We start from the raw sequence: 66,558 nt of genomic DNA, 5'->3' as shown, positions 1-66,558 counted from the left end.
AAATGTAAAGTAGGATTTAGCAAAAAAAAAAAATGTAAAGTAGCTCAATCTTAATGACAGCTACATTTCTTGGAAAGGAATAAAGAAGAAAATAAGATAATGGAAGATTTCTGAAAGAGATAAACTCAAATCTTGACAAATAAGGAAAGATTGGAGAAAATCAAAGATATGAATCTTCGGGAAAATGGCAACAGAACGACCTTTGAGTATATAAAAAAGGCTGAGACAGAGAAGAAAAGAGGAAAAAATTTAGCTACTGAAACTCTCTCTAATTAGAAACTTTAGGCTTTATATTTATCTTATGCTAAAGAGCTGCGACTCATCTAGATTTTTTGACATATGTGGTTACTTTAGAAACTTAGATAGGTTTTACTGCATATATTATTCAATTTTAGTTATAATCTCACTTCCATATGAATGTCTTGTACGATTTTTGATTATGCGTTTAAGCACATACCAATTAACCTATTGTGCCAACAATACCACAATCGAATGATATGTCATTTTAGCACTCTATGATCGAATCCACATAGAATTAAGACCTATTCTTATTATGAATACACAAATTTCCCTAATCTAAGAAAATGGGAAGAGGATTATGATTAAACTATGTAAAATAAAAAAGTGAACAAAAAGTCAAACCGACAAACTTAAAAAAAAAAGACAAGCTCTTGGGTCAAGTATATTGATTAGAATGATCAAATACTATCTCACGATGCTCAAACAATCAACAATTCCTAATTTTTAGGCCTAAAATCACTAATATGAGCTAATCTACTCTCGTGACAATAACTACTATGCTAATCAAGTTCTTAACATCAATTCCCATTTGTTAATTAGCATCACGCATGCATAAAACTCAAGTCCTAATAGCCACTAAAAAACCCTAGCATCAACTCATGTTGGCTAAGCAAGTAAAACACATTAATGATTTCATTCAAGCATGTCATCGAACATTTTCCAGGCATGAAACAAATTATGATCTAGATTATGATTTTCCGACCTTAATCTAGCATTAAGCACACCAATCAAGATCATATAGATTATGCACATATCTTCATAAATCAAGCACTAATCACTCTAATCTACTAAACCCAAGAACTCTAAAAGTTTTACTCACTAATCTCCATGAAACCACACAAACCCATGATAGATTATTGGATAAACAAGAGATTAGAAGATAGATAAACAAGATTAACAAAATAAATCTTTAAACCAAGCAAGATTCACAAGAGATTAAGTCTAAAAACAAGAGAAATAACAAAACTAAGGCTTAGGTAGCTTAGGATTTTCATCCCTTAAATACCTATTTATAGGTTTAAAAACGAACTGGGTCGGCCCAACAACCTTAGATCGACCCAAAATAAATTGGGAAAAAGCTGTCATATGCAAAAATTTACAGATTGTTTCTAAGTGTTGCAGCTGCTTGCCCTGGTTGCTAGGACACTTGCCAAATTTCAACTCTCTGGTGTTTTGTAGCGACCTGTTGTGGTCGCTACGGTGGTCGCTACAAACTCATAGCCTTCTTCGTAGCGACATGTTGTCGTTAGGATACTTAGCACATAAAAAATTGTCTACACCTACTTTTCACCACATTGACTTCAAAGTACTCTAACCACCTCCAAATCCACCAAATAGCTTCTCCAACGCCTATTATATGCAAATGAACACACAAATGCAATATATACACCTAAATGCAACCTAAATGAACTAAATGAACCAATATATGATACGGAGAAACATGAAAATAGCAAGAAATCAATTAAGTCTCTTGAACGCTCTTACGCAAATTCATGATAAAAAAATTTGTTTGTAAGTTCCATTTTTGTATTCTTTTATTTCATTTCCGCATCTTTCGGATTACTTGCTGCTCCCAATTAAGTTTTGCATTTTTCATTACAATTTTTTAACATTGCAAATTTATGTTCCCACATGAATCATAAACTATGTGATCAGTCAAATTCAGTCACTAAATTCTATCAAACCACAATCAACAATCTATGTATTCCTAGAAACCATGCGCCTAACTATAGATTTACTCAAACATAAATAAAGAAACACATATCAAATGTGAAGAATGCATAATTGTATTAAAATCAAAACATAAGTTCAGAAAACTTCCTCAAAGATAGAGTACAAATTCGTCTCTTCATAACTTTATCACTCCTAAATCTGAAGAAAAATAAAAGTTAGCCTAAAAATTGTTTAATAATAGTATATTTTAGTCAAATAACGCCGTAGTCGAGTTTTAGGCAAAACCGAATAAAAAAAAGGAAAATCAAAAGAAAAATATCTCGTATTAAATCAGCGTATATATAAGTTTTGAATAGAACACACATAAATTTTTAATCCAAATGTTGGATCTACCTCAAACTACTTTTCTTGAAAGGTTAACTTAATTTTATATTGTATCAAAAATGAGTTCAATATATCTTTAAAATCCTTCAGTCTATTACTAAATGTCTGACACATCTGCAAATTCCGCATTTTATTTTCTCATTTGCTGTTAGTTTGACTTATTTTTGTTCCAAAACTATCTAAATGCAATACTATCTAAGAACATTTCCAACCTATTGTTATTTTCACATCTATAATAGCATTTAGAGGTGAAATTGCTCCAACTCACTTCTATTTTTTCTTCTATAATAGAGATCTTTGTATTTTCCTCTATTTATAGAAGAAAAAATAGCATTCCTCTATTTTTTACTCTATATTTAGAGATTGCTATTATAAAGGAATAAATTGAAGCATATCTCATTTCTATTATAGAATTCCTCTATTTTTAGTGGTGAAAATAGCAAAAATATATTAGAGATGGTCTAAATGTATATAAGAAAAACTCACTATAAGCTAAAAATCTAAAAGGCATAAAAACTCAAAACATTAATTAGAAATCGGTAAAACACAATTTATCACCAAAACAAATCATATAGTCTAATTTCAGGGGAAATGCACCAAAGTTCGGAATCTATTGGTTAGCAAATATTGTACTGTTTTATTTTTTTTTTTTTTTTTTTTTTTGGTAAAATTATTGTACTGTTTTATTGCTTTGAAAAACAATTGCTTAGTCTTTTTTTAAAACATTGAAAATTGCTTGGTCGATATACATCCACAAAAATTTCAGTATACTGTGAGTCTATGACAAACAAATGTTATATCTTGAATATTAATATATATGCAAATATCATCAACATCTTGAATGTTACCTTGCAGTCCACCTGGCGTCTCTTCAGAAGGAAAGTTCCGACGTATTTCATTTGGTGGCTGCTGTTTTCTTCTGCCGTCGTTGATTAGGATTTTTTTTTTCTTTTTTGTCTTAGGAACTGGTGGTTATTACGTTTGATTCGGTTCTATGTTTCCTTATTAGTTTTTTTCTTTAATTTCCTTATTCTGTTCATTGTAAAAAAATAATAATAGGAAAGTTTTTTAAAAAATATGTATCTTTAACATTAATAAACACAATCTTTTTCTGCATGTATCTTGAATAAATAAGAGTAATAACTAGATTTTTTAATCTCGCATAATTATGACCACTTCATTTATATTTTTTTTAGTTAATTCGACTTTAATTATTACAAAAGTACAAAAAAAGAACTTACCTATTTTTAGTTGTTTTATTATATTTTTACATTTTTCTTCACTTTTCTAAATTACTTCGTTAATTGAATTTATCATAATAATTTGATATCATTTATTTTACGTGTTAATATTAATAATTTCACAGGTTTACATAAAATTATTTTATTCGAGACGAGAATTTAAACTAGTTATCAAAAAAAATATTTGTTTAGGTACACGTTCGATACATATCGGTTTTCTGGGTATTAGTTTTTTTTATTTTAAAATTAAACTATGTTCAAATAATATTAATTTTTGGATATGGGATTTTTCTTCGTCCGGCGAGGCTCTTAAACCTTAGAATTATACAAATAATTTATATGTTTAGAAATGTTACTACACCATTTATAGAAAAGTAAAAACCAAATCCTCGCGTCCGAAAACCAAAAAAAAAAATCTGCACGGACGTGCAGATCAAGTTCTAGTATGCTTCTGAAGTAAAATTTGTTTATATCAAAACATCATATTCATTAGTTTACGGAAAGAAAATTCAGAAGTATATTTTTCTTGTTTTTATTTCCGTTTGCAGTTACTATCTCCTCGAAATAAGTTTACTTTCTTCTTCAAAGCTTTTTGTATCGCTTTTGCTGTGTCTCAAAAACAGGGGTTTTGAATCTGTAGCAAAGGTAGTCATTGTCATGTGCATAGTGGGAACATCATAAGAAAACTCAACAAAATAGCAAAGGTAGTCATTTGATCCAAAAGGAAAAAGAAAACTCAACAAAATAAAATACTTTTTTTTGTATATGATTTAATATATTGCCATAAAATAGGTACATGGGGTCTATTGGAGTGAAGCCTACACATTTCAAAGATATCGACATCATGTAGGTTCCATTTACATAAATGATTGATTAAATGGTCAAAAGCTTCTATCATAACATAATACATTACCTTTTTCTTTCTCTCTTTCTTTCTCTTAGAATAACTATTACAAACGAAATTCATTGCTTTAATAATTTTAGAATCAAAACACTACTGTCGTTATAAATATAAGACTGAACAATATTACCGAAATTCTAAAATAGATTTGATTTTAGGAACTTTTACTAACAATTCATTAGATACGATTAGAATGATAAGTGAAGAGTTAAGGTCTTTATTGTTAAATCTACTTATTTCTATGCTTGCAAAGAGTTACCAATGCTAGATTAGTCTTGATCACTCTCATCTAGATCATAAGTTTTTTTATACACTTAAAGTGTTTGTTAAAATTCTTGAATAAATTTAATATTGTTCTAACTTTTTTAACCTAAGAGATTTGATGTTAGGACTGTTTGATAGTTAGTAGACGCGCTCTTAAATCATAATTTAGTAGAATTTTTTGGTAAAATTTATATTTAGTACATTAATTTTGTTGTAGTCTACTAACACTACAAAAAAAGAGGTGAATTAAATCACTTAAATTGTATCAGAAAATTAAATGATTCTGTTTTAAATTACTTATCTACAAATGAGACAAATATATATTATTTAGCATCAATTATAATAAGTAATGTCACTTTTAATTTATTTTGCATCAATTCAATATAAGTGATATGCTTTTTATTCATTTGTATCAATTTAACACAAATGATATTATTATATGTAACTGTATCAGTTAAATAATTGATACGTTTACTTATTTTGTTTAACATCACTTATATATTTGATACAAAACTGACATCACTATAAAAATGATATTAATAAAAATTATGTAATTATATATTATTCTAACATCTATTTAATAAAAATGATGTTATTTATTTTATTTATCATTTAAATATTTGCTGTAATAATTTTTTTAAATAGCTAAAATTTCAACAAAAAAAAAAGAATACGATGTAGTTAAGATTTTGTAGCTTTAATATTTGTTTGTGGCTCTAATTTAGTTGTACTTTATTCTTAACAGTTTTTTCTTATCCAAAAGCATATTCTTTTTTCTATACCCATTTCGTCTCTCTCGTGCTTAAACTTCTTTTACAGTTATATTGTTATTAGATACAAATATTCTACAAACAATCAAACTTTTTTTTCTCAATGAGTAAGGATGAGTGGATGACGTCCCATTAGCAAGCCATTGGTGGCATGAAGAATTTTCCCTTATATGAGAGGATGATTATGTTTCTTCGTTTGCATGATTTGAAAGAAAACTAAGGTTTGCTAATTCAACGAACTTGATGGAAAAATTCTAAAAAGGTATTATTATTTCTTCTTCTTCTTCTTTGTTTAATCCAACTAACTAAGGTTTGCTAATCCAACGAATCTTCTGTTTCTTATTCTTTTCTAAAATTACAGTTTCTTGTCTTTTGTGTATGACTTAAAGATCTTATTTGTTAAAGTTCATTATCTTCTGGTTTTCTAACTATTACAGATTATACTGGAAACATATGTCGAGAGAAAGGGTTCTGATGGTTTGATTATGTAATCTGACATTGATTTCAGCAGAAGCGTGAGGTGTTGGAGGAGGAAATTAATTTTGGTCAGGTGTAAATGTATTCTTCGGGAAAATGACTGATCAATGATCATAAATGCCCAGAAGTATATGAGAAGATGGAAGTCTACAAGAAGAAGAATAAAAGATAATTTTGGTTGAAGAACTATCGTTGAAATTTTTTTAATTGTTGTTCAATCTTTTTTTTTCCTTTCACTTCATTTTTAGAGCTTCTATGAATATATTTATTTATTTTTCTTTCTTTGTATTCACTTTTCAATAGAAAAAATATTAATATAAAATATTTATTTTGGAAATAAATTTGATGTCAATTATTTAAAATTGACAATAGTAGTTTAAATTAAATTATTAAAATTAATTTTTAAATATGATATTACGTTTTATTTTAGTTATTATTAAATCATTTGAATCATTTATTCAACTGATTTTAATACTAACATCGTTTTTCTAAAACTGATGTATGTGTTAATATCACTTTTTGCAATTGACACATATTAAAATCAATTACACTAATTGATGTAAATAATAAAAATATTTGTATCAGTTATTAATAAAATGATGCAAATTATTTGCATCACCACTTTCAGAGTCATTTAATTAAGTGATGTAAATTTATTTTACATCATTTATAACTAATGCAAATATATAATATAAATGATGTTAAACAACCTTTATTTTGTAGTGTAAACCCTAACTTATAAGTATACTTTTGATTTTTTTTTTTGAAACTGGCATAATTTTGATTAAATTTCAGATATGAAAATCTGTTAATCTAAAAACTTAAATAGCTTCCAATCTGAAAAAGTTCAAATATAATTTTGAACTAAAGTAGTAGTAAAACAACAAAAACATTGAGTTTGAATTTATAAGTTATTTGAATATAAACATAAAGACATATGTTTATAACTTTTATAAATAACTTTTATCATATTATGTTAAAATTTTGATAAATGAGATTAATTACTAACTTTTATAAATAAAAATTAGTAAAACATAAATAATATGTTTAAATATTATTTTAGAGGAGAGAATTATATTGGAGAAGAGATTTATTATAATCTAGTGTTTTTTTTTTCCTTTTCAGTGAAAAAAATAAAGTGGAAAGAATAAATAGACTTATCTTTTCTTTAGATAGTCATCACACAGTCATTGTATTTGCATGAGAGAACACGAAGTGGATCGAAGACATTGTCCACAGAGAGAAACATGTCGAAAGCCTATTTTGCCATCTACTTTATGTACGCCAATGGCCTTAGAGCATCTGCATCGCAGTATGCTGAGCGTCTCTTATATTGGGAGGCCCACGATTTTTGACAAAACCGTCTTCAATTGTTGCAGAAGAAAAAACGTATATTGGGTGTATGATGTACTGTTTTGTGGACCCCATGATGCGTGGTGGTCCACAATTGGTTTTGTTTTTAATTTTTTTTTTTTTATAAATCAGAAAAATTAGAAACCCAACCACGTTTCTGGGATAAAGTTGCTCTTATGCAAATCTGCTGGATAGTGTAAATATGGAAACCTTCTTATTTTTAAAACAAATATGGAAACCTAATACGTAGAAATGGACCGACCATGTGCCTTTTATCCTCATCAATCTCTGAAAGCACCTATTTTATTCTACTATTTTTTTATTTATTATTATTATTCTTTTCTGTAAGTTTGTATGGCACAATCTTTTATATTAATTGAAAAACATAATGACATGTGAACTATATATGCTATATGTTATCATTAGAATAACTTTTAAATTGTTTATTAAATTGAGTCAGTTTATCTAACGTATACTATAGTTTTTACTAAAGTAACCATAAACTTAACTAGTAATTTACAAAAATGATTCTTCATTTTAAAACCAATAAGAACTATGCAAGTTCGATTTGAAGCTCCACTGAATTATGTTTCTAAATTATAATCTATATGACCGTACTAATGTTGAATCATAAAGTTCCAATAATTATTTATGTATATTCTATCTTTTGGTTTAATTTTATATTATTAAATAAATTTAACAATCATATTAACTATATAATAAAATTTTATATTTTTCGTATAAGTTATATCTTGAATTTTCCATACAGATGCATGTTAGTGCTACCATAACATTAATTTCATATATATAATAGATACTCGTGAGGATACATGGATCAAATTCTAGTCACATTTTAATTAAAATAATAACAAAAACATAAAAATATCACCAACTAGCTTTTTAAAGATCACCACCAACTAGCTTAGAAACCAAATTTGAAATTACAGTAAATCAGGGTTGAATCGTATTGCTTCGACTGCCATAAAATTAACTGCGATGCCCGATCAATACCATAATATTAGTTCGCGGTTACACTCTTGTTAATCGGAAGTTACAATGTATGGTAGCGTTTCTTTGGTAGATTCTGCATCTACAACCTAATGGAAACAACAAAGCTGCCAAAGGCTAACCAGTAAATCAATGGTCGATACAGAAAATCCCAAATGCCGTAATATGCGCACGTATTGCTTTAGATATTTTTATAGAAACACATGTGATGTTAAGAAAACAAACACTTGCGCAGATGATACTTGTTACTTGCTGGCTTCGACGTGTGCCAAATTTTAATAGCGAAGCAAATGCTATTTTATTAAAATTTTGTATAAAAATATTAAATAATTGTATGCAAAGCTTTACATTATTATAAATGATATGACAAGTTATGTAACTTATGTTTTTATTCATTTTCATCATAAATGAAATTTTTAGTTATCGTGTTTTAGCTTAATTTTGTATGTTTTGAAATGGAAAGAATATTTAGTAAATTATAAATATTATTTTGTATAAATTAAAATAAATTATAAATATTGATTTGTATTGTTATCGTTGTGTCACGATCCACACACCACACTGAAATTTGCATATTGTTTATGTATGATAATTTTAGACAAATGTCACAGAAAATTTAATTAAATAATTTAAAATTAAAATAATATATATATATATATATATATACATATATACATGTATATATAAATAGAATGCAGACAAATAAAAGAATCAAATGGCATCATTAAGGGGGAATTTGTTCACAAAAGTTTTACCATTAAAAAAAAATAGAAAAACAAGATAAAAGGAAAAAAAAATCACCTGAAAGATTTAAACTATTTCTGAACTGCCCATTTGAATTTTTTCCAGATTCTCATTGGTTCAATTTTTATTAAATTTAATCCTAATAACAAAATAAAGTAATAAACTAATGAAAAACTCTTGAAAAGAGCTTTATGGACGAGGATGCTCTAACATATACAGTACTTAACATTTCGGCCTCGGCGAAAAGAAACTACAAATCACGATTCATAGTTATTTAGTTTCTTGTTAGCAAACATATAAATTTAATGGTTGCTTATGATATCTCCGATGGTTCTCTATATTTTTTTCTATATTTCGTTTTAAAATAAGATAACTTTATCGTAGAATTGGATTTGCTCTAATAGTTAATTCTATAATAGAATTACTCTACAATAGAATAGAATATAGAGGAATGATGTTTTTTTACTCCAATATAGAGTAAAAAAAAAACAATTTGGAGAGTGGACTATGTGGAGAGTGGGACGAAACAAGAGATCATCTCTTCTTTGCTTGTTCCTACTTTTTCATAGTTTGGGAAAGTATGGTGACAGGCTTTTTGGCCATAGGACGAATCTTGACTGGTCTCTTACTCTTAATGCGATTCAGCAGAACAAGTTTAATCGACTTGATTCTATCCTAATCAAAATGATCTTCCAGACAGTCATTTATCACATTTGAAGGGGAAAAAATGCGACGCGACATCAGGGCAAATGGATGTCCACGGACCAGATGCGAAAAGTTATTGATAGGTCGACGAGAAACATAATCGTGTCACTAAAGTATGGTATGCAGCATCGAAACGCTGGATTTTTGCAAAGATGGTTTCAGCTTACTAGCTAGTTAAAAGATGGATTTTTCCATAGAATTTTCTCCCTTTATTTTCTATTGTATATTCTATATAGCCTGATTCTTTTGTAAATATATTTTTTCATATGATTGATCAATAAATTTGAAATTTCATAAAAAAAAATATTCTTCTATATTCTATTTTATTATAGAGTAACTCTATTATAGAGCTAATCATTGGAGCAAATATCGATCTATAATAGAATTACTTTATTTTAGAATAAAACATATAATAAAATTTAGAAGCCCATTAAAGATGGTCTTAGAAAATAAAATTCAGGCTCCGAATGAGAAAAGCAGATCAAGCGTTGCGGATCTAGCGGATCGAGCAGAACCAGAGCGAATCTAGCGGTCCAAAATGTATGTTTGAATGGAAAAAGTGGATATAAGCAGTCTAAAATAATGTACAAAATACATTAAAAATATTGTACAAATCTGAAATTATTTATATTACATTTTTTTAAGTAACAGTATTTTAAAATAATAATTTATAAATGCAGTAATTAAAAAAATAAATTCAAAAAGTAATAGAGAATTAAGTTAAACATATATATATATATATTATTTTGCGCTTTAATATTAAATATACTTAATTTTGAATGGTTAATATAATTATTTTTTTTGATAAAGTAATATAATAGTTTTGTGATTTCATATTAATCAACATATGAATTTTAAAATATTTATAAGTTTTTTTATAAAAAATATATTGTTAAGAGAATAAAATATAATGTAAAATAATAGGTATTTGGATATCTGTTTGGATTTGATTCAGATCTATTAAGGTTTCAGGTATTGGAGGCTAGAAATCTAAATTCCATTTTGGTATTTATAAATTTTAATTTATTTTTTGTTCAGATTTTTGCATAATGTATTTAAGTTTGGACATCCATTTAAATTATGTAAAAAATTAGCAATCCAAATATATCTTCTAAGTTCAAAGTAAAAATAATAATTCATAAATGCACTAGATAAAATGTAAGTGATATTCCTAGTGTACTATTATATACTATTAGAATTGTTTCATGTATTGTGATTAATATATTTAAGAAAATAAAACTAATTAAAAATAAATAAAAGATTGATCCGCTAGTTACACTCCAAATATTCACACCAAGTGGAGGGTCCAAACCATAATCTTCCATTCAACAAAATTGTTTATCTAGTTGTGATTAACGGAAGAGAGACCATAAACAGTAAGGTAATTATTTATTGTGAAGAAAAATGAAGAACCACAGGTGGATCGAAGTACACTTGCTATATGGAGTGTTCCAAGTGGTTCTTGCATTATATTTTAGTTATTTTAAACTCAATTATAAATTTAACTAAAAACTAAATTTCAACTATAATGTCCTTTATTTTATGTGCACTAGCTATAATAGTTACTAGATTTTGATCCGCGCTTTAAAAGCGCAGATTTATTATTTTTTTTTCAATTGAAAAATATTTAGTAAATGTCATATTTTCATATATTTGTGTTTTATTTTATAAAAGACTTAAACTTTTTATCTTTATTTATCGTATTTCATTTTAAATGACTATTTATGTTTAAAAAATTAAATTTTATTTCTTTAATGAATTAAGTTGGTATAACTCTGATAAATTAATTTTATTATGTGGTTAATATTTTAATAAAAAATTATATACTTTTAATAAAGATTTATGCTTTTCAATGAAAAAATTCAATTTTTTTATGAATGCTTAAACTATATTAAGAAAAGAAAAAAATAATGATTAAGAATAATTGAAAAAAAATTATTTGAACTTGGATTCAACAGCCCAAAAGAAAAAAAAATGTGAGAATTGGATCTGATTTCTTGATCGGCCCAAATGGCCCAAGAGAGATCTAATGTGGGCTGGATCCAAAAAAAATGACCCAATATAAATGTGTTATTAATATTACTTGATTGTCCTTAATGAATCATACAATGTTAGTAAAAAAAAGGCAGGCTAAGGTAAAAATGACAATATGATCCTGCTTTAATAGTATAGATTATGTAATTTATATCTTCTATTTTCTATTTTTTAAATGTATATACCAATCAGGCAAAAATAGTTATATATATATATATATATATAATTTTAAAGCTCAAAATAGATTTACATATGTGTTTAAATTATTATTTTTTATATTTTGAAAAATATTTATACTTACTCAAATTATTTTTCATTTATAAAGTATTTTAAACTAACTTTTTTTAATTATGAAAATAATTATTTCGTATTTGTAAAGTGATTTGAACCACTTTTTATCCACTTTCATCATTCAAACAAAATTTTGATCCTCTAGATCGGTTTGATATATACTTGAACCGCTAGATTCGCTTGATCTACTCTTATTTCGTTCAATCCACTCGATCTGCTAGATTCGTAAGGCGTGATCCATTTTTTTTATTTGAAGCCTCGGTAGATGGTAAAAAGGTAGATTGACCAAAAAAGAAGAATAAATGGTAAGGTATAAGTGTTACAAAAAAATGGTAAGGTATAAGTGTTACAAAAAAAAAAATGGTAAGGTATAAAAAAAGGTGCTGCTGTATGATATCAAATTAAACATCACGAGTAAATACGTATGCATGAATATAATAATCATACGCCGTATTATTGCGTGTGTATATAATGGAATGGCATTCATGAATCATGACACATCAGCTACTTTTCAGCTGTCAGTGAAAACTTGTTTTCGTTTCTTCCATCTCCCAATAAAAATTACCCAAACTACGAGTCCGCTTTCAATATTCCATTTTAAAATTACTTTTGTTTCTTCTATATTTAAAAATGATATTCAAATTAATTTAGAATTTAAAAGTGATGTTTTGTACTTTAATTAGTACTCTTTCCGTTTCTTAATGATAGACTTTCTAAAAAAAACATTTGTTTCAAAAATAGGTATATTTTGTGTTTTCTATGAAAAAATTATAAAATTCAAAAAAATTAATTGACTTTATTGAATTATTATTGGTTAAAAGTTATTGAAAAATTAAAAATAACAGAAAACAATACATTTATTATGGTATTTTAATGTATTTTCTTAATACGTGTGAAAATATTAAAAAGTATATCTTTTAGGAACGGAAAAAATATATTTTACTTAGAGCATCTTCAATCTCTCTATATATTTGTTTCTATAATAACATTTAGAGATAAAATCACTCAAATACTACTTTATTTCTTCCTTTAAAATAGAGATTGCTATTTTCACCTTTATATTTAAAGGAAAAAATAACATTCCTCTATAATAGAGGCATATTTTTTTATTCATAAAATGATCCAATAGCTTTTTACTTTAACAATTATAACTAAAGTAAATATATTTTAGTGAAAATTTACTGTTTATATAAACATATATTCATACTTTTTATTTACATAATAGTTTCTATAAAAATATTCAGTATAAATAATATCATAATTTTATGAATGTTAAACTAAATTAAGTTGGTTTTCAATTTTCACAAATAAAATGTACTATTTATAAAATTAGAAAATAATATATCAAGAATTGTTTTTTAGAAAAAAAAATAGATAAATACATTGGAAACAAATCCATCTCTATTATAGAATTCTTCTATTTTAGAAGAAAAAATAGAGAAATACATTGTAAATGATCTTAAAGCTAGAAAATTAATATATACAAATATAAATGATATAACTACTTTATCTAAAAACTTACTATAAAACTTAAAACTAAATAAAAATTAAACCAAAAAATAATAAATAAAATAAATTTTAATTTTTAATATGTATAAATAATCTTGAGTATTATATATACTCTTATAAAGTACCAAATGATATACAGCCTTTATTCATGAAAAGCTAATAATTTATCAACAAATAAACGTGAGAACTGATTTCACATCAACACAAAAACTGAAAACAAATAAACAACCCCATAAAAGACAACACATTTTGGTGATCAGCTCATGAAATAGGATTATACCTAATCAAAGAAACATGATACACAGAGACACGTATATGAATGCTTATAATTTTCTGTTATGGCTTCCTTGTTTTAAATTATGAGAAAGGAGCCCTATGAGGAGCACCTTTTCTTCTGCTGCCAAGTGAAAGAACCATTCCGGGAAAGTAATTGCTCTCTTTCTTCTTCTTTTTCTTTTTCTCTTTCTTATTACTATTGTTACCTTGCTCCGATTGATCTGAGATTACCATAATATCGTCGGCATCGTCCACCATTGTTGATATCTCTCCAAACTGATCGTGTCCGTCCATTCTCAAACTTGCAAACGTGAAATCCGATTCATCGATTCTATAGAGAATGCTTGATAGATCATCTCCTTGATAAATTAAGTAATCCACCTACATATAAATTTTAAAAAGTTATAATCTTTGCTAGGTAACATAATTGTGTCTTATAGTAAGATATGTGTTATTGAACATGATAGTTCATAACCTAGGAAAGTGCCCACTTTGTACTTTTCACATATGTGTTTATGAGAATTAAACAAATGTAACACATAATCCAAGGGAAAAATATAACATGATTACTATAAAGATGGAAAAACAGCTGTTTTCCAAAGTTTTGTCTACTATCTTTAGAGTAATGATCTGTTTTACAAAAAAAAAACTTTATGCCATAGTCAAAAAGTTGAAGCAAGTATTTTATTATATTATATTGTTAATTCTATTAGGATAAAAACAATAAACAAGTGAATCTCATGAGTTAATGGGTCTCACTTTGCCATTCATGGGTCAACTATGCCAGCAACTCATAACTAAATTTCCATGTTTTTTTTTCATTAAGGAAGATATTATTATTATTAGAAATCAATAAATATGACTTTTAATTTTCTTAGGGTTTAAACATTCAAAGTACACCAAATTCCAAAAAGAATATGTAACTGAAATTACCTTGCAAGAGAGAGAACAAAAGTGGAATGGTTCTTGAAGGATTCTATCACAAGTGAAGCAAACATTTGATGAGACCTTGGCTCTTGATTGTGGTCTTTGGTTTATGAATATCACTTTAGCTCCATTAATTGTATATGGCTGAATATTAAACTTCTCAATTAGTAACAAAAATTTCAACAATATATAAATAAAATTGAAAGCTCTGTATGAGAAGTTATTACCTGAACATATGAGCAATCTATGAGCTTCTCAAGATCACTCAGCCGAACGACATCGTGGTATACGTATCGTCTCACCTACCAATTCATAAACCAAAATGCTTTAACTGATACATATGAGCAATCTATGAGATTCTCAACAATTAGACCATCTCCAATGGTTTCTCTAATTTTTTCCCTCAAAATGAGTTTATGATTTGCTCCAATAGTTCTCCTCATTTTCTTCCCCGATTCTTAATATATTTATTTTGCAACTTTTTATTTATTGCAACTAACACCTTTTATTTTATAAGATTTTTAGATTATACTCACTTATTTTTAAATTCTACAATTTAACCAAACTTTAACTTATAAAAAGCAAATATTTATTACATTAATAAAAATACATAACAACATACAAAGTAATAGTAGAATTTTACTTAAATAGTACTATCACTATATTTTTTTCAACAAATGATCAATCAACACATTTCGAAGAGAGAAGTGTTTTCTATCTTATTTTCTTTTAATTACATATTATAATTTATAAAATTATTGGTAACTATATTTTAAGAAGTTTAATCAGTTTATACATATTGGATATAAAGTTATAAATGTTATGTTTAGTGTTAATGTTTTGTTTATACATAAAATAAAGATTGTTAAAAAGCAAAAGATCATTATGTAAATAAAAAAAGTTGGACATCAAAATGAGGTTGTGAATAGTGTTCTCTCAAATTTGAGGGAATACTATTCATATCCTCATTTTTTTTTCTCAAAATGAAGTATCATTGGAAATGAATTTTCTTTATTTTTTGATGTTTTCCCTCATTTTAATGCACCATTGGAGATGCTCTTAATGTTGCTAAAAAAAAAGATAGAATATTAAGTCCCCATTGGTTAACATTCGTAACTGCTTCAAAAAACTTCATCCTTCACTCCCCTGAAGCATTCCTACTACAGAGAATAGATTAAATCTTGCCTACATCTTATAGTGAGAGGCATGATTTCTGATTAGCACCAATAACCATTTTGGGGAATAGTAGAAAAAAGATTACTAATATTTTTAATAATAAAAACAAAAACTGTTGGAAAGAAGTAAATGGAAGTGAAGGAAGAGAAATTTGGTCAAAGCTTTGATGTTTTTTGAAAGCAACAGCTCAAGAGAAGTTGAGCAGAGAGAAGACAATAAATTTGGAGGAACCAAGCAAATTTTGAAAAGAGAAAGAATAACTAAAATATGAGAAAAGATACATACTATATATAGAAACAAACCAAATCTAAACAATAGACAATTCAAGTACTTGTATACATACATATACATACATCAATGATATATGTATACATACATGACATAGTGTTTACAATCTGGAATTTTGCTTTCAAGCTCTACAATTTTTAACTTAACTAGAGAAATGATCTTGTGACAAAAAAAAAAAAAACTAGAGAAATGATCTAAAGGGTTACATGTATGAAATTCAGTCTGAGTAAAATTCAAAAATGTAGAGAAAGTTTAGGAAGGTGATTTAAAGTGTCTTTTAAGAAGAACATTACAAAAGGAAAAAAAAATATTTGGGGCGAAGGAAAAGTTTATGATAATGAAAGGTCCATTTGAATAAAAAAGTTCTCCATAGTACAGTTTCCAAAAGCTCTCTAATTTGCATTAAAAAAATCTGAAAAGATGTTGGAGAGAAAAATTAAAACAGAAATATGTGCATGAATTCAAGAAAATATTAGTTGCACACAGCAACAAAATTAAGTAATATGTTTTCCATGAAATTGAGAATTTTCAGGGAAAGTTACCACGATTTTTTTAATTTTTTTGAGAAAAAAATACCAAGAAAATTACCAAGATCTTTTGACAATAAGAAACTGCAAAAAAAAAAAAAAAAATCCAAAATTACAATTCTTGAAATTTCGTGATATTTCTCAGTTAACTTGATGAAATGATTTTTCGTACATTACAGATTAGTTACCTGAAGAAGAGGATGGGATCGATGCGAAGGGAGGCAGTGAGGACAAACACTGAGACAACAGAGCAAGCAAAATACGTTCTTCTCGCTTTTACGGCGACTCTCATGGATCCCACAGCTCGAGAAGAAAGTTTCCGCAATTAATCCTTCAAGCCATGCAGGTTTAGTCGTCGCCGCCACCGTCATTATCATCTCCTCCTCCTCCTCCTCCTCTTGACCTTCTCTCACCATTTTTGTTAGACAAGATCCAGATGAGAAATTACTTAATTTCTAAAAACCTATTCTTTGCAAGAAGAAGAGAAAAACCCTAAGAGATTGAGATTTTGTTTGTGAGCTTTTGGACCAGGTGGGTTTTTTTTGTTTTTATTTTCGGTGTGAGAAGAATAGTGAATGTAAATGTTTATATATAATGAATGTGTGGATTGTTTTGTATACTTGTGTGTATGTAGAGGAGGTTCCAGAATTATTGTCTCTACTTATAGAGAGAGAAAGTATCGTTGTTGGGAGGAGAAAGAGAGAGAATGTCTTTTATTGAGAAAACGAAGTGTTCCCAGAAAGATCAAATATTTTTTCCATTGGCGAAAGATCAATTCTAACAGAGAGAGATGTGAAGTTGTCATTTACAAATGTAAGAAAATGTTTGACAAAGTGTTTAATCACGTGTGACAAAGTGTCATTTACAAATGTAATAAAATTATAAAAGCTTTTAATCAGTTTTGTTTTCATTACACAATAACTTATATTCGAAATTCGAAGTTGTTTATTTACCTTTACTGCATGGAACCAAAAGATTGGAGTGAGATCTTCACGAGGGGATTTGGTTACTTTCTTCTTTATAAACTTTTATTTTTCGCTGAACATCGACTCTCATTAACTAATAAAAGAATACAAAATTATAACTTCCACAAAAAAATTAACCACAAAATCAAAGATGTAATAGAGTATTGGCCAGAAACACTCGAGGGCTACCTACACTACATGATCAATCCTTAAAGAACTCATAAACCACAAAGAGAATAGATCCACTCTATAGAAAATTGAACCGTTGCTTAAACCTCATATACCACAAATTGCAAGATTAAAAAGCTGATCCTACATCATCGGGCTATCTTTTTCTTTTTTTTTTTGGTCGAATCATCGGGCTATCTTAAACTGAAAATTTCAGTATTAGCCCATAGTAGTTGATACCCGCAAGATTGGAATGCTACTCAGGATCAACCGCCACAACACCCTGTCGGTACATTTTTCAATCCAATCCGAAAACTCTAAAAGATGTGAACCAACACCTTGCAATCCCCATGAAAGACTGGGTAGAGGATTTTTCTCCACTTAAATTCCAACTTGCGAGCCTGCATAATCGAAAAATAAGAAAGTCTTCCAGATTCAACATTCATGGTGGTACTGCGAATGACTTGCACCAATACGTGTGTGCCACCAAAGTTTTACCTTTCGTTGACCAAGCAGAAGAGAGAGAGAGAGAGAGAGAGAGAGAGAGAGAGAGAGAGAGAGAGAGAGAGAGAGAGAGAGAGAGAGAGAGAGAGAGAGAGAGAGAGAGAGAGAGAGAGAGAGAGAGAGAGAGAGAGAGAGAGAGAGAGAGAGAGAGAGAGTCTTCACGTACTGTCTTCAGAGCATCTCCATTAGTAAACTCCCACTTGGGGTTCATAGAATTTTTTTAATATATTTTTGGTGGGGCCATGAATAGTGATGAACCTGTATCTATTTTGCTCTTCCATTGGTGAACCTGAAGACGGGGTTCTTAGGAAAAAAAAAATTTGTAATTTTTTTTAAAAAAGTTTTTATTCAATACAATGAGAATTCATGAACATACAAATATTATTCATTAGGATTACCAAACTTTAGCCAAATATTTTCGACTAAATCAGCTTTCAAACGATCATGTATCTGTTGATCTCGAATTTGATTGCGAATGGGAAGCATATTACTGATAATGGATGGGGTGTCCGTAGAGTACGAGAAATCAACCTGGGAACTTCTGCTTGACTCTCCTGCTTCGAAGTCAGATGTATCAAACAGAGTGTATCCGTGTCGTTCGTCCTCAACTATCATATTGTGCAGTATGACACAAGTTCTCATAATCCTACCTATCTTTTCCTTGTCCCAAATTCGAGCTGGGTTTTTAACTATTGCAAACCTCGCTTGCAATACTCCAAAAGCACGTTCGACATCTTTTCTGACGGATTCTTGACGTTCAGCAAATAGCTCTGCTTTAGGACCTTGAGGAAGTGGGATGGATTGGATAAATGTTGACCATTTCGGATAGATTCCGTCGGTAAGGTAATACGGGATACGATAGTTGTGGCCGTTGACCTTGAATTTTACTTTAGGAGCTCGACCTTGTAAAATGTCATCAAAAACTGGTGACCGATCAAGAACATTAATATCGTTGAGTGTACCTGGTAATCCGAAAAATGCGTGCCATATCCAAAGATCATGTGATGCCACAGCCTCTAAGACAATTGTCGGCTTTGCTGAACCACGTGTGTACTGTCCTCTCCAAGCCGTTGGGCAGTTTTTCCACTCCCAATGCATACAGTCAATGCTGCCTATCATCCCTGGAAACCCGCGTACCTCTCCAACATCGAGTAATTGTTGAAGATCTTCCGGTGTAGGGCTCCTTAGATACTCATCTCCAAAGATTTGTATTATCCCGTTATTGAAATTTTCTAAACATAAAAGTGCAGTACTCTCACCAAGTCGGAGATATTCGTCATACGTATCTCCAGGTTGTCCATATGCCAGCATACGTATAGCCGCTGTACACTTTTGAAGTGCGGAGAGCCCGTACCTTCCGTGAGCATTTCTTCGTTGCTTAAAGTATGGAACATCATTATTTAGCCGATCAACAATGCGAAGAAACAACGGCTTATTCATTCGAAAACGTCGCCTAAACATTTGCGGTGGGTATGTAGGATTTTCACTGAAATAGTCGTTCCAAAGTATATTGTGACCTTGTTCCCGATCTCTTTCGATATAAGCTCGTCTCTTCGGTTTTTTAGCTTGAACATCAAATACTGACTCGAATGCATGATCAAATTGTTGGTCAAACATTTCTTCAAAAGCTTCGTCTAATCTTTGATCAACACCATCAGACGACGAGGAAGACATTGTATTTTTGGGATTAGAGAAATGAATAACTTTTTGAGTTAAGTAATTGGGAATCTGGCTAAGTTTTTGGGAAAAAAAAAGGTTCAGCGCGTTGTGGCTGATCACTATTTTCTATACGGAGGTTTGAGGAGTGTTCAGTGATGGATTGTTGGTTAAGTGTTTTTGGGGAAAAAAAGTGATAAAAGTTGTATACAACTCCAAAGACAATACCACAAGAGCGAAAGGAAGGAGAATATTGTAGATTAAGAGATAATCGATAGAAGAAAAGAGAGATATAGTTTATATAGAGTGCAGAGAAGCAAGTTACATAACCCGTGAATGAAAAAACAAAGTGTAGAAAGCAACAAAATTCTACACTTTCCCGTGAAGCAAACATACATAGTACATTCCCGTGAAGCAAACAGACAACCCGTGAAACAAACAGACGCTCGAGTTGAGTCAAACTCCTGCGCCAGACAAGCACCTGTGACCTGCACAACAAGACAGAACAAGCAAGTTAAACCAACAGTTATGTAGTAAAAGCAAAAGAATGTACTAACAAGATCAAAGCGGATACAAGCAACTAACTTCAATGTCCAGAACTAGCAACCTACTAAGTGTTACAACAATACGTAAGTTCTAAACAAATTTACGGCACTAACAAGATCAAAGCAATTCGGTTATGAGTTTGTTCATCAGAGACACTTCTATTTCAGATAGCGTCTCTTTATGGGCAAGGAGACGTTCAAGGAGTCGGTGTTTGGATATGTTCTCTTTCACAACTAGCATGCTCTCTAATTGATCATACGCAGCTTCATTCCCATGCTTCTTGCGTTTGGCTGCTTTGGAAGCCTTAACACCAGGAGGCCTAACCTCTTCCAAGTCAGGCACCACCTCCGCAGGTTCCTTCCTTTTGTCCTTTGCACCATCTTTGTTTCCACAGTTTGATCTCCATTTTTGATCAAACCGTAGCTCCCTCCACGCATGTTCAAGGCAGAACTTTGCGTGGTAGTCATTTTCGAAGATGTCATGGGCAGCCTTCATGACATCGTTATCATTTTGGCCACTAGCTTGTTCCTTCACTGCCGCCTCATAGCAACCCACAAACTTGCACACCTGCTCATTCAACCTTCCCCACCGCTGCTTACATTGACTTGCCTCTCTAGTGGGTAAGCCAGTTAGCTGAGGGCTCGAATTGTAATACTCTTCTATCCTCTTCCAAAACGCTCCTGCCTTCTGCTCATTACTCACTATGGGATCCTTGCTGGTATTCAACCAAGCACTGATGAGGATAGTGTCTTGTTTCGTTGTCCACTTCCTCCTTTCCACGGGTTTAGGATCTTCAGAGGTCTGGCTACTAAACCTAGGAATCTAAGGGGACTCTAAGTCTATTGTTTGAGTGTTCTGAGAAGCTAATAGGGTAACAAACTCGGGAGAGTTCTGGTAAAAGGGATCCATTTTGGTTTCTATGTTGGTGTTTTTAAGTTGTTGTGCGTTTTGAGAACATTGTTTTGCTATCTTTTTAAACTACTTTTTGCTCACACAATTAAACAAAATCTAACTACCAAACATTCATTATAGTTAATAACACAACAACATTCACACAGAGCATTCATTACACATCAACTCAGTTTTTTGAAAGGAAATTATAGGAAATCAAATCAACCATTCATCACAGCGGCCAACCAACACAGAATTAATGCAAGTTTTTGAAAGACAATTATAGGGTTTGCTTTAGCTTAGTTCTAGTTCAGTTTCTTTTAGCCTTAAAACAAGAACTACAACGAGTTCTAGTTGAACAAACACTAACATTCAGTTACGCTTAAGCTTAATACCAAGAACTAGTTGTAGTTGAACAAACTCTAACATAGAACTTCATTTTCTTTTAGGTTTAAAACAATAACTATTAGTTCAGGTTGAGTGTTACCTTTGGGTTTCATTCGAAGCAGAGCTTCTCCAAGGTTTCGACATGAGCAGTGAGGTTATCAACCTGGCCAGTGAGAAATTCAACCTGTGCCTAGACATGGAAACGGGAATCGAACAGTGTTAGTGACTTAATATTAACTACAAATATTAACTACGTTATTGAGATTCACTAACCTCCAGTGTCTCTATCTTTTTATTGAGATCCGGCACCCCCTTGATCACCTCCTCAGCCTCCTCCAACCGCTTACTCAGGCATTCCATCTTCTCCATGTCAGTGACCTGAACATGGAGGTTATCAACCTGCACAGTGAGGATTTTAACCTGTGCCTGCACATGTAAACACAAGTAAAAGCGTGAGTGACTTAATAAAAGAGGACAAATATGAGAGACTCAAAAGTATACTTAACTAACCTCGAGTGTCTCCAGCTGATTATTGAGCTTTGGGACCCCGTTGATCACCTGCTCAGCCTCCTCCACCCGCTTAGTCATGCGTTCGATCTCCTCTTGGACACCAATCACCCATGGCTGGCGATAATGGAACCCATCACCCTTGTTTACAATATAAACACAAGTCAGAATCATTTCGATAATTATTTTTAACTTAAACAAACAGCCTTGTTTACCTGGTAATTTTTGCAAGTGAAGAAGCGCTTGCCAGGAAGAGTGTCGTAGTCCTCCTTCCCCCGGACCTCGTCAATGATTCTCCCACCACACGGACACCTTGTCGGAATCCCGTATTCCGAGTCAGCAACATATCCTAGCATGTTGACGTAGTCCTTTTCCCTCTTTGTGTCTCTTCTATCTTCCCTGAGATCCATCTGAACCACAAAACCATATTGATTAGAACAGAATGACAAAACAAACTGTTGAAACCATGCCTAAATCAAACCCGCATGACGCCTTACACCCATAAAACGAAACCCCCTAACCGGTTTACAACTCTATCTCGAAACCCCCAAATCGATTTAAGAACCCTAAACCCCCAAATCGATTTCGAATCCCCGATAAAGAAACTCTAAATTGAACCGGTAGGAAGATTTACAACCATAAATCAAAAGCCCCTAAACGATTTACAACTCTTATCTCGAAACCCCCAAATCGATTAAGAACCCTAACTCCCCGAATCGATTTCGAGATCGCTTTGGAGCCCAAAATCGATTCTACTATACCGTGAAAGTACTCGATACGCACCTGAGCTAGTGGAGGAGACACGCCGTCGTCGATTAGATGGAAAAAAGCTTAGTCGTCGCCGTCGCTCGACAAATCGCCGCAGAGAGAAAGAAACTTAGAAATGAGGAAAAATGAAAGAGATATCGAGAGACCCGTGTTTCGTCTTCGTCAACACAAAAAAGTCCTCCCAATGAGGTGTTGCCACGTGGTATGAACCCGTATCATACGGGTTCACTCTGGCGAACCGGTTCACTGAAAATAACCCATTTTTTTAATTTAAAAAGTATTTCGGCCCTATGAATCTGAGCCCATGAACATCTTCTGATACTCTAATGGAGATGCTCTCAAGAATTGGATATGCTTTTCTATTGTTGATATCTACAATCTACTTCTCTCCTCGCTTCTGGTTAGGTTGGATTCAGGTCTCACTTATTTTTGTGATGGCCGGGGCAGGATGCCTTACCGCCACTGCATGTTGCTACGCAAGTTTCCTCCGATAATACATCTGTTTTTTTTTTGAACTGAGGCTTTCTACCGATAATACATCTGTTTCTCGGTTTGTTCGATGATTAGTTAGTTTTTTCACAAATGAACTAGCTTAAATCTGTCTACAGGTGGCCAAAAGCTGAAAACTTAACTTCTCAGATTAGATTTAGTTTTAGTCTTGTTGGTTATAGCATTAAACCTAAGTTATGTATTTAAGAGTTTATTATATTTTTGGCGTTCTTTCTTTAGATAAGATTTTGCCTTTTTTGTAGCCGCAGATTTAAGGTCTCTTGCTTTTTTTTTGTAATTGAACTCACATACTTGACAAAATGAGCTTTACTAAACTAATCCCCTACTCCTTGTTATTTGCAGATATAAATATTGCAAAACTGAATGTAGGGTAACAATTTAAATCCAAAATAAATAAATTATAAATTTTAGCTGCATTGGATCTTATAATTACTAGTTTTCACGATAGTTTAAAAATAATTCACAAATGTTTTTGTACTTCTTCTTATAAAACTATTTATTTATGTTTTGTGTGTATATATAATCATAATGCCATCAATATAAAGAGAATTGACAAGAATACAGGATCAATAGATTTTGTTTCTTCAAATTGAGAATTTTGTTTTCGTGCATGTTATGAGCAATATAAACCTTTTTTTTATTTATCAAAGAACAATATAAACGTATACTCTGTAAACCTGAATGCCAGGATTTTGACATGAAAAAGATTTCGTGGACTTGTAATAAAAATGTTAGACTAAACTAACACATGAAAATAGTATAAAAGCCAAATAATTTTTTTTTCAAAAAAAAAAAAAATAAAAGCCAAATAATAAATAAGAATGAGAAAGGAAGAGAATACAAGAGAGCATGGATGGCAGAGACGTTGGCCTTGGCAAGAGTGATGTTCCTTTTCTAAAAGCTTTTTAAGTACTTCTTACCTCGATTCCTTCTTAATTCATTTTCGTTTTTTTTTTCAATATTTAAATATAACTAACCTTTTCATCTTCAGTATAGTTAACCTCTTTTATCAACAAAATAAATTCAAAAATGTAGACTGATTTAGTTGATTAAATTGGTGATAAAGATTTTACAAAACAAAATATAACGGTCTTGCTTGTATGTGAGATCAATGACAATTATCCAAATTTTCGAGAATCATAATGTCAAGTATATGTGTATCTAAGAAGACAGCTATAATTATTGCCTTATTGGAGTTAAAATTCACAATTAATGTATTACAAAATAAGTCTTAAATTTAGAAAGTGGTGAGATATAATATTTGTGAATAGATCTTTAATAAGATAATTTTCTTGAATTAGATTTAATATTGATGATTAATATGACAAATACAAAAAAAAACAAAGAAAATAGAGTGTATTATAAATATCCAAGTAAATAGGTAAAATTTATCTGTAAAATGATGATTTTGGTTAACTTTTTATATTCTTTAACTCGATCTAACTACTTTGTATATTTAAGGTGTATGTACCGTATTTTAATTTGAGGATCTCGAGTTGTTGATTTATCTCATTCAAATTATCCTAAGGAGTGAATTACTCTCTCAAATAAGATGTTCAATTGTAGTATCTAGAGATCGAATTCTCATGGAGCTAGGGAACCTAATAAATTTATTTAAGTTGATTAACCTAGGTTTATTATTATTAAATGTAAAAGACAGGTTTGTGAACAAGTTAATTGCTCGATTGATTGATTGGAGTTTTGGTACTTAGATGAAAGTAGTTAGACTTAGGGCTTTTATTCAGGTAATCATGATTATAATTCTACAGATGCCTAATAAGTTGTATGCATGATATTATAGAGCTCAACACTTAATAACAAACCATTAGGCTTTCGCTTTCTAGGTTTGTCTATTGACCAGTATCGGTCGATGATTCTATAGTAATATCGATCGATACACTTGTTGAAACGTCGACCGATTATTCAATAGGAATATCGATCGACGCTTTTGGTCAAGCAATAATGCACGGGTTGAATATGCTCACTAAGCTTCCTAGATCAGCTATCGCCTTACTCTAGCAATTTTAGCTCAGTTAGGATGGATTCATGGTGAGATGCAAGCTAACGCTTATCTACAACTCCTAGGAAAAGTTCTAGGTAGCTAATCTAGAAACATGCATTAATGATAATCCTAGAGCTGAATATCACAACTTAGCATTGTATAGTTAGGGCTAATCATAACCAATTTAAACCATAAATCTAACAAAGATAACTACTCAGACATGGCTAAGTAATTCATAACAGCAATAAGGAATAAAAACTACATAGATAAATAGATAGATATCAATGGAGTTCCAATCACAAATCTCTTTGGATCTTCTCTCCAATCTACTAAAATCCTAGAAAACCTTTGCTGTGAAAATAATAAAACAAGAAAGCACACTTTTCCTCCAACATGTTGGCAAAGCTTATATAATTAGGTTAAAACTCGTCAGGAGTAATCTTGTAAATTGGTGAAGACTTGGGCTCTAAGTCGACTAAGACCAAACGGGCTTTTTGCGCACTTCGCTGTCGATCGATGTCACGATGTGAACATCGATCGATTATTCGTCTTTATTATCGATCGATGGTCGTGCTCGATGGTCATCTCGGGTGCTCACTCCAAATATCTCTAAAATGCTCTAAAATGCTCCAAAATCATCACTTTCTTCCAAATCACTCCTGATCCTATAAATATACTAAATAAACTCTATAATATAATAAATAGTAGTTAAAACACTTATAAACCATGGGTAAAAGTGGTTCAAATCCATGGTCTATCATTGATAAGTGCTTGATTGCAAAGTGATTTGGTCTTGAGTTCCACTCCCTCTGTTCCTAAATATAAGATGTTTACGTAAAAACACGCATATTAAGAAAATCGTTTTTTTGTCTAGAAAATATCATTAAAACTATAAATTAATGTTATTCAACCAATTAAAAAATAGATTATCAAATAGATTAGTTACACAGTTTTAAATAAAGTAAAAAATTGCTTAGAAATTTGAAAACATCTTATATATTCCAACATCAAAATTCTTTAAAACATCCTACATTTAGGAATGGATGGAGTATTTTTGAAGATGGCTACCTCGAATTAATAGGTAATCCTTTAGACAAAATAATTGGGTTTTACTGATAACCATATATATATATATTATCGAATGTTCATCTTGAATGAACTTTTAGTATGCTAAATTTATGAGATAAATCATGTTCCAACAATAATTTTTTCTAAAACTGGAGAAAATGTTTCAGTCTTATATTTTTATACATTTGGTTTTGGGAATGAAAAACTCTTCTAATTGATGGCGTGTTCCCTAAATTGACTCAATACATCCCGAAAATACAACAGATTATTCTCAACGCACAAGATGCCTTTGTCTGGCTACCTAGCAGCTTTGGAATCTACCCTGCAAAATCAGGATAATTCTCCACCCAAAACCAATCCAACCAATCGACAATCCCAGTCTCGGTTCTGAGTACTTCATATGCATCCACAACAATTAGAGTAAGCAACTTAAATGGTAGCACCACACAAGTTTTACTATCGCCTATTGAATCTTTTGATTGGAAGAAAGCCATTTGGAACCCTCCCCTTAATCCAAAGATTAAGATGTTTTATGGAAAGCAACTCAAGAGGCTTTACCAACGGGAGTTAATCTCCAAAGACGAGGCGTACTATCCAACACAAACTGCTGTCGCTGTGGTCTTCAGGAATCCACCCTCCACATTTTCATACAATGCGGCTTTGCCCAAGAAGTTTGGAGCTACGGACCCTGAATGAGCCGATCCTCACAACCCAGTATCACACTTTTAAGGACTTAATATGGGAATCAAGGAAATGGATCACACTACCCCCCTTCGGAATCACTATAAGTGCTTTTGCATGGATCTGTCGGGCGATTTTGGGCGCTTGAAATCAAACCCTTTTTCAGAATCGATCCTTTTCTCCTCAGGAAACTTTCAACAAAGCAATTGCCGCTGCTAGAGAATGGGAATTGGCTCAACCTGCACCAGTAGCCCCATCAATCCGCCCACCCCCACGATCAAACTTCCAACAATTATCACCGATCTGATTCGTTGTAACACAGACGCAGCTTGGAAAGTAGAATCGGGAGCAGCGGGACAGGGCTGGATCTTCTCAGATGCCACGACGCCAGAAATTGATTGCGGATCACTCTACAAAAAACATGTATCATTTCCTCTACTCGTTGAAGCTTTGGCGATAAGAGAAGCTCTCATGCATGTGATCTCCCTTAACATCAATCACATCTGGGTACGCTCAGACTCGAAGTGCTCATCGGACCAATCCACCGGAATCAAGGATCGACGGAGCTCTATCGGACATCGCCGGTTTATCTTCTTCCTTCACCTCTTATTCTTTCTCCTTTATTTCTAGATCTTGTAGTGAGCCAACAGATAGCGTGCTCAAAAACTGCTTGAACCCTTGTTTGTCTCTGGATGGACATGTTTAAGTCCAACCTCTTATTTTTATAGTAAGCGTTTAAAAAAAAGTACATTTGGTTTTGGCTCACATCTGAACTTGAGGGAAAATATCTGATGTACTTTTTCCAGTTGCAACATTACTGTATAATTCTTTTCACAAATTGATTTTTTTTTGGACGTCGAACGGTCATTCTGTTACTCAAGCTGATTTATTATTCAATAATATATTAATAATATTAATATCCATTATTGGTAATTTCCTTGTATGTATAGATATAACCCAAATTGTTCTGGTTTAATATTTGATAAAAAAATAGATATACTAAAAAGAAGTTGGAATTGACATGTTGTACTGGGAGACTGGGAGTGATACCCGAGTCCTGTTTTGGTTCAGTGATAGAAATATTCTTTGTAAAATATTAAAAATTACTTATACAAAAATGTTGCAAAAAAAAAAAATTATAAACCAGTTGCAGAATTATTATTTTTTGGCAGAAACTTTACACAATTTATTTTCTCTTTCAAAGTAACCTAACTTTATTTTATTATAATGCAAGATTGGTCTGATTAAGCATACACAAAGTTAGATATATTATTATTTATAACAAATGGAATCTAAATTGAAACCCTTGTTAATCTATGAGGATGTAGAAAACTATTATACAAAATTGTACAGTAACTATAAACAAGATGATTCTCATGTGCTCTGAATGTAAATATTTATAAAATAATCAAAACATAATAACTATAATAATCAATTAGTGATTTAATTTTTTATTTAAAAATTATAATTTCTATAATTTATTGGTATGCAAAGTAAATACAAAATTTTATTAAATATAATTATGTTGTTTTTATTTAAATCCGTGATTTTAAATATATTAATCTGTATTAGTTTAATTATTAATTAAATATCTACGTAACACTTAAAATCACTTAAATTTTGATGAATACACCCATACAATAGGGAATACGTTTGTTAGAGTACTAATCTTTATTTCTTAGAGCATCTTCAACTTACATTCAATTTTCATTCTAAAATGGAATACGGAGTGAAAAAAATTTCAATCCTAATTGTCAAATAGAAAAACAACCGCAATGTATCCGGTTATTTTTGTTTTTGACAATTGATATTATAGAGTGAGAAATAAAGTAAGATTGAAATTTTTTTCATTCGGTATTCTAATTTAAAATGAAAAATGGAATGTAAGTTGAAGATGCTCTAAGAAATAAGGATTAGTACTCTACCAAACGTAGTCCCCGTATATATATATCAAAACTTCGATCATTTGAACATTATCTATATGTTTATTCAATTTATTATTGCAGATAATATTAGTACAATCTTTTATCGAACGAAGCGCAGTGCATATTCTGCAGTTGTCGCTGTGACCTGCCTGGGAGGCTCATCCCCTTTTTGGCTTTAACAATTATTTTAGTAGCACCGTTAATTACTCGAAGTGCCCATTAAGAGTCTGAAATTTGAAAACTACACCTTCTATTTTATTTTTTGAAAATTACACTTTCTTAAATGTAAATTAACATTTTTACCCAAAATTAAATATTTCAATAATTGATATATAAATTCGAAATTAATTATAATAGTATTATTATAAGTATTTATATTTAAGATAAATATGTGTGTTGAGATAAATATGTTATTTTACCATTTAAAATTTACAATAACAAAGATAAAATAAAGTAAACAAATTACGATTTGTTTTGACTTTACCATGAAGTTTACATAAAGTTTATTTAATTTTCTTAATCTTATATAAACAAATCAAGATTGTTTGCATCCAGAATTATTCCCTCTAAAAGTAATCTTCGGTATTGACACATTTAAGTAGATCGTATTGTGCCCGTTGTTGCGATTGCGAGGAATCAACTTTTCATATTTTATTCACATGTCTATATGCAAAAACAATGTGGAGAGCTGCTGGCAGTGTTTTGAAACCCGATCCGGATCCGCGGTTGAACCGATAAACCCGGTGACCCAGAAAAAATCCGGTTTAGGTTTTATGAAAAACCCAATATTTAAAAACCCGCAAAAAACCGTAAAAACCTGCAAAAACCCATTAAACCCCGGAATCCGATACCGGTTTAACCGCCGGTTGAACCAATAAATAAGTTTTACTCTTTTTTTTAGTTTTTAGATTATGTTTTATATTCTAAGTTTTCAATTAAAAAGTTAGATGCTGACAAAAAAAATAGTTTTTCCCTTTTCAGTTTTATATTTGTAATTTTTAGATTTTGATGATGATTTTTCACTATGCCACCTAAAAAAATGAAGTGGACGATGATAAAAAAAACAAAATTAGTTGATGTGATTTGGTGTTAGTTTATTTCTCTTATTGGCAATTTATTACAATGATCTTTTACTTTTAGTTTATTTTGAATTTGAAGTTAATTTATTATTCAAATTAGATATTTAAATATTTGTGAATTTTATATCTTGATTTTTTTAGATGTCATAACTCTTACTTTGTTACAGAAAATTTTAAATAGTCTAAACTACTTTTTTTTATATTTTGCATGTCAAATGAAAATAAAAATATAAAAACTAAAGTTAAGTATTTCTTAAATACTTTTTTAACATAAAGTGTATATATATCCAAACTATTATTTTATGTTTTAAAAAACATTTAGAAAATATTAAACTTTAGTTTTTATATATTTATTTTCGTAGCTAATATATTATTATATAATAAAATTAATTCATTTATTAACCCGCGGTTCACCCGCGGTCGATCCAGTGACCCAGCGATCCGGTAAGTCGTCCGGTTCAGTGTCCGGGTCGGGTTTAAAAACATTGGCTGCTGGTTATCCAACTACGCTCACAGATGATACATGATCACTAGAAGATAAGCTAAAGCTGTTTTTCAAAATTACAAATAATGATATGTTAATGGAGGAAAGTAGACAACTGCCTTTTGGTTTATGTGGAAATTTTGGAAAAGCAGGAACGAGTTACTATTTCGGAAGATAAATATTCCGGAAGCTATAATCAGAGCCGTGCTCACCTTATCAATTTTGGGGCATTGACCCCAGACTCCCTATCACATTAGTACATTTTGAGGCCTCTATATTCATAACTCATATAATCAATATATGATAATATGATAAAAACTATAATTATCTTTTAATATTTTTTAATAATATGACTATTTCTGCTTAGTTGTTGTGAATATTAATTTTATTATATATTTTTTATTTTGAATGTGGAAAACATTTTCCTACGTATAATTTGAGTTTGTATATACAATTTTCAGTTGTAACCAAAAATATAACTTTTACCTTAATTTTCATAAGATTAATTTTTCTTAAAAATAATTTTAAAATATAAGATAAGAAAACAATTTATTTTCTGGTTTGTATTAAAAAAAATTAATATGCATATTTGATATAAAATAAATTATTTTTGTTCTAAGCTCCTAATAACCTTCGCACGGCACTGGCTATAATTTAAATAGAGCAAAGGCATATGTTATGGAATGGTTTGCATCTTTTCCAGATTTGTCTTGAAGTCCAACTAGACAATGATCTCATAATAGAGAAATTTCAGCTTGGTCTCCTCCACCGATAGGATGGGTCAAATATAACTATGATGCCTCTCATTTTCAGGTCATCATAACTCTGGTATGGGTTGGTTGATATGAAGTAGTAACGGCATCGTTCTCGGATCAGGAATGGGTGTTTTTAAAGGCCGTCCAACAGTCGAAGAATCAAAATTTACAGTTTTGATCTGGGCAATGCAAGCTTCATGGTCATTGGAATACACTAATCTGATTTTTGAAGGAGATAATGCTATTATAAATAATAGTATTCAGAACAAGAATTTCCAGCCTCGATTTCATTTCTACCTATCTACCGTTTTTTTTAGATAGTAATGTTTGTTAACTGCAGATTTCAACATACCAAGAGAAATAATAATAGAGCAGCATATTCTTTAGCTAGAAAGTCTTTCTCTTTAAGTACTCAGTGGAGATTGTTCCATGAATTTCCTCAATTTTTGGAGGCTATCGTAAACAATGATAATAATTAATAAAAGTATTTGGTCGTTACTTTACGTATAAAATAAAATAAATTAAGAATTGAAAAATATTAAGATTGAACAATTTGCTAAATTTATTTATACATAAGTGTATTTTTCCAAAAATTTAAACAATGGTGTAGTTTTCAAATTACTCTTATTTGAGTGTATTTCTCCAAATTTTTCCATCCAATTATTAGTTTATGAACTTTGTTAATCTTTAATAGCTGAGAAAAGTACTATTTTATAGCGTTATTTGCCAAATAACCAAAAAAAAAAGATACAAAATTTGTAGAAAGGAGGGAGAGAGATAGGAAAAAAGTAAGAGAGAAGAGATGATTTCGGATAGTTAATTAGTATATTTGTTTTTTTTAGTCATTTAGCCTAATTTCCCTAATTTTATTTTGAACAAAAATTCAGAATAATGTGAACCATAACAACTAAACATTTAATAATGATACTCCAAGTAAAATTAGATTCCAGTCTTTCACAGGATACTAATTCGGTGCTTTGCACATAAATATATGATTTAAAATAGTTTTATTTATAAAAAATTTAGATTAAATTTATCGATTTCAAAATAAAATAAAATCATTCTATAAAAAATAAAATAAAATAATAATTTATTTATTTTCTAAATATTTAATTTAACTTTTGACTATTAAGTTTTACTTAAAACTAAATACTTTTTTTAATGCTGACAAGAAAAAGTAAAAATAAAATTCTTTAATAATTTTTTTTAATTTATAATTTTGAGTAGATTTTATTTTATATGTTTGTTTGTTAAAATATATTGAACGATTAATCCTATTTATTATATTTAATAAACTAAGTGTCAATCATACAACAAATGCATAATCTAGAATTCAATAAATTGAAAACTCGATTAATCATGTATTACACTAATTAATAGACCTAAGCATAACTTAATATATTTAACTATTAAATATTCATAAATTTTGACTTTTTATCAAAAGTTTTGTTTTGAATTTGTTACAATTAAATAATTTAATAGAATATAAATAATTATATTTTGAATATAGTATTTTCTATGTGTGACAAAGGAAACAATCTAGGTTAGGTCTGTTGGTAGGAAGAAAAAGTTCGCTCATAATTATTTTCTGGTCATCTAGGACTAAGATGAAGTATTTTTTTATCACTTTTTATCTTTATTTATTTTTAAATCATCAAATCTTTATCAACCATGATTTAGCTTTAGTTTTAAAATTTAAAACCTGCATCAAAACTCTACTAATTTTTGTCAATCATTATTAAGCTTTATTTCTAAAGCTACAGCACAAAAATTTAAAAAAAAAAATTTGTGCAAATTAGGCCAAAATCATACATCTTTATTATTTAGGTTGTGGAATCTATAAAATAAAAAAATAATCATGTATAATATCAAAAACGGTCGAAAGACGTCGTTTGATTTTTCTTAACCAAATAAATATCGGTTAAGTAAAAGTTAATGTTGACTAAAGTTATACTTTATGCTAAAATGGATTTTTCTTGGATTCACCCTGTAGGTTTAAAATATAAAGGGTGAACCAGGTTCACCAACCAACAATATTTTGTTACTGTATATTTAGTTTAAAAAAAAATAGTAGTAGCTGCCAAAAAAGAATTTTTTTAACAGTGTTAACGCCGTTTTTTTAACAGTGTTAATACCGTCAAAAAAACACTAGACCCTAAATCTTAAATATTAAATCTTTGGGTAAATTCTAAACCCTTAGATAAATCTTAAATATTAAATTCTAAACAATAAGAACTAAATCATAAACACTACACCGTGAACGCCATCAATAAAACTCTAGGGTTTACAATTAACCTAAGAATTTAAGGTTTATCCAAAAGTTTGATGTTTAGTGGTTAGGGTTTAGTGTTTTTCTGACGGCATTATCAAAGTAAACAAATATTTTTTTTGTAGCTACCACTATTTTTTATTTATTTTTACCTTTTTTTTTGTTTTGTAAACATAATATGACTTGACAAATTTTTATTATTATTTTTCTTCAAAACTGAATATAAGGTGACAAACTATTATTGGTTGGTAAACTTACAAGTTTATCATAGGGAGTGAATTTAAGAAATACTCTTTTAAAATATTCACAGTCAACATAACTGCAACAAAATCTCAGAAAAAAAAATATTATATATATACACATCAATAATTTATAGTTACAGTGATCAAATCACTTTATTATAACTTTTGCAACTAAATTTCTCAGCCCAACTAACCCATCCACTCTCTCGGATGTAAAATGGAATCTTGGAAAAAATGTAACCGGAGAAAACCATACCAAATTTCGCAATATTTTCCACACCGGAACTGGAATATATTGAGACTAACTTGTAGCGCTAGCTAATCTTAATAAACTATAAGGAAAAACTAGGTGGGATGAAACTGAAGTATGATAGTGATGGCAATACCTTGGAGTTGCATGTGTGGGTTCTAGAAGATGTTAAGAAACAATTAAGAATGGTCGAAATATACATTCTACACTTTGTGGGATGATAAAATCGTTAATCTCCTCGGTGTTTCCGTCGCTGGAGTGACCACTATGGGTCATATTGTGTTGTCGATGAACTATACATCTAGAAAATCTAGACCGTTTTATGTTTTCTATTTCAATCTAGAAAGGAACACTTTCCAAAGAGTTCAAATCCAAGGTCTTGGAGGATACTATGATGAGAACCGTCATAGAGTTTATACCTTTGTAGACCATGTAGATGATCTTAATGTTAACGATGCAAAGTACCTGTACCTCAAGTCAAGCCGAGACCTAAACATCATTAGGGAAAGGCAAAAACGATCAAAAACAAAGTCTCTGACTCTGAAACTCCGTAAAAGGCAGAAAAAATCTGCAATTTAGCTTAGCTAACCTAGAGTGAGGATAGGTGGTGATTTGGTAGTTTGGCTGTGAGAGTGTGAGTATGACTTCTCATTTGAAGGTTTCGTCTGATCTTTATTAAGCTTTTGGCTTAAGCACTTTGTTATCTCTGATTATCTTGTTCAATAATTGGGGTGTCACAGAACTCCTCTTTTCGTATGTTTAAGTTTAAAGGCTCTTGTAAGACCTCTTATAGTATTCTTGTATCTTTGTTTTTTCTGCTTTGACTTTTTTTCTTTTACTGTTTACCATCTGTGGCTTATATATAACTAAAATCTTTAGCCAAAACTCACCTTAGCATTAGCTCAGATCATAGCAAACTTCACCGGTTGCAGTAACTTCAACATACAGCCTATAGAAATTGACAAGAATCACATCAAATTTTAAATTATGGACATTTGAGTGTAAGGGGTATGCATCACTGAAGCTTTTAGTACTTAACCATCTGAATTGGTTTAATGTCTCATAGTCTGATTTGATGTTATGTTTGAGAAATTCATGTTTTATTGACAAAAATATGTTTTGTAATCAGCCTAGTAGTAAACTGATAAACTAGATGGATAAATTAGGCGGGTATAGGCTGTATAAAAATTACCCTCTTGATCAACGTTATACGGGCTTGTCTATATATGTGGGTTATAAAGTGTTGAAATCCAAGGTTTGGAGCATACCATGGAGAGTTTGATAAGTGTAGTGAACTTAAAGTTTTTTTAAGACTATGTAGAGGATCTCAACTTTATGAAATTGAGTATAGCTAGCTAGATAGTATCTAGTTTGCCTGTGATGTGACATGTGTTTCTTTGTGAGCTATTGGCGTATCATTCTTTCAGGTGTTTCGTCTATATGCTCTAATTCACGTTACTTGAAAGCAAAATAATGTTTTATCCTACATTACGGGTATTCATAAAACTCGTTGGCTATTTTGATTTACTTTCAACAACGTCAAGAAAAATAAATTAACCACGCTCTTTATTATACTGCCGCCTTAGACTTCTCCAGCAATTCATCGGCTGACGAAACTCCCTTGCCCGGTCTCCATTGGAAAAATAAGCCGTCCAGTCGTCAAGAACTTGTCTTAAATCTTTTATCTTATTATCCTGTCCAATGCAACAATTCCCATGCATTACACAAACTTTGGTAATATCCCAGTTTCGTTGGCAGAAATTTCCGACATGTGTCGTGTCTAGAAACCTCATTTTGAGTCCGATTTTGTTGAGATATTTATTGCCTTTGATCTTGTTAATTACGTCCTGCTCGTTATTGCCAGGGTATCTTAGTCTGGACTCATACCAATAGTTGTAGAACTCGATTGTTCTGTGGTTCGCCACGACAAATTTGAATCCTCCATCGGCATAATTGCGGGTATCGCTAGAATTTCCGTTGAAGCGGTCGCAAGCGATTTGAAAATCTACATCCGGAATTAATCGAGGAAATGGATCTCGAAGCCACACTGTATCCATGTCCTAAAGAAAATTTATACCGGAAGATATTATATAAGAAAACAATCATAAGGGTGGTATATTAAAAACCAAAGAAGCAACATAACCAAGTTAGTTTATAACCCTGTAGCTTTTGTTACTAAAATAACCGAGAATATATCAAAAACGCATTTGATTAGGTTAGAGAGGTACCGTGAAGAGGAAGTTATATCCGAGCTTAAGCGAAGAACCCAAGAACTCGGTTCGGCGCCACATCATCTCGAGATAATCCCCCACCGTGAACAGCCTCTCGCCTGAGAAATCAATGCCGGTAGTCCTCAGCAAGAAACAACGGTGAGGAAAGACCTCCACGCAATGTGAGTAAGCTCTCTCGTCCAAACACACCACGAGCACGTGACGGAGCAACTTCTCTGTGCCATCACCGACTTGAAAGCCCTCGAGAAACACATCAAATGTTGAGTTTAGATCCGCATAAGCCTGATTCATCATCGTCACTATCACGGTCTTCTCCGCCATCGATGCTTCCCTTAGAATTCTTTCCAAATTTTTACTATCTTCTGCCTCAAACTGTCCCTAATAATAATATTATATACACATCCAACTGTTACTATCTGACGACCCATTGAAAATGCTAAGTATGATCCATATTCTATACAAAACTTCTAAATTTGTATAATGCAGGCAACTCATTCGTACGATAACTTCAAACATAAACATGAAACTAGGTTACTTACGACGTTATCAGCGATGGTAGAAGTTTGTATAATGTCAATGTGGCAACATATGACGTTAATCAGAACATGGTTTAGATAATATGGTAATCCATTAGAACATGAAATTGTTACTAACGTTATCATTGTTGTTAGAATTTTTTTTGTCTGAGATCAGAGGCGGAACAAACGCATAAAAGCTGGAAGACTGCGGGAGCGGTAGAGGCTGTGGCTGAGCAAGTGAAGCAAAATGATAGACAACTAGAGACAGGAAAAATATTAAAACAAATAAAACAACCCATTTAAGCCCTCTACACTTCGTTTGAAGCTGCAGCGGCGTCTGTTTCATCGGCCTAGAGCTCGCCGCTATTTTCTTAGAGGTGATCATGTTTTAATGTCTATATAAATATAGTCATATAAGTTAAATCTACATCTCTCTCCCTCTCACATGCATCTGTGTTATCTTATAGCCTGATTGGCATTGTCGTGTGTCAAATGTCACAATGTATATTCAATCCTACATTGTTTGTTACGTTTGTGTCTCTATATGCATTAAAGATGTTAGAATAAATAGTCTAGTGAAAAAGATGCGTCTCTATACGTTCTCAAACTATTTTGGGGAAATTTCAATTGATGTATAATAATTTATGTGGCCAAGTGATTGCATCTTTGAAAATAATATTTTGTGACTGGCCTATAAAAGTAGATCAATGCCAATAATGCAATCAGAGTTAGATTAGTTGTTTTTTTCTATAAACAATTTCATGTATAAACATACACTAGATGATAACCTCCGTGCATGTGCAGGGTGAGATTTTATATAATGTGTTTATTAAATGGTTTTAACACTTTCCAACACTACATTATCGATTATAAAATGACGAATACAAATGTTGATTTTTTTAATATATCATCGTTGTTGAAGAGTTAATATATTACATTTCATTTTAATTATTTTTAAGACGTCATATGCACAAAAAGAAATTAAGCTTTGTGGATGACATAAATCACTAAAACCAAATAGGCAACATCGACTATATAATGAAGAAAGGTGATTAGGTTTTATGCTCTCGATTTGTTTACTATTGACTTTCCATAAGTGATTTCATTTTCTATATCTATAAAATTGTTATTTCGTTATCGTCTTTGTTCATTGATATGAGTTAACTTTTCTTTAAAACTTCTTCTATGAATCCGGTGAATTACATAAATGTCAATTTAAAAAATGGACATCTATGAAAAATTAGTTTCACTCCAGATACATATCTAAAAATCAAAATTTTGAAAAACAATTTCCGGCAAACTATACTAACAGGTTAGTGTTTAAATATAATATATCAAGCTGTTATAAGTGCAAACTCAAAATATAAATGTCTGTCTAATATATATTCACCGGTTCGGTCTAAAAATCATCTACTTGTAGAACAACAAAACAAATTACTTATTTTACCAGTTTCGGTAATATTCGAACCCAAATGGATATCCGAAGATAACCAAACATAAATATACTTAACCATATATTTCTAGTTTACTTTTCTCATTTTATTCAAAATACAAGAATCCTAGACCGATCATCAAGCTTTCTTCTTCCTGCTGCATCAGTAATTGCGTAACATACACAGCCGAATACTCTGAGGTGACTGAGGTTTGGTTTTCTAAGCCGTAGGGCTTCATATGGGGTTTTTCCTTCCAGAGATCGAGTTGCTATTCTATTTATCAAATACGTTGCATGACGCACAGCTTCACCCCAATACTCATTTGGTACGTCCATATGTTTTAGTATGCTCCTAGTCATCTCCATCAATGTTCGATTACGTCTCTCGACAACTCCGTTCTGCTGTGGAGTATACGGTGCCGTTAAGTGTCTGCTTATACCTTTGTTTTCGCAGTAGTCTTTGAACTCCTGAGATGTAAATTCTCCTCCTCGGTCCGTACGAAGTGTCTTGATCAAAGCTTTCGTTTCTTGTTCGACCAGTATTTTAAATTTCTTAAATTTTTCAAACGCTTCGCTCTTTTCTTTCAGTAGTATCGTCCACATATATCGTGAGTAGTCGTCGATGAGTACGAATACATAACGCTTTAGTCCCGGAGTCGCAGGGGTTATTGGTCCACAAAGATCCCCGTGAATGAGTTCAAGTGGTTGACTTGCGCGATAAGATGTCAATTGTGGGAAGGGCTGTCTCGTTTGTTTCCCACGGAAACAAGATTCACATATCTCTTTGTCGACGGTGATGCTGGGTATACCAACAACTAGTTCCTTCTTTATCATCATCTTCATTGTTTCTGTGTTGACATGTCCGAGTCGAGAGTGCCAGACGGTTGATTGTGTTGAAGCCTTGAGTTGTAGGCACTGAGTGTTGTCGGCTTGGAGCATGACTTTGTACAATCGATTCTTTGATCTCTCAGTTTTGATCATTACATGTCCTTGTCGATCAAGTAACATTAATATGTTGTCTTTCATTCGTACTTCACAGCCTGCTTCGGTTGCTTGGCCTAAAGACACGATGTTACTTCTCAAGTTTGGTATGTAGTATACATCATTCAAGACTTTCTTTGCTCCTCCTTCGAACACAAATTGTATTGAACCCTTTCCTTTAATATCCATGCGTGAGTCATCACCGAAGCGGACCTTGCCTGTTATCTTAGTGTTGAGTTGGTGAAAAAAGGCTCGGTTTCCGCTTATGTGATTACTTGCGCCGTTGTCGAGATACCACAAATTTTGAGTATCTAGGTCGGAGTCAAAGAAGGTTGGATTTACCTTCTCTTCGTTTAGATAAACTAGCTCATGCATCATCAATTCGTCTGCATCTTCGGTGCCTTCTTCTTTTCTTTCTGTCGTCTCTTGAAGCTTGAGTAGTTTATCAGGACAGTCGTTTGCGTAATGACCAATTTTGTCGCACTTGAAACAAGTAATGTGTGATGCGTCACGTTGTCCATCTCGCTGGTTGGCTTGTCGGTATGCATCTCGTTGTTGCTGGAATGAGTTATACCTACCACGACCTCGTCCTCCTCTCCACGAGTTAGATCTTCCTCCTCGTCCTCGACCTCTAGCTCCACCGTACTGTTCTTGCGTTTCTGAGTTAGCGTATAGTAGTTTACTTTGATCGTTTTGTTCATCATCCTCATTTTCTCCTATCCGTTCTTCGTATGCTTTCAAACGACCCACAATGTCTTTAAAGCTGGTTGAGTTTAAATCAAGTACTTGTTCTAGCGATGCTACAATGTGAATATATTTTCTTCTTGGCAAGCTCTTGAGAAATTTTTTCACGATTTTTGATTCTTCTATAATCTCTCCTAGGGAAGCAGATTTTGAAGATATTTCCGATAACTTCCCAACAAAGGCATCAATGGTATCTTCATCTTTCATCTTGATGCGATCAAACTCTGCCATGAGAGTTTGTAGTCGTGCTTCTCGTACTCTTTCAGCTCCAACGTGTCTTGCTTTTATAGCATCCCATACTGCTTTGGCCGTATCTAAGTCACCAACTTGTAGGGTTAAAGCCTTGGGTATGTATTGGAATAATAAGGCAATAGCCAAATTATTCTTTTCCTCGGTTTTGGTCCCGGGGTCAATAGTTTCCCACACTTTATTAACTTTTAGGGCTATTTTCATTCTCATAGCCCATACTGTGTAGTTGGAGGAAGTTAGCATCGGGAATTTGATCGATGAGGGGCCGCCCTCCTTGGTTTTCATCGTGGTTTCTTCTTTCACTTCTTCCATTGTTTCGAACCTTGATTGTATGGCTCTGACACCAAATATAGAATCACTCAATCAAACTTATAACAAGAAGTCCCTCTCTTATTAATCATTCACAAAGTTCTCAAATCACAAATCACAATTCAAAAGCTCACACATTATGCAAACACATATGCATATCCTTATATAGGAACTAGGTAACTCTTAATCTTATTAGGAATTATATCTTTTCCATATTTCATATTTCCTAATCCTTTATAACATTACAACTCAATTAGGATTAGGTTAGCTTGTTCCCTAAGCTATCTTCAAGGTTATTCCAACAAACTATATATGCTTTTTTATAGGTTAATCATTATGTGATAATCAAACGCACAAAGTCCAATAATTAATGTTAAAGAAACAACGTTCCTTTCTCTTTAAGACTATTCGATTCAGTATAATAAGTAAGCTTAGTCTCAAGAATCATAATCAATCATGGCAGATCGAGAAAAGCAGAATAAAAAGTCTCTCCATTATTTGCTCTCTTCGTATTGTTATCATCAATCCTTTGTCCCCTTAACTTAAGTTAAAAAAAAAAAGTTTTCGTCTGGTAGTAAAATGTTTTCTTTAATTCATGTATGAATTATATATCATATATGATGCAATAATGAGGTATTGCTATCATGCGGTTTGATCTGTCTTATGCTCTTACCAATTGTGTCCACATATTGATGTTCAGCGTCGTACATTTGATTATATAGAAAGTTTAATATGTAAACTATCAAAACACTAATGTTATGTTTTCTTGCAACTTGAATATATCATTAACAAATAATCCAGTCCTATATTTTTTTACTCTAGATGTTAGAAGTTTGTATGTCATCTGATGAACGTGTAACATTTTATTTCCAAATATTTTGTGATGTTAGTTAAAATTTTACAATTGTTTATCAATTTCAACAGATGCATATTCAGATACATATGGAAATATGATCTATATAAGATTTTAACCAAAATTAGTCTAACTAACTCTGAAGCTTTGATCATCTCTAGTGAGAATATTGAAGTCAGTTAGATTCGTATTTTTTTAAGAAAAGAAAAGAGAGATAAGAAATGATATTCTTAAGAATTTTTGAAAGATTTATTTGCTATGTGTTTTCTTATAACTGATTTAAATTTTCTGCTAATAATTTTGATAAAATATGCATGAATTTATAACATTTTCTTAAAAAAAAGAAAAAAGTTGTTTTGAGTTTCAAAAAGTGTTTCCATATCCGACCTAGATCTGTGGCTGAACAAAAAACTCCAACGATTTCGTATGTAACCCATATATAGCATATGTTAACATATATAATTTGTGTATATTATAAATTTTCCAAACAATAAATTTTCTAAATTTATATAAAGTTTTATATAAATATACATATATAAGTATCAAAATAGTATAATTTGTTTATTTAGACTCGTCTTCCATTAATTTAAATAATTTTTAATGTCTTAAAACTGTATATTGTTTTTAATGATAAAAATATATTTGACAATACTTCCTTCAAATATAATTTTGCTCAAACATATCCCCAAAATGTTATTGATGTGTTTAGTTAAGGGATTTTATACAGATTAATAAATTTTTTATTGAATTTTGTTTTACATATTTTGGTATTTCTGACATATTTATAATATCAATTATACATACTGAATTTTCATTTTCAAAAATTTTAAACTTAATAATTTTTATCATTTAAAAAAAAAATATATATATATATATATATTGTTGGGGAAATTACATATTTACCACTTTCATGGTATCACTTTTCATTTTTACCACCACTAATGAGACATTTTCAAAAATACATTATTTTTTAAGTGGTAAAAGACTCTTATGCCCTTGTTATTTATATATATAATAAATTATTATTTAAATAAAAATAATAAAAAAATATAATAAAAAAAAATAAAAATTTAAAAAATTTAAAAAAAATTAAAAAAATAAAAAAAAATAAAAAATAAAAAACAATAAAAACAATAAAAAACAATAAAAAAAATTGAAAAACATAAAAAAAAATTACATTATTTTTTTTACTTTTTTATTTTTTATTTTTTTTTTTCAAATTTCTTTTGGAAAGACGAAAATTATGTTTGAAACTATTTTTTAAAATTTTTTATATATTTTTTAAGTATTTATATATTTATTAGAATCATAAATTTCACTTTCCAAAAACCCTACCCCACCCCTCAACTCTAAACCCTAAGTCTAGATTAGTTAACCCTAAGGATATAATTGTATTTTACATTTCATTAAAAGTGAGGATAAAAGTGGTTAGTATAAACATGAAAAGTGGTACTATGAATGTGGTATTTGTGGCAATTTCCCTATATTGTTTAGTTTTGTGTTATTAAAAACTTTAAATTGGAAAACAATATTATATAAGAAGTTATAATGAATAAGATTGTTTTTTAAAATTGCTGTGATATTTTTTAGGATAATAAATATAGTGGTACGTTTAAAAAGGAAATAATAAAAGAGAGAATATAATTAATTTATTTGGTTTTTAAGTTTTAGAATATTTCCTAAATTAATTGGTTGATATTAATTAGTTAAGATATGCATAAATTTATGAGTGACATTCTCTTGTAAATAACTCTAAAACTAAAGGTAAAATCCTGTTAAAGATTACGTTTTAATAGTATAGATATTGTATAATTAAAAATTATATGAATATTTGGTGCTTTGGAAATGTTTTTAGTAGCAGCTTATTAACTAATTAATATGATACATATCTATATATAACAACTCGGTCCTCTGTTTTGAAATTCCAATTTGCTCCAATTCGCCATGGTTATGCTCTGATTACCGTCGTTGCGGCCGTGCATTTTCGAACAGAGCATAAACTAATCTAATTTTAATTAAATACTAGATTTTGACCCGCGCTTAGAAAGCGCGGGTTTGTTTGTTTTTTATTTATTAATCGAAAACTGATTTGCAAATTACCATTATTTTTGTTTCGAACCATAACAATTGAGTTTTTAGGGTTTTATCATTTTTTTTCTCTTCAAAATATGGTATTTTTTGAAATATGTAGTTGTTCTATGATAATGTTTGAGTTTTAAGATTTGTTTTCATATCTGACTTAGATTTATGGTTGGACCTATAGACCCGATACATTGTATATAATCCGGTTCGGATTTAATGAAAAATTCGTTAATTAAAAATCTGATATAACCAGGTAAAAATCCAAAAACTCACTATTAACCTGCAATCTGATACCATTGATCCGATTACAAAATATTTAATAGTAATTTTTTTTTAAAATTGATTAAATTACTCATATATTTATTAATATTACATAATTAGTGATTCCTTAGAATTTGATAAAATTTTATTATGTTATCCAAATAAAAAATGATAATACAAAAAACTTATTGATATGACAATATTAGTTTATTTTCGTCATTAATAACCTATTATAAGTTTGTGTTTTTATTTTAGATTTAAAAATTAATTTTAATATAGTTTTTAAAATTTTCTTGAACACTCGTAATTGTCATATCAATATTATGTATAAAATGACATTATAAATGGAAAAATGATATTCAAATATGTATATGATATATGGTATAGGATATAGGATTTTGATTTGTATTGAAAAAATGTATAATATTCAAATGATCTGTTTTGAATATTGATATGTATATTTAAGAAAATGATATTTTCATGTTTGCTAATTTATTTATAGTTCGTAATATATTTATACATATATTATATTTAAAATTAGTATATCTTTTAAATATATATAGGCCCATTATTTATAGATCTATTTAGGTGTATATGTAGGCCCAAAACCAAAAGACTTAAATGCCATTAATGAATTTTTTTCATCCTTTGTAAAAATAAGGGTATTTTTGAGAAAGTGTAATTTTCATTAAGTGAATGATCCTCTTTTAATGGTATTGATTATCATTTTTTTTCTCTTCAAAATATTGTATTTTTTGAAATATGTAGTTGTTCTATGATAATGTTTGAGTTTTAAGATTTGTTTTCATATCTGACTTAGATTTATGGTTGGACCTATAGACCTGATACATTGTATATAATCCGGTTCGGATTTAATGAAAAATTCGTTAATTAAAAATCTGATATAACCAGGTAAAAATCCAAAAACTCACTATTAACCTGCAATCTGATACCATTGATCCGATTACAAAATATTTAATAGTAATTTTTTTTTAAATTGATTAAATTACTCATATATTTATTAATATTACATAATTAGTGATTCCTTAGAATTTGATAAAATTTTATTATGTTATCCAAATAAAAAATGATAATACAAAAAACTTATTGATATGACAATATTAGTTTATTTTCGTCATTAATAACCTATTATAAGTTTGTGTTTTTATTTTAGATTTAAAAATTAATTTTAATATAGTTTTTAAAATTTTCTTGAACACTCGTAATTGTCATATCAATATTATGTATAAAATGACATTATAAATGGAAAAATGATATTCAAATATGTATATGATATATGGTATAGGATATAGGATTTTGATTTGTATTGAAAAAATGTATAATATTCAAATGATCTGTTTTGAATATTGATATGTATATTTAAGAAAATGATATTTTCATGTTTGCTAATTTATTTATAGTTCGTAATATATTTATACATATATTATATTTAAAATTAGTATATCTTTTAAATATATATAGGCCCATTATTTATAGATCTATTTAGGTGTATATGTAGGCCCAAAACCAAAAGACTTAAATGCCATTAATGAATTTTTTTCATCCTTTGTAAAAATAAGGGTATTTTTGAGAAAGTGTAATTTTCATTAAGTGAATGATCCTCTTTTAATGGTATTGATTATCATTTTTTTTCTCTTCAAAATATGGTATTTTTTGAAATATGTAGTTGTTCTATGATAATGTTTGAGTTTTAAGATTTGTTTTCATATCTGACTTAGATTTATGGTTGGACCTATAGACCCGATACATTGTATATAATCCGGTTCGGATTTAATGAAAAATTCGTTAATTAAAAATCTGATATAACCAGGTAAGAATCCAAAAACTCACTATTAACCTGCAATCTGATACCATTGATCCGATTACAAAATATTTAATAGTAATTTTTTTTAAATTGATTAAATTACTCATATATTTATTAATATTACATAATTAGTGATTCCTTAGAATTTGATAAAATTTTATTATGTTATCCAAATAAAAATGATAATACAAAAAACTTATTGATATGACAATATTAGTTTATTTTCGTCATTAATAACCTATTATAAGTTTGTGTTTTTATTTTAGATTTAAAAATTAATTTTAATATAGTTTTTAAAATTTTCTTGAACACTCGTAATTGTCATATCAATATTATGTATAAAATGACATTATAAATGGAAAAATGATATTCAAATATGTATATGATATATGGTATAGGATATAGGATTTTGATTTGTATTGAAAAAATGTATAATATTCAAATGATCTGTTTTGAATATTGATATGTATATTTAAGAAAATGATATTTTCATGTTTGCTAATTTATTTATAGTTCGTAATATATTTATACATATATTATATTTAAAATTAGTATATCTTTTAAATATATATAGGCCCATTATTTATAGATCTATTTAGGTGTATATGTAGGCCCAAAACCAAAAGACTTAAATGCCATTAATGAATTTTTTTCATCCTTTGTAAAAATAAGGGTATTTTTGAGAAAGTGTAATTTTCATTAAGTGAATGATCCTCTTTTAATGGTATTGATTATCATTTTTTTTCTCTTCAAAATATGGTATTTTTTGAAATATGTAGTTGTTCTATGATAATGTTTGAGTTTTAAGATTTGTTTTTATATCTGACTTAGATTTATGGTTGGACCTATAGACCCGATATATTGTATATAATCCGGTTCGGATTTAATGAAAAATTCGTTAATTAAAAATCTGATATAACCAGGTAAAAATCCAAAAACTCACTATTAACCTGCAATCTGATACCATTGATCCGATTACAAAATATTTAATAGTAATTTTTTTTTAAATTGATTAAATTACTCATATATTTATTAATATTACATAATTAGTGATTCCTTAGAATTTGATAAAATTTTATTATGTTATCCAAATAAAAAATGATAATACAAAAAACTTATTGATATGACAATATTAGTTTATTTTCGTCATTAATAACCTATTATAAGTTTGTGTTTTTATTTTATATTTAAAAATTAATTTTAATATAGTTTTTAAAATTTTCTTGAACACTCGTAATTGTCATATCAATATTATGTATAAAATGACATTATAAATGGAAAAATGATATTCAAATATGTATATGATATATGGTATAGGATATAGGATTTTGATTTGTATTGAAAAAATGTATAATATTCAAATGATCTGTTTTGAATATTGATATGTATATTTAAGAAAATGATATTTTCATGTTTGCTAATTTATTTATAGTTCGTAATATATTTATACATATATTATATTTAAAATTAGTATATCTTTTAAATATATATAGGCCCATTATTTATAGATCTATTTAGGTGTATATGTAGGCCCAAAACCAAAAGACTTAAATGCCGTTAATGAATTTTTTTCATCCTTTGTAAAAATAAGGGTATTTTTGAGAAAGTGTAATTTTCATTAAGTGAATGATCTTCTTTTAATGGTATTGATTTATATTAATGATGCTTATTGCTCAAAATTAGATAATATACATATAATTATGAACAAAATAATTCCTGAAGATAAATCACCTCATCTTCCACATCTTTAAGATCATCTTTCATCTCAGATTCTTTCTTCAATGCTGCAGCAGCTTCTTCCATTGCCCTTTTCACCAAATTACCCAACCTGTTCATTTCTTTCCCCATTGAAGAAACCTCTTCATCAAACTTCTTCACGTGGTTCACCAAACCGGCTTCTCTCATCTCCCAATCCACCATTGAGCTCTCAAACTGTTTCTTGGTTATTTCCACCTCGTGAAGTGTCTTCTCGTATTTCAAGTTTGTTGATTTGATGACCAGCTTCAGATCTTCTATATGTGTCTCATAGTCCTGACAACCTAGGCTCAACAACGTTTCTTTCAACTTGCTTGCTTCTTGGTGCAATGCTGAAGCTAAACTTTGCATAGCTATCTCACTCTTCTCCTCTTCCTCTTTCGACCTCTCCAGCTCTGACAAGATCTTATTCTTCTCTTCCGATAGCATTTGTTCTCTCTTTAAACTATGTTTCTTCTCCTCCTTGACAGTTTCAAGCTCAGTCTTCAGTTTCTTTGCCTCTTTCTCAACCTTAGATAATAACTCTTCCGCAGTCTCCAGCAGCTGTTCTGATTTCTCAAGATCAGTTCTGATTTCTCAAGATCCTGACTCCCCTCAAATGATCCAACCATTTTGCTGGAGAACACCAACGATCCGAGCTTTACACAGGAAACCAGCAGCTTCATGGGTCTTGACTGAAAAAATTGAGGAGACATTAGTTGGGACTTATTTTAAGTCAAATAGTTTGCGGAAAATAGTATTAGTAACCTGGTCATTTGAATTGGAGAAGTACACGTGAAGGTCTCCAATTGGCACATGTTCCTTGTTCTAAATCCCTTCCATTGTCTCAAGCACGTGTTAAAGCTTCTCATGCTGCAACTCCTAAGCTGCGGTTGAAACACATATTTTATAAAGCGTTACAGAAACTATTAAACATTAGTTTTCGTACATATGGGAGTAGAGCTGTTGCCAAAGAGGAACTTTGAAGAACGTACGCTGATGTAAGACTATTTCACTGTACAAGCTTAACCCACCTGGCCCAATGATAGATCCAGGCAATAGATACCCAGTAATGACCTTCCATATAAGTATTCTAGATAATAAATAGTGCTGTAACAGGCCGATCATTCAAGTGCCAAAATAATCGTCCGGAAAGAAGTTCCCTACATTAGCGTAAGGTAAATTCTTACAAAATATACCGAACCAAGAACTTCCTAACTAAAGCTATACTTACCTTAATCTAGCTGCAGTACAGGGTACTTGGATTTTTGACTGGACATGGTAAAACCGTTGTCCTGGATTGACTTTTACAAACGGATGCATAATAAAATTATATTCTTGAGTAATATACAATTCAAACGTTTGAGACTATATAACCTTACCTTCATTATGAAGTGTCTTCATATCTATTAGTCTTGGAGTGTCTTCTACGCCATTCTTGATGAATTAAAGGTCCCACGGAAAGGAAACTCAGATAGAATGAATAAGATTTGGTTCTCGACTCAGCCCTAACTATTTTTAGGGATCCCTCTGTTTTGTGTTTTTGAAGGGCTTGAGATTTTGATGTAAAGAGTAAAGAGGGGGAGATCGAGAGCTAGGTTGCACGGGTACTCCAACTTGGTGCCGTCTCACGTACCGGGTTCGTTGGGGGACGGGGACGTCTCGGGTATGCATAGGAAACGTCCCCAATATGTGTGAGGTGAACCCGGGACGTCAAGAATAGTCGGGTACGGGCTTGGGCAGAGAAGGAGACGTTCCGGAAACGTTTTTGCAGAAAAATAGACGTATCCATGAATTTTTGTGTTATAAGAAGTGTAAAAAATTAAACCATATATGTTATAAATGTTTAATGTGTTTACTCTATTAATTTTGAAAAGATCAGAAGTTGTAATTAAAAAAAATAATAGTCTATGTCTCTTCGATTCTTCCACTCTCAGTCTCTTGCACTTCCATCTTCTTCTTTCTCTTTGAAACTAAAGGATCCCGACCATTCTCTCTCTGCTGATATATCAGCAACAGAACACATAAGCACTTTCCTTCCCTTCTTGTCTCTTTGTTGTTTATATCTCAAGCAACAAAACACGTAAGCATTTTCTTTACCTTCTTCTTGTAATCTTTTTTTTTTTTTTTGAAACACCTTCTTGTAATTCATATACAATGTTTCTGTGTTTTTTATAAAAAGATGTGACTGTCAGTTTATAAATCTATCATATGTTTTCTGTGATTTCCTGTAGATAAAGAAGATGAATTCTCAAACTGAAATTGGTGGTAGTAGCTCTGGTGAAAAAGAAGAAGAAAAAGAAGAAAAAGAAAAAGAAGAACCACCACTATGGAATTATGTAACTAAGCTGGAGAAGCTAGGAGCAACAGGAGGAACATGGAGATTTAAGTGCAGTTTTTGTGATGAGGTTCGACAAGGATCATATTCTAGAGTCAAAGCGCATTTACTTGCACTGAAAGGGCAGGGGATTTCGATCTGTAGAAGATCAACAATGACTGACAAGCTTGAAATGCCGAAGTTGGAAAATGAATTTGAGCTGAAGAAATCTTTGTCGGGACGTAGAGCAGTTCCATTACCGTGTGAATCTGTTTCTAAGAAGAGGAAATCTTGTATTTCACCAATTGTTGCATCATTTGGTATTCAAGCTAGAGATCAGTTGGATCAAGAAATTGCAAGGATGTTTTATACAGGAGGTGTGCCATTCAATCTTGCAAGAAATCCTAGCTATCATTGGTCTTATCAGTTTGCTGCTGCCAGCAAACTTGATGGGTATGTGCCTCCAAGTTATAATAAACTCCGAACAACTTTGTTGCAGCAAGAGAAGAGCAATGTTGAGAAGTTGTTAGTGCCACTGAAATCGACATGGAAGGAAAAAGGGTGACGATTGTGAGTGATGGTTGGAGCGATCCTGTAAGAAAGCCTCTGATTAATTTCCTAGCTACTTTTGGAAGTGGTCCTATGTTTCTCAAGGCTGAGAATTGTTTCGGGGAGGTAAAAGATAAATTCTTCATTGCTAAATTGTTGGAAGAAGTTATTCATCAAGTGGGTGATCAAAATGTTGTACAAGTCATCACTGATAATGCTTCAAATTGTAAGGCTGCTGGAGACCTTATTGAGGGGAGGTTTCCTCACATCTATTGGACATCATGTGTTGTTCATACTCTCAATCTCGCTCTGAAAAATATTTGTGCAGCAAGGAATGTGGAAACAAATCAAGAAACATATGAGAAGTGTAATTGGATTACTGACATTCATGGAGATGCCCTTGCAATAAAAAACTTCATCATGAACCACAACATGAGACTAGCCATTTTTGGTAAGTTCTCTCCGCTGAGACTACACGTTCGGGACCGGGACGGGGACGATGAACCATTGCTCACAGCTGCTATAAATATCATGTTTCAGTTAAACTCTTCATCTCCCTTATCACTTGACCCCCCCTGTCTCCACTTCGATGATGATCTATCTGTTACTCTGTCAAACGTTACAATGAGTACGCCGTGAACTTCCAACTCTTTACCTGTCTCCATTTTTGGAAGTTCACGGCATACTCATTGTAACGTTTGACAGAGTAACAGATAGATCATCATCGAAGTGGAGACAGGGGGGTCAAGAGATAAGGGAGATGAAGAGTTTAACTGAAACATGATATTTATAGCAGCTGTGAGCAATGGTTCATCGTCCCAGGGGAGACTGAATTTTACCTAGTCGCCTAAACAGTTAATGGCTGATATAATTTTAATATGGGCTTCGGAGTCCATTAGTTGGGCTTCGGAGTCCATTAGTGGCCTAACAATTATAGGAACACAAGGCCTTCATTGGTAGAGCATTAGCATTACGCTCTACATTATCCAATCGACAATTATTAGAAAAGCATTTATAGAAGCATTTACAAAGCATTATAATTTATAAAATTAACAAAAATACATAATTAATTTAATTATTTTATTTAATAATGTCATAAAATTATTTTATATCCAGAAAATAAAATTTTCATTTCTAAAATTATTTTACAATAATAATATTTTTTTGAATAGTATTTCACATTTTAAATATAATATAATTTATATAATTTAATTTCTATAATTTAGTTTATTTTCAGTGTGAAAAATTATTTTTAAAAATAGATTTTTTAATTATAAAATTTATTTTAAAATATATTTTTTTGATATAAATATAATTTTTAAATTATTAAATAAAATAAATTAATTATATATCTTTTTAATTTTATATGTTAATATATTTATGTATATATATATATTAGAAATATATTCATTAAAATAAATATATTATATATTATATACTAATTTTTGTAATAATATTAAATAGCATATTCATACTGTTTTACCAATCATCTTATTAAACAGTTTAGTAAAATCATACAACTCATGTATACTGCTTCTATTGTATATTGTTACTGTTAATGACAATGTTCTACCAATCAAAGCCTAAATCGATGATAGAACATACTAAACCGACGATATGACAAATTGATTTGGTTTTATGGGTCCCTCATTAAATGAGAGAGTTGCTGGCGTGGATATGTTTAGGAGAGAGCAAAAACTCTCTCATTATCATATAGATTATGTATTAATTGCAATTATACCCCTTTATATAAGCATGTGTAATGATTTTGTTTTTTCTTTATTTTCTTTTTATTTTGTTGTAAAATATTTTTCCTTCTATTCTTATTTATCTTCTAGTTTCTTTAAAAAAATTATTCAAATTTATAAAATAGCCACAAAATATAGATTTGTTTCTATTTATGATGTGTTTTTAAAATTCTAAAATGAATATATATTTTTATAACATTTGATATATCATGTTAGATTAAGAAAATCAAATTATAAATTCTATACTATATCGTAAATTCATATAATATAACATAACTTCTATTTCAAATGATACCCCATACTTAAGCATATAGTTTAAAGAATTCAACATGAATTGATTTGTCTAGAGTTTTAACTCAACCAAAACTCTAGACCTTCTCTCATAATTTTTTATATTTTCGTTTTGTTTCTCCTCGAAAAACCAATATGTAATTGGTTATAATATATTGTAAAAACGATATAATATTCTATTTTAATGACACAATATAGTTTGTTACCATACTTCATTCTCTTCATTGTTCTTCTTCACACCTTACTCCTCTTTTTCGTTTTCCTCACATCTCTCCTTTTTTTCCTCTTTTTCTTGCATTTGTTTTCTTAACTCCTCATTCTTCACATTATCTTCCACTAACTGTTCTTTGAGTCATATCTTTTTTTTTTTATCATCGTCCTCCTCCTCTTCCCCCTCTTCTTTCCCATCTTCTTCATTTTCCTCATTCGGTGCCAACTCTAACAATTCTTTGTGTATGTCTTTCTTGATGTTAACTCACCAATTGTTCGTGTATGTCTTAAACCCGGCAGGTAAATTTGGCTTCGATGGTTGAAAGCAATTTCTAAAGCAAAGCGTCGAAAAAGATGAAAGTATAACAAAAAATGTATGAATATAGCATGTCTAACAAATGTAGTATATCATATTCATACAGCGCATTTGCTAAACGTTCATGCGCCTAAAATGAGAAAGTGGTATGTTTTTATGTGAATTGTCATATCAAACCTCTTACTTTATTACATGGTCATTCATTCATTTGCTTAATATTTTTTCAATATGGTTATGCTACTAATTCACCTTTTTAAGAACGTATCTATCTATTTATTGAAAATGAAAAAAAAATGTTTTTGGTGGAAAACTTTCCAAGTTTCTGAAGATACTCAGTTAACTGTTGTTATTTTATGATTGTCTACATTTTTGGCTATTTGTTTTGATATATGACTAAATAATAATAAAATTATTAATAATATTATAAAATAATATGTAGAATATCACACCAATAATAAGATTTTAACATTCTTTGGATTTATTTTAACTTATTAAGTTTATATATATATTTCTCAATCTTTGGTTCTTAAGAGATCTTAACTAAGGAAAAATGATTATGTACTGGTTTAATTATCTTTTCTTGTGACTATAAGAACAACATTTTTACTCTTCTCAGCGCTAACATATCAAGCCATACTTATTTGATGTGTTAATTTTACTTTTACTTGGGTGACATATATCATCCAAGATTAATTAATAAAAACCATATTTTTCTCAAAGCCCCTTAATGTCTCCTCCCTCTTCTACGTCGACAACTCTTCAGCCTTCGAAACCCTAATTTCCGGCTTCCATACTTCCCGGAAGCCTCAGCTAACATATAGTTTCTCCAATCCTCAAGAACTTGTCTCAAATCGTTAACCTTATTTCCTTTCCCACTGCAGCAAGTACCATGCATTAGGCAGACTTTGCTAATATCCCAACCTGGTTGGCAGAAGTTTCCAAAGTAAACCGGATCAAGAAATCTCATCGTGAGCCCTATTTCTTTGACAAAATTATCTTGTTTGATCCGTTCGAGCACGACTCGCTCGTTTTTTCCAGGGAACCTTAATCTTGATGCATACCAATAACTGTAAAACGCGATTGTTCTACAATTTGACACGACGAAGTTGAAGCCTCCGTTGGCTCCGTTACGTAAGTCGCTGGAGTTTCCATTGAAGTTGTAGTAATCTCCAGCAACTTGGAAATCTACTTCAGCTAATAATCGAGGGAATGGATCACGAAGCCATATTGTATCCATGTCCTATTTTTCAAAACATTTAAATGTGATAAAAATAAACCAGTTGTAAATATGCAAATATACATGCATTTCATAACATTACGTTTTAACCTTTTTTTTTGTTAATTATATTATTTTGACCTTTTTTGTTGACTATACTATGTTTTGACCTTCGATTGTTTTCTTTTGTTTCACTTTTACTATAATGTTAATATTATTTTTGGGTTATAAGCTAAAATGACGTTTAAATTTTCATTTGGTTAAATGTAAAGTAAACAAAAACAAAAGAAAAAATCACAAAAATTTCAAACAATATTAGAAAATGATAAGACATTTTTAACAAAAATAAATTCTGAATATTTCTTAAGAAAAAGTATATTCTAATTGGGATTTATTTATTTCTGTTTGCGTTAATAGACGAAAAAATTATTTGTATGAATGAATGAGGTAAGAAAATACCGTGAAGAGGAAGTTATATCCGAGCTTAAGCAAAGAACCCAAGAACTCGGTTCGAAGCCACATCATCTTGAGATAATCCGGCGCCATGTACAGTTTCTCACCGGAGAAATCAACTCCGGTAGTCTTTAGCAAGAAGCAACGGCGAGGATGTATATGGTTGCACCGTGAATAAGCCTCATCGTCCAAACACACCACCACCACATGACGGAGCAGCTTCTCCGTTCCTTCCCCAGCGTGGAAGCCTTCAAAAAACACGTCGAAACTCGAATTCGGTTCTGCCCAAGCCTGATTCATCATCACCACTATCACCGTCTTGTTTTCGATCATCGATGATTCTCTCAAGATTCTAGCCAAATCTCTCCCATCTTCTGCTTCCAACTATCAAGTCACCAAACATTAAACGCAAACGAACGTCTAATAAATCCGTGGAGGATTACCAAAAAAAAAAAAAAAAATCCGTGGAGGATCTAATATATGATCAATATAATTGACAATATTTTTCCATTCAAATGGGACACTAATGATTCTAAATTAGATTAATGGGTGCATTAATTTGACTGGGAGATTAAAGTATGCAAATAGATTAACGGGTGCAGTAATTATAAATTTCCATTTTCTCAGATTTTTTCTTCTTTTTTTGCCAAAATGTGAATTTCACATTGAATGAGATTGTTTGTAAGGTGTTACAAAAGGTTATATAGAATCAACCAAGGCAAAAGAGTTCAAAAACAAGATCGAATCCAATTCATTTATCATTTTACCTTAATAATCAAAATTGAAATATTAGTGGGCGCATGCACCCCATTTCTCTCTTTGGATTCGACGGATATAAGTATAGACTCGCTTACATATGCAACTAATAATAATATATATGAAGAAATTACTAACCTTATCGGTGTTGTCTTTGGCAGCGATCAGAAGCGGCTGGAACGCGAAAATGTTTGAAAGTTGCGGCAGGGGTAGTACTGTGATACGAGACGCCGAATGGTAGATAAGTGGAGAGAGAAAGACTGTAAAAGTGAAGAAATAAACAGTCTTCCTCACGTCTATCAGTTGATGTAGGTGCCGTTGTTTCTGCGTCTGCGACTCTCGATCCCCGACCTTAACGTGGCCTGAGCCGGTCGCCATTTTCCTTGTGATCATATTTTAATCATCAGTCAAATTTATTTCTTTGTATGGTTATAATTGTTTGCAGATTCATATCTATATTAAATTTTTTTTTTTGACAGCAAATCTATATTAAATTGAATAGTCTTATTGCTGTTTCTAAGAAATGGATGCGTATAATAGACCACCAACTTAATTACATTGTAATTTCAAAGGCAAGTAAGTGACTATCAAATTGTTGTCATGGCAACGTGCACTCATATCATGAATTTATTTGTGATTTTAACTAGATGGTTGACCCGTCTTGTTCCAAGAAAAATAGAAGTTGCCCCGTCTTTATATGCGACAAAAACGAATTGTATTTTCTCTTATAGTATCAGAGATAAAATTTAATTACTCAGAAAGGTAAAACTGTTTAAATATTAAACAAATATAATTAAAAGGTATTAGACTTTTTCTCTTCGTTTGTTAAACAGTAAACAATCAAACCTTACAGCAACCACCATGAAAAGTCAGTAAACAGAAAAATATTAATATTTTAATATAAATCAATTGTTTAGCTAAATTTTAATTAGAAAAACATAATTATATCAATCATAAAATGATAAGTGTCACATGAGTTTCTAATGAGGTCTTGAAGCTCTTACTTTAGAACTTCTTCTCTCTTCAATTTTTATTATTTTCAAATCTTTTATTATTAGATATCAATCTTAGAAACATTTATTGGAGGTGCTTTTGTATTAGTGTTACAAATGTACGTATGTCATGACTGTTTAACATGTGTAGAGTAAAAATAGTTGAAAACATATTTTGTTAGTTTAGAGCATTTCCGATGAAACACTATTTTTCTTCTATAATTTACTTTATTTTAAGAGTAATTTTATAATAGAGTTACTCTAAAATAAAATAAAATATAGAAAAAATAGTGCTCCATTGTAAATAGTATTATTTTGAATTTCATTCAGTTTACAAGAGTAAAATTGTTACATCTTTCTATATTTTATTTTATAATAGCATAACTGTATTATAGAATAAAACAATTAGAGCAAATTCAACTTTCTAATAGAGTCATTCTAAAATAAAATAAATTATAGAGAGAAAAATAGTGCTCCATTAAAGATGATTTACTCTGAATTTCAATCAATTAAGTGTAAAATGGTGAAAAAATCAGCCTACTCTTTTTAAGAAATAAAAATTGGAATAAATCTCTCCCTCTCCAACTTTTATCAAATTTTTAAAATTCTTTAGTTTCTTCTCTCTTTTCCACTTTTTCGCTTTTTTACTTTGTTACACATCAATCACACCCGTAAAGTTTTGAATAATGCAAAAAATACGGTTGCAAACAAGTGAACAACAACTAAACCACACCTAGCCTGTAATCCAATGAAATGCGCCATATATGCTTTTTGTTAATAATATGTATTCTATCATATTCAAACTTGGATGGTGACATAGACAAGTCAACTGACAATTTTTGGAGGGGGGCAAATTACACATTTACAAAAAAAAAGTTCAAAATGTAACTTTTAGTAAGAGAAAATAGTTAAAACTTATATTACAAAGAATTTGAAATTATCATGGGGCAATTGCCACCCTCTTGCTATACGTAGATTCGCCACGCTGACAACCATTATACTAAATAGTCAATATTTTATGCATGCGATTGAAGAAAAACTATTGTATAACTAAACTAATAGAGAAATCAACCATTCCTAGGTTTTTTCCATAGTTTGACACTATAATTACAACTAGGTATTGATCCGCGCACCCACATATATTAGTTCTTACATTTTAATACATTGATATTTGTTTTGTATAATTAGTGTTATATATTTTAAATGTATCGTAATATAACTAATTGTATTCAAAAGACATAGACTGAATCGAGTAATTTGGTTATTAAGGTACAAATATTTGAACCCGTTCCAGAAACATTTGTTATTTAGATATTTTTAGGTTCTTATAAATTAGAACCGAACTCATCTAGACCGAGAAGGACCCAACTCAAAATCCACACATAAATTTATAATATTCAAAGGGAACCTAATTTCAAAAAAAAAAAATGATACCCAAAAAGAACAACTTGTACTTAAATGGATAGTCAATGTTCATGCCTAATTGATTTTATAAACCAATAAAAAAATATTTTTATGTGTTTGGCTAAATTAAGTGAAATAGAAAGAATTTTTTATTTAGTAAAATAATTATATAGAGTGAAAAATTAAGTGATAATAAATATAATACATTTTTATTATTTTTATTTAAATTATATTTATTCATAAATTCATGTCTTTGAATTATATTTTTAGCTACGTAATTTTTCACCGATTAAAACTAAAATTAAAAAAAAAAGATTTTAGTAAAACAAAAACCTAGTTATTTTATATTTTTAATTTTATAATTGGCACCAAGTTAATGTTAAAAACTAATAAATAAAAATATGCTATTATTACGGTAATATAATCAATGAAATTGTTTAACTGAGTGAAATGTAAAAAACAATTAATGTAATTATATTAATGAAATTTCTAAAAGGATATTATACTTCTTTTTATATTGTTCTACATGTTTCCAAAAAATTCTCATTTATACTGCTATCTATGTTTCCAAACAGTACCAAAATATACTTTAGTTTTAATAATATTGATTCTATGCCATTGAAAAAAATATTTTGAGATTATGATGGGACCCATTAAAATCGTTAAAACAAAGAAAACAAAAATGAAAAACTACATGAGACTCACCGAAAATATTTAACTCTAGAAAAAAGAAAAACAAATAGATCAACCTATAATTAATGTTGGCTGGAAAAAGAAAAATTAACTTACTATATTCACCTCTACTAATTAGATCAATAAGTATAAACAATACAAAATTATAAAATTCACTCCATCTAATTTTTAAACTCATAAAACAATTTCTATGAGTATAAATACATTTTTATATCATGTCCAACATAGAAGTATATTTTAAGTACATAAGAACAACAAAATTATAAATAGATTAGATTATCTTATATAAAATATATAATCTTATAATTAACAAAATTTGATCAAAATTTTAAAAATAAACAATTTTTTGTACTTTGAAAGCACGAGTCAAAATCTAGTATCTTAAATGAGAATGGACTTCGTATCATTTATTTTTCAATAACTTCAGTAACATTAATCATCTTCTATAAAGTGATATAAGTTGTAAGAGGATTCGTGTCTTTTAAATGGTATACATATTTTCATAACTAATTAATTTATCAATTTTTGTTTAATATGTTTTGTGGCAATATTTGTTATTATTATTTTCACATTGCTTCGTAAATAAATATTAATAACTACTGTCTTTATTTTTACAAAGTTACCGATAATCGACCGATCGAGTAAGCAGAAGCAAAATGTACTTAATTAAACACACAAAAAACAATTTCTCAAAAAGCAAGGCTTTCACGAGGAACATTAAGATGTCACTATTTTCTCTACAAATCTTTCTAAGAAATGTATACACGTAATCAATGGCTATTATCTTGTAGAACCTTGCTTCCCTCCTGGCTCGTATCACTGTGTTCCCCATTATGTTCACCACTCCTGCGTCTCTACATCCCTGCAATTGCTTCATGAACATTTCGTGGTAATAGTTCTTTGAAGGCAAACGGAAGGAGGCGCTGTATCATTACATGGCAATCATGGCTTTTCAAGCCAGTAAACTTTCCTTCCTTTCTGTCGATACAGTTACGCAAATTAGATGCGTAACCGTCTGGAAATTCCACATCGTTTGAAATCCAATCAAAGAACGCATCCTTTCCCGCTGCATCAAGTCGGTATATGGGAAAAGGAGCCCTACCACTCTCATCAACATGAAGTTCTGAACGAGCACATATATCGACTAAATCCTGTCTTGACTTCAAATTATCCTTTGTTTTACCTTGAACATTAAGGATCGTGTTCATAAAATTGTCAAAAAAGTTCTTTCCAATATGCATGACATCTAAATTATGCCTTAGTAGATGATCCTCCCAGTATGGCAGATCCCAAAAAATACTTTTTTTGTGCTAGTTATGTAGGTTTCCAACACCATCTACCGGAAAATGCTCATGTCCACCGACGTCTGGCATCCTTTCTGCACCAAAATCTCTAAGTTGTGTCTTCAAATCTTTCCCACGAATTTCCGGAGGTGGACTGTCAAACACCCTCTTGTTCTTCATAAACAAATTCCTACTTCTACGATATGGATGATCTGGTGGTAGAAATCTCCTGTGACAGTCAAACCAACACGTTTTCCTTCCGTGTTTTAGTTGGAAAGCATCAGTGTTATCTTGACAATATGGACATGATAGCCTTCCATGCGTTGTCCATCCAGATAACATACCATATGCTGGAAAATCACTTATTGTCCACATTAGTACTGCCCGCATTTGAAAGTTTTCTTTATACGAAACATCGTATGTTTCAGCACCTTGAGCCCATAGTTGTTGCAACTCATATATTAGTGGCTGAAGAAACACATCAAGTGATCTCTTAGGATGCTCTGGTCCGGGAACGAGAATCGAGAGAAACAAAAACTCTCGTCTTAAGCACAAGTTTGGGGGTAGGTTGTATGGTGTAAGAATGACTGGCCATAGAGAATACTGTCTTCCACTCTTGCCAAACGGGCTGAAACCATCAGTACATAATCCAAGGTAGACATTTCTTCTCTCATACGCAAAGTCGGGATACTTTGATTGGAAATGCTTCCACGCTTTTGCATCTGAAGGATGTCTGATCTCACCATCTGTTGAGTGCTCCGCATGCCATCTCATTGGTTGCGCTGTGCGTTCAGACAGATATAGCCTCTGCAACCTTTCCGTCAAAGGCAAATACCACATCGTTTTATATGGTACTGGAACTCTTCCACTCGTATCTTTATAACGAGGCTTCCCACAAAATTTGCATGAAACCCGCTGTTCATCCGCCCTCCAATAAATCATGCAGTTGTCTTTGCATACATCTATTACCTGATACGATAAACCAAGACCAGCTACGAGTTTCTGAACCTCGTAGTATGAGCCAGGAGCTACATTATCTTCGGGTAGAATACCTTTTACATAATCAGCAATCGCATCCACACAGTCTTCATCCAAATTATAATCCGTCTTAATGCCCATCAATCTTGTAGCAGATGATAAAGCTGAATGACCATCTCTGCAACCTTCGTACAATGGTTGCTTTCCAGCATCCAACATATCATAAAATTTCCTAGCTTCGGCATTGGGTAAATCTTCCCCTCTAAAATGATCATTTACCATCTGCTCAGTACCTACACCGTAATCTACATCCGTTCTAACTGGATCTTCTAATCTAACCGCTGGCTGAGGTTCGCTAGTACTACCATGTTCATAATCAGTTTCCCCATGATGATACCAAATTTTGTAACTTCGTGTAAACCCACTCAAATATAGATGAGTCCAAACATCCCACTGTTTAATAACTTTTTTATTTTTACAATTAGAGCAAGGACATCTTAACATACCTGTTTTTGCTTCCGGTTGTCGGTGAACTAACCCCATGAATTCGGTTATACCTTGTTGGTATTCTTCCGTAAGCAATCTCGTGTTCGGATCCAAATGAGGTCGATCGATCCAAGAACGAAAATAATTTGAAGAAGACATGTTTTTTATGAATCAAATTCGTGTGTAAAGAGAGTGAGAGGGAGGATGAAGATATGGAGTGAATGAAGAGGAAGAGGGGTGCTTGTATTTATAGTTGAAATCATGCCGACAGACCGAGGAAATTCCGACGGAATTCCGATGCAAACGGCTAGTTCGTCGGAATTTCCTCAGAATTTTTAAAATCCCCCAACGGCTCTCCAACGGCTCTCTAACGTCTATAATATTTCCTCGGAATTCATCGGTTTTTTCCGAGGAATACAATTTTCCTCGGTATTCCGTCGAAATATTCCGACGGAATGAATTTTCCTCGGAATTCCGTCGGTATATTCCGAGGAAATTCCGAGGAAACCAAATTTTGTGTTTCCTCGGAATTTCCTCGGAAACTCCTCGGTATATTCCGAGGAATTCATTTTCCGTCGGAACGTCCGTCAGAATACCGCTGTTTTCTTGTAGTGCTCGTCCCCTCTACTCATCTGGCTCGACTAAGTCATCGTGTTTCTTGTCCAGTTTGGCTACCCCCACAGGTGGTATAACTGACTCTTCAGAATAAAATGTATCCTACAACGTCGACAAGTACCCCAAAACCATCTTTGTACTGCTGCTGTTGGCTTCCGCAGATGTTGTAATCATTTTATTCTAAGCAACCTTCCATCATTGACTCCAGGCGGATGAACAGGAATTGGCTTTGAAGAGTCGTTTCTCAAAGTCATCATCTTTTTGTGCAAGTCTCTGAATCCATACCTGGCCACGCAACAGCACATTTCGAAGTTCTTTGGTCCTATTCTTTTCAAGATGAAACGTTCTTCAGAGGTGGTGTATGATGAATCCTGAAATCCACACACAAAAAATAAGGTTAGGCTTTTTGGTTGACTTTACGATAAGAAAGCTTTCACTAGGTTCTTTGAGCTCCATTTTGCATTCATTGGTCTATGCTTGGATGAGAAGTCCCTTGAACTCCGTGCCATATTAATTGTGTTGTGTCTTCGAGATAAGAGGTTCCCAATCTTTGTCCAGTGAGCAAGATTCCAAGAGCTGGTTATAGAAAAAGATGCCTACGTACCCTTATCGGGATCAAACCAAACATAGTTCTTAGGTAATATCTTGTATGAAAGGTACGAGGTGTGATTACTCTAGAGAGCTCTTTGTTTAGATAGTCGTCTTTGTCCCTCTTTTAGCTAAAAAGCTATGAGAGAGGTCTCTTTTCCAGATAAGCAATTAGGTTGTCTTGTCTCCAGGTCGGCAAGACAGCTAGGAAGCAAGACAGTTAGTATTTTGGCAACTACGAGCTAGGTAGCAAGTAGCTAAGTGATAACAAGTGCAAATAAATGATATAGAGAAATATGAAAAATGTATAAAGAATTTTCCTTTGATGATGAATATGTGGATCTTATATCATAATAGATGATGAAGGTGTGAGATCTTCTTCTCTTTTTCTCCTTTTTTCTTCCCATGGAGAGCTCTCTCTTTAGTTACAACTCTCTTCCTTTTATATCTGATTTTTAAGTGGAGAAAAAGTCATTTATGGCAATTAATAACTATTCAAGACCATTAACCAAGACTATTGACCAAAACTTGGTCAAGGTTTTGACTTGACTCTTCATGAGCTCCAGCCTCCATGTAATATGAAGCCTCCATGTAATATGAACCTTCGATCTGTAATGAGCTTCCAGGAAGCGAGCTCCATGTAATATGAACCTTCGATCTGTAATGGGCTTCCAGGAAGCGCTAAGTTTCAGATAACTGGATCATACTTGCGGTTTAGACTGAAGGTGAAACACAGCTCCAACAGTAGATTAGAAGGTTCTTGATGCATACAAAGACCACAACATAATGAATTTCTGCCAAGTTTGTAATGAAATGAGAAAAAATGTGACGGACTCCACAGTCTCCACTATCTAGCTCAGTGTAAACAAGACCAATCCCGGAAATACAGACAAGACAATCACAACTGCTGTCCCACGAGAGTTTCCTCTGGTTCTGAATTTGATATGAATTTGTAATATTTGTATGTTTAGAACAATCTACTTTACTATATAATTTAATTTTGTTAAAGTACTTTCTATTACAAATAGATTTGGTATTAAATTTTCGTCGCTATACTATTTGATTGATAATATTATTCAGTGCCTAGTCAATTCATGTATATTTTAAAATATAAATCATATTATTAAAAATTTCAAGGACTTTGCTATATATAAACCTATAATGTTGTAATTTCACTCCTTCAAATTTCATGGATCCAAATTTTTGAAACATTTATTCAAATCGAAATACTTTCATATACTATACTAAATAGTTATCGAAGACAGAATAGTAAATCTGATATCTTTATAACTATACAAATTATATGTATCTAACTTATGAGATTCTTAAGTTTTATGTATGCAAGTATCATATGTAATGGTGAAACCATTTTTTGTGAGAAACAATAGATGTTTACTTGGATGAGCTATAATATTTGAATAATAAAAATATAATGGAATAGTATAATTGTTATGGTATAGAAGGAAATAAATAGTAAAGAAAAAAATAAATATATGATCTTATGAATGAAAGGTATTTTTGTCAAAACATATCTGAAATGGTCATTGATTTTATTGTCACATTCATAACTATATTCTTCATTATTTCTATTAATCATTGAGTTATATTTTTTTTTTTTGACAGCAAGAACATTTACAGACTCATATAGACTCCGTAAACCATAGTGGCAACTCTGCATCCATGTGTATAACGAACGACGGTTGTATCCGAGCACTGCGTGCCAAGCGATCCGCCATTTTATTGTACGTCCTCGAAACATGAACAATTTATGAGTTGGTGAAGCTTCTTCTCAAAAGCTTGATATCCTCCAGGTAACTTCCAAATGCTGGTCATTCCTCTGGTTCTGAAACCATCTTCACCAGTTGAGAACAATCCGTTGCAAACGTGACCTGATATGGTCTTAAATTTTTCATACATTCCATTGCCCAAGTCAATGCCTCTATCTCCGCATGAAGATGTGATAAACTTGCCCTTACATTCCTTGCCCCTAACAAACCCTCAAACCTTGGAAGGGTACTGAACCAACCTTGTCCTGAAAAAATATCTTTATCTTTCCAAGACCCATCCATGAAACACCATCTTCCTGTGGTCACTAAGGGAAATCTAAGCTGTACTTCAGGTGCGACCTTTGGATTATTGATATTTTGTGCCTCAACCCAAAGTCTTGACTCCAATTCTGCTAAGTTTAGCGTCTCTCTCGGCTCAATATCAATATTACTGAAAACTTTATTATTCCGGCCCTTCCAAATATACCATAGTATCCATGCAAACTGATGATCCTCCATTTCGGGTTAACTCTCCAAAATAAATGATCCATATTAGTAAAAAGAGAACCAGTTGGAAAAAAATTTGGATTTGATGGAATCTTAGATAGTGCCCACACTTGCCGTGCCGGAGGACACTCAAAGAAGACATGATTTATTGATTCCTCTGCGTCTCCACACTGTGCACAAACTGTATCTCCTTGTATTCCTCTAGATTTTAAATTCTTTGTCACTGCTATACAACATGTCACCAACTGCCATAGAAAATGCCGTAGCTTTGGAGGACACTTCACTTTCCAACAAAATGCCTTGAGTATATCCACATTGGGTCCATAAAAATCTGGTGGTTTTTCCTTGTCAGGATAGATCCTTTCTACTTGATACCCTGATTGTACCGAGTATTTCCCATTATTAGTGAAATGCCAACCATTCCTATCTTCCATCTGATTTCTACTCAGAGGAATACTTTCAATCAACTTTGCATCGTTGGGCTCCACCAAATTCCTAAGTGCATGTAAATTCCAAGTGCGGGAATCCTGATGAATAAGGGAATCCACTGTAAAGTCCGGATAACTGTGATGAGAATTTTTGTTAGCTGGTCTCGGGCGAGTGGATGGGATCCAAGGATCATTCCATACTGAGATAAATGATCCTGTACCCACCCTTTTAATTAGTCCTTTACAAACCAGAGATCTAGCAGAGGTGATACTCCTCCAGCCATACGACGGGGAATATGAGCGAATCGGATCCAGGGGTGAAGCATTCCTGTAATAACGTCCTTTGAAAACTCGAGAGAAAAGAGAATTTGGCTTCTCGATCAGCCTCCACAATTGCTTTCCAAGCATTGCCGTATTAAAATCATTCAGATCCTTGAACCCTAACCCACCATTATCCTTATGTTCACACAATTTATCCCATGATTTCCAATGCATACCTCGTGTGCTTCCTCCTGGACTCCACCAAACCTGGGCTACCGCACTCGTTAGTTTCTTCACTGTAGCTTTCGGTAACCGATACAGGGACATCACATGGTTTGGTAGCGTAGTTATCACAGACTTAATAATCACCTCTTTTCCCCCTTTAGTGAAAAATTTAAAGGTCCAACCATTCACCCTATTATTCAGACGATCTTGTACAAAACCAAACACTTGAACCTTGGATCCTCCTAAACTTTCCGGCAGACCTAAATAAGAACCCATTCCTCCTAAGTTCTGAATCCCCAATATATCTTGCAATTCCTGACGGCTTGATTCCTCAATCTTATGTCCAAATTGAATTGAGGATTTTTGAAAATTAATTTGTTGTCCTGATACAGCCTCATAATCCTTTAGTATCCTAAGAATAGTGTGGCACTCTTCTTTGTTTGCCTTGCAAAAGAACAAACTATCATCTGCAAATAGCAAGTGAGAGACAGATGGACACGCTCTGGCTACCTTCATACCGGTCAATTGTTTCATCCGCTCTGCCTTTTTTATATTCATAATTAGAGCCTCTGTACACATAATAAATAAATAAAGAGATAATGGATCCCCCTGCCGTAGTCCCCGCTGAGGAATAATGAGACCTCGTGGCTGCCATTGAGTAAAACTTTATATTGAACTGAAGATATACACTCTCGCATTAATTTAATCCAATGCGGATCAAATCCCATTTTATTAAGTAAGGCCTCTATAA

General features: G+C 31.2%; 7 protein-coding genes and 1 long non-coding RNA gene across 11 annotated transcripts; 2 read left to right on the top strand and 6 right to left on the bottom strand.

Moving 5' to 3' along the window:
* The first annotated feature begins 4,987 nt into the window (after positions 1 to 4,987).
* On the top strand, positions 4,988 to 6,352 carry LOC125576454. Its single transcript, XR_007314809.1, has 2 exons — positions 4,988 to 5,796; positions 5,972 to 6,352. It is a non-coding gene; the product is annotated as an uncharacterized LOC125576454 (long non-coding RNA).
* Positions 6,353 to 13,836: 7,484 nt separating this feature from the next.
* On the bottom strand, positions 13,837 to 17,426 carry LOC106426493 (protein RGF1 INDUCIBLE TRANSCRIPTION FACTOR 1-like). Its single transcript, XM_048736587.1, has 4 exons — positions 17,038 to 17,426; positions 15,086 to 15,160; positions 14,865 to 15,002; positions 13,837 to 14,312 (listed from the first exon to the last, which is right to left on the bottom strand). Exons 1-4 carry the CDS (start codon positions 17,263 to 17,265, stop codon positions 14,013 to 14,015), a joined length of 741 nt encoding a protein of 246 aa, XP_048592544.1. The 5' UTR covers positions 17,266 to 17,426; the 3' UTR covers positions 13,837 to 14,012.
* Positions 17,427 to 18,238: 812 nt separating this feature from the next.
* Positions 18,239 to 20,160, bottom strand: LOC106369729. The gene is made up of 4 exons (XM_048735485.1): positions 19,449 to 20,160; positions 19,018 to 19,268; positions 18,321 to 18,383; positions 18,239 to 18,265 (listed from the first exon to the last, which is right to left on the bottom strand). Exons 1-4 carry the CDS (start codon positions 20,158 to 20,160, stop codon positions 18,239 to 18,241), a joined length of 1,053 nt encoding a protein of 350 aa, XP_048591442.1.
* A 645-nt stretch (positions 20,161 to 20,805) lies between these two features.
* LOC111201247 (glutathione S-transferase T3-like) lies at positions 20,806 to 21,597 on the bottom strand. The gene is made up of 2 exons (XM_022692877.2): positions 21,569 to 21,597; positions 20,806 to 21,502 (listed from the first exon to the last, which is right to left on the bottom strand). Exons 1-2 carry the CDS (start codon positions 21,595 to 21,597, stop codon positions 20,806 to 20,808), a joined length of 726 nt encoding a protein of 241 aa, XP_022548598.2.
* Positions 21,598 to 35,947: 14,350 nt separating this feature from the next.
* LOC125576452 (uncharacterized protein At4g15970-like) lies at positions 35,948 to 37,869 on the bottom strand. Of its 2 annotated transcripts, none has more exons than XM_048736582.1 (3): positions 37,392 to 37,869; positions 36,735 to 37,115; positions 35,948 to 36,566 (listed from the first exon to the last, which is right to left on the bottom strand). In XM_048736582.1, the coding sequence occupies exons 1-3, from the start codon at positions 37,638 to 37,640 to the stop codon at positions 36,060 to 36,062; spliced, it is 1,137 nt and encodes a 378-aa protein (XP_048592539.1). In that variant the 5' UTR covers positions 37,641 to 37,869; the 3' UTR covers positions 35,948 to 36,059. The 2 variants fall into 2 exon arrangements, with proteins under 2 accessions (XP_048592539.1, XP_048592540.1); XM_048736583.1 differs by having other exon boundaries at positions 36,735 to 37,109.
* Positions 37,870 to 47,184: 9,315 nt separating this feature from the next.
* On the bottom strand, positions 47,185 to 49,765 carry LOC125576453 (WEB family protein At3g02930, chloroplastic-like). Of its 3 annotated transcripts, none has more exons than XR_007314808.1 (3): positions 48,675 to 49,765; positions 48,494 to 48,612; positions 47,185 to 48,420 (listed from the first exon to the last, which is right to left on the bottom strand). XR_007314808.1 is itself a non-coding variant. In XM_048736586.1 (3 exons), the coding sequence occupies exon 3, from the start codon at positions 48,173 to 48,175 to the stop codon at positions 47,690 to 47,692; it is 486 nt and encodes a 161-aa protein (XP_048592543.1). In that variant the 5' UTR covers positions 48,176 to 48,420; positions 48,494 to 48,888; positions 48,960 to 49,058; the 3' UTR covers positions 47,185 to 47,689. The 3 variants fall into 3 exon arrangements, 2 of the variants coding, with proteins under 2 accessions (XP_048592543.1, XP_048592542.1); XM_048736586.1 differs by having other exon boundaries at positions 48,494 to 48,888; positions 48,960 to 49,058; XM_048736585.1 differs by having other exon boundaries at positions 48,494 to 49,765.
* A 203-nt stretch (positions 49,766 to 49,968) lies between these two features.
* On the top strand, positions 49,969 to 51,230 carry LOC125576113. Its single transcript, XM_048735484.1, has 2 exons — positions 49,969 to 50,567; positions 50,678 to 51,230. The coding sequence occupies exons 1-2, from the start codon at positions 49,969 to 49,971 to the stop codon at positions 51,228 to 51,230; spliced, it is 1,152 nt and encodes a 383-aa protein (XP_048591441.1).
* A 2,467-nt stretch (positions 51,231 to 53,697) lies between these two features.
* On the bottom strand, positions 53,698 to 56,060 carry LOC125576451 (uncharacterized protein At4g15970-like). The gene is made up of 3 exons (XM_048736581.1): positions 55,720 to 56,060; positions 54,832 to 55,209; positions 53,698 to 54,396 (listed from the first exon to the last, which is right to left on the bottom strand). Exons 1-3 carry the CDS (start codon positions 55,972 to 55,974, stop codon positions 53,881 to 53,883), a joined length of 1,149 nt encoding a protein of 382 aa, XP_048592538.1. The 5' UTR covers positions 55,975 to 56,060; the 3' UTR covers positions 53,698 to 53,880.
* Positions 56,061 to 66,558: the final 10,498 nt, after the last annotated feature.

Source organism: Brassica napus, chromosome A7 (genome assembly GCF_020379485.1).
Source record: "Brassica napus cultivar Da-Ae chromosome A7, Da-Ae, whole genome shotgun sequence".
NCBI lineage: Eukaryota > Viridiplantae > Streptophyta > Magnoliopsida > Brassicales > Brassicaceae > Brassica > Brassica napus.
The sequence above is the reverse complement of the archived record's forward strand: the minus strand, read 5'-3'. Positions and strand labels throughout refer to the sequence as shown.

Coding starts and splice junctions, on each gene's coding strand:
- LOC125576452 (XM_048736582.1), bottom strand. CDS start 37,640: ATGATCACCTCTAAGAAAATAGCGGCGAGCTCTAGGCCGATGAAACAG. Junction 37,116..37,391: donor ATTCTAACAACAATGATAAC/GTTAGTAACAAT, acceptor TATTATTATTAG/GGACAGTTTGAGGCAGAAGA. Junction 36,567..36,734: donor GATATAACTTCCTCTTCACG/GTACCTCTCTAA, acceptor AATTTTCTTTAG/GACATGGATACAGTGTGGCT.
- LOC125576113 (XM_048735484.1), top strand. CDS start 49,969: ATGAATTCTCAAACTGAAATTGGTGGTAGTAGCTCTGGTGAAAAAGAA. Junction 50,568..50,677: donor AAGAGCAATGTTGAGAAGTT/GTTAGTGCCACT, acceptor TACTTTTGGAAG/TGGTCCTATGTTTCTCAAGG.
- LOC125576453 (XM_048736585.1), bottom strand. CDS start 48,175: ATGCTATCGGAAGAGAAGAATAAGATCTTGTCAGAGCTGGAGAGGTCG.
- LOC106369729 (XM_048735485.1), bottom strand. CDS start 20,160: ATGTCTTCCTCGTCGTCTGATGGTGTTGATCAAAGATTAGACGAAGCT. Junction 18,384..19,017: donor AGTCAAGCAGAAGTTCCCAG/GTTGATTTCTCG, acceptor TCGATTATGCAG/GCTCGCAAGTTGGAATTTAA. Junction 18,266..18,320: donor TCTTTCATGGGGATTGCAAG/GTGTTGGTTCAC, acceptor ATGTACCGACAG/GGTGTTGTGGCGGTTGATCC.
- LOC125576451 (XM_048736581.1), bottom strand. CDS start 55,974: ATGATCACAAGGAAAATGGCGACCGGCTCAGGCCACGTTAAGGTCGGG. Junction 55,210..55,719: donor CCAAAGACAACACCGATAAG/GTTAGTAATTTC, acceptor GTGACTTGATAG/TTGGAAGCAGAAGATGGGAG. Junction 54,397..54,831: donor GATATAACTTCCTCTTCACG/GTATTTTCTTAC, acceptor TTTGAAAAATAG/GACATGGATACAATATGGCT.
- LOC111201247 (XM_022692877.2), bottom strand. CDS start 21,597: ATGGATCCCTTTTACCAGAACTCTCCCGA. Junction 21,503..21,568: donor TTTTACCAGAACTCTCCCGA/GTTTGTTACCCT, acceptor TTAGATTCCTAG/GTTTAGTAGCCAGACCTCTG.
- LOC106426493 (XM_048736587.1), bottom strand. CDS start 17,265: ATGGTGAGAGAAGGTCAAGAGGAGGAGGAGGAGGAGGAGATGATAATG. Junction 15,161..17,037: donor GATCCCATCCTCTTCTTCAG/GTAACTAATCTG, acceptor ATGAATTGGTAG/GTGAGACGATACGTATACCA. Junction 15,003..15,085: donor TAGATTGCTCATATGTTCAG/GTAATAACTTCT, acceptor TTTAATATTCAG/CCATATACAATTAATGGAGC.